Source organism: Heloderma suspectum, chromosome 14, assembly GCF_057233095.1.
Source record: "Heloderma suspectum isolate Gila_16-S chromosome 14, 16-S_ref, whole genome shotgun sequence".
In the NCBI taxonomy this organism is placed as follows: domain Eukaryota; kingdom Metazoa; phylum Chordata; class Lepidosauria; order Squamata; family Helodermatidae; genus Heloderma; species Heloderma suspectum.
Genome location: NC_139471.1, coordinates 16,360,086 through 16,432,174, shown reverse-complemented (window position 1 = coordinate 16,432,174; position 72,089 = coordinate 16,360,086). Strand labels below are relative to the sequence as shown.

General features: G+C 46.3%; 1 protein-coding gene across 1 annotated transcript; it reads right to left on the bottom strand.

The window, feature by feature from the left end:
- Nucleotides 1-22,553: 22,553 nt before the first annotated feature.
- Nucleotides 22,554-56,861, bottom strand: TLR4 (toll like receptor 4). Its single transcript, XM_084821445.1, has 4 exons — nucleotides 56,759-56,861; nucleotides 38,064-38,168; nucleotides 35,488-35,654; nucleotides 22,554-30,664 (listed from the first exon to the last, which is right to left on the bottom strand). Exons 1-4 carry the CDS (start codon nucleotides 56,807-56,809, stop codon nucleotides 28,399-28,401), a joined length of 2,589 nt encoding a protein of 862 aa, XP_084677571.1. The 5' UTR covers nucleotides 56,810-56,861; the 3' UTR covers nucleotides 22,554-28,398.
- Nucleotides 56,862-72,089: the final 15,228 nt, after the last annotated feature.

Below are 72,089 nucleotides of genomic sequence, written 5' to 3'. Positions count from 1 at the left end.
ATTAAAAAGGGTTTTAAAACACACCCAAAAGTTTCCCCTGCCTCCTGAACTTCAGGAGGGTTTTTGCTCCCCACCCCTCAGACCAGTTCAGCCCCATTATTTTCATCTCTTTGTTGCCCAGAGGAGGGCATCACAAAGATGATCAGGGGACTGGAAACAAAGCCCTATGAAGAGACACTGAAAGAACTGGGCATGTTTAGCCTTGAGAAGAGAAGACTGAGGGGAGATAGCACTCTTCAAGGACTTGAAAGGTTGTCACAGAGAGGAAGGCCAGGAGCTCTTCCCGATCATCCCAGAGTGCAAGACACGGAATAATGGGCTCAAGTGACAGGAAGCCAGATTCTGGCAGAATATCAGGAAAAAAACTTCCTGTTAGAGCAATCCAACAATGGAACCGAATACCTAGGGAGGTGGTTGGCTCTCCCACACTGGAGGCATTCAAGATGAAGCTGGACAGCCATCTGTCAGGGATGCTCTGACATAAATTCCTGCATTGAGCAGTGGGTTGGACTCAATGGTCTTATAGGACCCTTCCAACCCTACTATTCTAGGATTCTATGAAATATTAGAAGATGCATTCAGGGTCCCACAGCTTACAGCTTCTCCAACCTTCTGATCTAGGCTTAGGATAAGATACAACTGCCAACAGCCTTGTAGAGGTTCTGATAACTAGACTGGTGCCATAAATTCCTTCCACTTTTTTTTCTGACTGTTCTCATTCATTTTGATAGAAATGGAATTGCTTTCGGGGCAGGATTCAAAGGAGAAGAAAATGTGGGTCAAATTCTTGTGAGTTTGGTTCTTGCATTTATCTTTTAGTTAAAAGTGGCAAAGGGTGTGTGAAAGAGTCCTGCCTTTCATTGGGCAATCATCTCTCCAGTGGTCTGCAGCCTCCTTGGCTATCTGCACTTCCATTAAGGCCCCAGGAAAGATGTCATGAGTTAACTCCTCCCATGGGGCTTTTCCCACTCAGGAAGAGCAGGCAACTGGGTTGGCTGCAGAGCAATGGAGAGATGTAATAGAAAGGGGGAAAACACAAAGCGCCCTTGGCCACCTGGCAATGATAAGATAAAATCAAAACCACCACCAAAAGGAATTCAAAAGAAACTCTGAAGCAGGGATGTTCATCATTTGAAAATCTGCCCCTTTTTGGACCTGACACATCCCCACTGCCCACATGGCTCAGCTTGCATTTGTAAGCTGAGCGGCAGTTTTTTCCCAAAATAAATGTTGGATGTTTTTTTCCTCGGGGGGGGGGGTGTAAATAGGGATGTGTGCAAATTGCAATCACAATTTGTGTAATTTCCTCAAATGTCAGCCATGATTTGCATAATTCATGCAAATTGCAGCCACAATTTTCACAAATTAAGCAGATTAAGGCCAACATTTGAGCAAATTTCTATTTATTAAAAGAAGAAGAAGAAGAAGAAATCAGCGAGCTGGCCCAAGTCAATGCATATCAGGTCAGGCCAGCTTGCGGGAAGCATGACAATGCCAGGGGTGGGGAGCTGATGAAAGCTCAGCGAGCTTCACCCCCCAACAGATTCCTCCAACATCTCTACTCTGAAGTGCCCAGAGATTGACGCAACAAATCGGAAGCCTCTTTCATGGAAGAAGAAAAGTTACAAGAAATAGGAGGAGAGATTTCATTTTACACAGCACTTACTCAGACAAGGGTGGCATCATTATGCCATCATGAAGGGTAATTTTGTTCCCCATTGATGGGGAGGTATCTGAAATGGAGAAATTTTGTTCCATCGTACTAATTCTTCCAGGTCATCTTCATCAGCCCACTCAATGGACACCACACACTCGATTTGTTCAGCCCCCAAAGATTACTAGCTCTTCAAAAGCTCAATTCTACTGGTACTTTATCAAAGCAGTTCATGTTAGAACATTTAAAGACACTTGGATATTTAAGGGAAAGAAAAGTGAAGTTGAACCATGTTCAGAAGTAATGAATGCAGAGTAAACTGCTGTGAAAACAACCCCCCTTTTTAATGAAAAGCAAATATTGCAAGTATTTTATTACCACAGTTATAAACCCAAGTGGCTGTCAGTTCCAATACCATCTTATAATGAAGGCTGTGGTAATGACAGCAAGAGGGGAGGGGAGAAAAATTGGCAAGGACTTGGGACAGGCACTTGATTTCCCCTGAAGCATCCTGCAGGGCAAATATACCAGAGACAATTTCCATTAAACCACAAAATCTTGCAGTTTAGTTTCCCTCTCTCTCTCTCTCTCTCTCTCTCTCTGCCTCAAAATCTCTCAATTTCCAGAGATAGGTTCTCTTGTTAACCCTGTCAGTGCCACTCACTCTGTGATGAAGCTGAAACCATTCTGAAGTGTGAAAAACCAGTTTGGCTGTCAACAAATGGTCAGGGTTACTATGAAACCAGGAGAAGAAAATGGCCAAATCCATCTAAGGACTAAGTTGTTTGAGAGGGAGAGGGGTTTAAAAATTCTTGAAAATATTGGTTATACTCCTGTGTTGAACCAAACCTGTCTTCCTGGAAAGATGTTCTAAACAAGAAGAGGCCAGGCATAGTCAGGCTGTGATTGGCTTGAAAATCTGCATTTGTATACACTTCCCAAGCTAATTCAGCCTTATGCCAAGTGAACACCAGAGAAATCAACTGGAGGGTGCATCACCAGATCCTCCCAGGGTATATAGACTGGTTAGTTTAAATGTTCCCTCTCTGGAAGCTGCCCAGCCCCCATAGAAATACCTGTATCATGAAATCTTTCCCTTGTCTTTGTGGGTGGTTGGCAAAAGGTTAAGGCAAAACTCTTCCACAAACTGGAGGCCTTAATGGCAACCTATAATAAGTGATGTCTGTCACTGTGGAATCTGACCTTTCGGGGACTCAACGGACTTCCGGTGAGCACACGACTCAGCTTGCATGTGCGGGCCGAGCCGCAGGGTTTTTCCCAAACTCCGGGAACTTTTTCCAGTTCTTCTTCAATGTACGTAAATAGAAATGTGCAAATTGCAGCACCCAATTTGCATGATTTCTGCAAATTATGGCCCGCAAATTGCACAATTTATGCAAATTGCAACGCCCAATTTGCATGATTTCTGCAAATTATGGCCCGCAGATTGCACAATTTACAGATTGCAGATTGCGCAAATTATGCAAATTACAGCCAACATTTGCGTAAATTGTGGAAATTGTGCAGTTCAATTTGTGCACCTTTCTATTTACCTTTTTTTAAAAATGGAAAAATCTGCTAGCTGGCCCAACTCAATGCAGACTGAGTTGGGCCAGCTCATGGGGAAATGAGCCAAAGTCCAGGGAGGCGAGAAGATGAAAGTTCAGGGAGCTCCACCCCCCAGACAGAGTTCTCCGACATCCCTGCTTATACTTAGGATCTTGAGTAAGTAAGGTTTAGTGAGCTAGTTTGATGTTTCATTTTATTTTTAAAAGCACCTGACCATTTCTCAACTTCTCTTTGCTTGGTTCTTTAATAAATACATTGGATTGCTTTGATCCTCTTGTCTAGCTTGGACATTGGCCTATCCATGCACTGCATTGCTTAGCAAACACACTGACCTGATTGTTAAGGAGTTTAAAGGATTCTCTGAAACAGGGGCACATCCTTCTCCTTATATAAAAGCCATAAACCTGGATTCCCACATATCTTGGTTATGAGAAATCAAATATTAATATTCAATAAGAGGATATGAGTGAATAAATATTAATATTCAATCATGGATATTAATACCTAGGTGTCTTGAAGCCTACTTCTCAGGAAAATAGAGAAGGGGTGTCTTGCAGCCGGTCCTGTACATCAGGGTGGAGGTACAGATATAAAAGGTTTGTCACAACATCCAAGTGGGACATTTTGTGAATGTCTTCCATTTTGTTTAGCAGCCCTCATTAAACCAGATCTAAGGAAGTTTGGTTGTAGAATGGAGGTTAACGGGGGACAGAATTCCCACCTAGCTTGTTTGAAAGCAAGGAGGATGTGTAGAGATATGCTGTTTCTTTTTCCAGCTGTAACAGGACAGTTCTATAGTGTGTGGGCCATGACTCAACAGTAGAGCACTTGCTTTGGATGCAGAAGGTTCAGTCCCTGGCATCTCCAGGTGGGGCTGGAAAAACTCCTGCTTGAAACCCTGGAGAGCCACTGCCACTCAGTGTTGACAATACTGGGTAAATGGGTGAATGGACTGACTCCATTTGAAGCAGCTTCCTATGTTTCTATGTTCCTATGTACACACTGTCAGAAGGTTGACTGTTTATGTCAACCCTAGAGCCATCCAGAAATGGCCTCTCAAAATTCCCCACCCTATTTGTTGGCAGATAATTAGGCAGACCATGTCACTAAATTTCTCCAACAACTGCCTGGGCACAGAGCTCATCATTAGCAGTGGCAGTAACACTGCTTCTTCAATTTCCCCTAAGAGTTTGCGTTAGTTTGGTTTGGGCAACCATTCTTCATCCTCCACAGTGACCCAGACCTGGTGTCATTCTGGGACACTGTGGAGGGAAAATGGTGGATGAGACAACAACAGAAATGGTGGAGAGTATTTGGAGAATATTCCACAAACCAGCCTTATTTCCCTAGGGGGTGGGGTATGAGTAAAATAAAATCTCAAACGCTTTCTTAGAAAAAATGTTTTTAGAGAAATTTTGTCTCAGCTCTAGAGATAACTGAACTGTAGCTTTTAAAAATGACTCAGTAGGGTACATCACACAATACACTTTTAGTAAGGTACATTCAGTGGGTGGGTGCACTGATTTTAAACCTTGGTTTAACTGTGAAGCTCAGGTAGCTGATTTCGGGTGTCAAGAAAAGGCAGTAAAGAGTTAGTTAGTTAGGGTGCAATCCTACCAGGGTAGGTGGCTACCTCCGAACTCAGAGGCGACCACCTATCCAATGCAGGGCAGGAGAAGCAAGGAGGTGATTGTCCCTTCTGCAATTCAGCTGCCCTACATTTGTGGCCAGACAGTTGATTTCGGCTGTCTAGGCGTGGGAAGGTAGAGCAGCAGGGGAAGCGATGGCCAGACAACACATTGGAATGCTCCCAGAAACACCCCATTTTTGCTGCTCCACACTCCTCTTCCAAGTGTAGAGCATGGGGCCATTCCGAGCTGCCTGTGAGGCTGTGCTGGGGGTGGGGTGGGGGGTCTCAGGGAATCGAACTCAGAGCTTGGGCTCCGAGGTCAGTTCCCAGAAACTGATGTAACCTATGGCTGCCTAGCCACTGACTAGCAGCCACAGGATTGCTCCCTCCATTTATTATGACTGTGTTTTTACAGGCAAGGAAAATAGTGATGGAACGTCAATTCATTTGGCTGACATTTTTATGATAAGTTAATTAATTTTGCACTTTTGGAACCATGATGCCAACTGAAATTCAGTTATACTCCAAAATTCACTCTTCTCCCAATTTTACAACGGAGTTCCCCAATCAAAAAATGTGCACAACAATACACTGGGGAAGTTTTCATGCACATGTGAGTGAAAATAATGGTAAAAAATGCATCATATTAGGAATATTGCTTACAAAAATGTGTACGTTAGGCAAAATTGCATGCAAAAATTCGGAGCAATGAGATGAACCAAATTTAAAATTGGAAAAATGAGGAACTGGGAGAAACTGAAATTGACATCCATCCCTAAAGGAGAGGCATATGTGGGATTTTGTACCTCACATGCCAAAATAATGTGGCCAAGTTTGGGTCCTATGCACCTTGACTTGAGGGGGCAGGTCCCATCTGATGTTCCTCCTGAGGCTTCACAATGTCTTGGACCAGCCCTGGATGCCTTTAGCCAGCGTTCCATTCAATGAAGAGTTTTGTCATTGATAAATGGAGGTTCCATGCCTGTTACATACAATGGCTGTAGTCTTCAAGCTGGTCACTTGTGAATGGTGTCAACAATGAAATCACTTACTTCTCTTTTTGTCTGACACATCTGGAGTCAGATGAAACATCTTAGTGGTGCTGAACCAAAGTGATTTGCAGCAGCAACAAAAGTCTGTGGGTTCAATAACAACTGGAGATGTGTGAGAAGTTTAGCTGGAGCTGCTGTCGTAGGACTTTAGATGATAAATGACAGCATCTCAGATATGATCTGCAGCCAAATGAAATGACAGAAACCGGGGGTGTCTGACCGGACTATACAGAGAAACTATTGCTTTTGAAGGGTTCTCCTTTAATAAAATTAAAGGTAAAAGTAAAGGTGTCCCCAACCAGTCATGTCTGACTCTAGGCTGTGGTGCTCATCTCCATTTCTAGGCCAAAGAGCCAGCGCTGTCCGAAGATGCTTCCGTGGTCATGTGGCCGGCATGACTGAACACCGAGGTGCATGGAACGCTGTTACCTTTCCCGCCGAAGTGGTACCTATTTATCTACTTGCAATTTCTTCCTTTCAAACTGCTAGGTTGGCAGGAGCTGGGACTGAAGATGGGAGCTCACTCCGTCACACAGCACTCGGGTCTTGAACTGCTGACCTGCCGACCTTCCAGTCTGCAGTTCAGCGTCTTAACCACTAAGTTAAAAAGCAACAACAACAAAACAGGCTCATTGGAGAGAAAGGGACCTTTTTATTCAGGGGAGGAAAAGCTGAACTCCCACTGGTAAGTCTGAAGTGATACTGAAATTCCACCACTCATGACTCAGTCAGCTTTTTCTGCTGCATGTGTATGACATGTTTTCTTTTACACACACCCCCTCAGAGAAGCTCCTCATTGAAGATAAATGCATTCCTCCTGTTGTAACAGAGGTTAATAATTCTGCAACTGATCTTTTTGTTTCAGTAGTTAGAAACCATGTGGACATACTGTGACATCACAGCAGCTCAGCCAATGGTTGAAAAGGTATCATTGATAGCAAGCGGTGATGGAGAGCCTCTGTGTTTTGTCTGCCATCAGCCAATTTTAACATCATGCTTTTATGTCTTTAAATTTATTTAAAAGATGTCTATGCCACTTCATAAAATAAAAAGTCTCCCCAAAGTGCCTTACAATCATTAACCTGTGTTTAAATATAACACTGAGAAGGGAGCACACACACCTGTTTTTTTATTGGACTTCGGAATATTTTGTTTGGTGATTGTATCAGTACAGCTGCTGTGAGTGGAAGTAAGCTTGCCTTGGCAGAATATTTCTCACAGGGCCTAAATCCAGGGAGGTGAGGTGCCCTCTCCTTTGCATCCACTAACTTCCAGACCCATTTAGTCAAATGCAGTAAGCTAATGTGACATTCAGTCCAATCCTGGTGCCCTCCAGTCCAGATGTTTGGGCTTGCAACTGTCATCAGTCCCAGCAAGCACAGCCAATGGTAAAGGGTTATAGGAGCTGGAGTCAAAAACATCTGGAGAGCAGAAGGTTACCTACCCCTGCTGTACATGTATACTCAGAAGTAAGTCCTACTATGTTCATTGGGGCTTACATCCTAGTAGTTGTATTTAAGACTGCACCCTTAACCTGAAGTAGTCAGGATTGTGTGGTTTCCCTTAAAACTGCCAAGTTATTGATCATCTATTGTTATAGTTTTCTGCCATAAAAGATTAGCTGTCCTGGGGACTTATTCTCTTCTGTCCTAGAAAATTCTTGCATTTTTCAGCCCTAGATTGGCTGAATTCTAGAGGCATAGATGGGTTGAATTCTCCTTTTCAGCCCTAGATGGGCTGTCCTGGGGTCTGGGGACCTATTCTCTCTTGTTCTGCCCTATTCTGCCTTTTCTGTCCTAGAAATAGTGCAAATCATACACCCAAAAGTTATAAAAACCCAACATGCAAAAGAATAACAGTTTAACATCCATAAAGGGAATGAGTAGGATGTCAAGGAAATAAAACAGCATAAAATGTTTCTTGGGAGGATAGCAACCCTGGAAACAGGGGGGGGGGTACCCTCTTTTAAAAGTTGTAATGCATTCATGTTGATAGTCTTACCTTTCAAATCATTGAACTTGGGTAATTCACGAAGTGCTTAAACGATAATAATTGTTAAGAAGAATGTCAGGCCATGTCAGGCTTTAGCAGATCTTGTTGAAAAGAATTGCTATGGATGGATCTGGCTATTAGAAGCAGGTAGCAACTGTACTATTAAAAGAAAACAATAGATAGATAGGAGCACACAGACATGGATAAAAATAACGGCATGTCTAGCTGAAGGTTGAAGCCACCTTGAGTACGATCTTGGCACAGCTCAAGAAGAAGCAGAGACGTTGCTCCACTCCTGCCAGCTCCACTTTGCATCAAATTCTGCTCTCGATGCCACAGACTTATTAAAGTTGGGGATTGAGGCGCCATGCGTGTCTTTTTATTGAAACTGGGTCAGCAAGGGAAGCTCTCCAGATGTTTTTAAAAAATACAACAAAACCTGCCCTCAACAAAAACCTCCATAGATGCCTGCCAGCCGATTTTAATATCAAGCATTGAAAGAAAGCCACCACCTTCTCTTTCAGTGAGCTATTTTGTTTGTGGGTTTCTGTACCCAGATGACATCCTCTGGAAGTTCTGGGGGCCAATTATAAACTTCATGTTTGCTGTCCATCCTACAGTGAGGTTTTTGGAGTTATCCTGGGAGCTGATACCACATGGACGAATGACGTTGCAACAGATTACTCATATAACTTCCCCAGCTACAAGAACACACATACATGCTGCCTATTTTGTCTGGGATCCTGGTGAGATTGGGTGCCATGTTTCTTCCCTATCTGAGATGAGATGGGTGACTACCCAGGATAGGTCCTTCTGGGCTATTGCACCCAGGTGCCAGAACTTTCTTCCCCAGTGCAGTGGCCTCCTGATACCTTGGACTACAGCTCCCATCATCCCTGACCACTAGCTATGCTGCCTTCAGCTGATGGAAGTTGTACTTCAAACCATCTGAAGGGTACCAAATTGGGGATAGCTGCTGTAGAATTATCTCCCCTTCTTCTTCCAGCAATGCATGATGACCTTTTTATTTCATTAGGAAGCCATTTGGGGTGGAATCTTCAGCCTAAACTGTAGCTGCTCCCATGTGGTACTCCATTTGTTTGTTTCTCCTAGATTTTCTGGATTTTAGATTCTGCTGCTGTTGAGGCCCTTCTGAGGAGGAAGTGCTATAAAAATTTGGGATGGGGACATCCTTGAGCAACAAGATATTCTTGGCTCTGGTGCATTCCGTAGATGAATCAGTATATTTTCTGGTCTGTGTAAGTTTCATTTGTGTTCATTCACATCCATTCTGGACTGTTTCCACATCACTCTGTGATTAAAAGCATGAATGTTTGCATCATTTCTGAACATAGCCTTTTCACGAATTACATGTTTTTGTATGTACTTTACCCTAAAATGTGTGTCTTTGTTTGCATTTTAGCCCCAAAGATGCAAATTTTGCCACACGAGTGGTGCAATATTCATGGGGATCATGGCTGTGGTCAGAAAGCCCCCTCCCTCCCTCTCTCTGAAGCTGTGGTTCTGATTCAAACTGGAGTGAGGCCCTTCATACTTACTATTAACTTTAAAGAATACAGACACTGCATGCTACACACGTAACGTAATGTGTAGTTAGGCCCTTAGAATAGCAATGGCTAGGGATGGGTGAACCCACCAATGTCCAGTCCAGGGGAAGGGATCCACTGTGGGGAAATCCAGGCCACTTAGGGTTGACAGGATGGCTCTCTGGCTGTCAATAGGCTAATGGTGGCTGCCATTAGCCTGTTTTGGGAAAACTACGGCTTTAAATTGCATAGTTTACAGCATTTGTGGCTGTAAAGCACTTCCTTCTATGTAAATCGAGGCCTTTTACACCACAATTTACATAGAAGGAAATGCTTTACCATTGCAAATGCCTTAAACCAGCGAATTATGGCTATAATTTTCCCTCAATTGGCTAATGGTGGCTGCCACTACCCTATCACACCCTTTAGACAGCTGGAAAGCCAGTCCGTGAACTACAGTGAAAGCACCAGGTAAGGGTGTGCTGGTCCACTGCGTAATCCGGACTCGGAGTTAAGATTCCTGGGAATTTGGCCTCAGGTGGATTTCTACAGCATCCCTAGCAGCAGCTGTCCAAGGTGAGGGACCTTTCCCAGCACTTCTACCCCACATCCCTGAATTGAAGACAGCAGGGATTGAACCTTATGCATACAAAACATATTCTCTACCACTGAGCTCTGGGATGCAGCTTCTGGTGTGTTTCCCTCATCCCATCCTCCTCCTAGACTAATGTGGCACCAAGGCCAAAGCTGGATTTAGGGAAGATTTCCTCAGACTGCCAATGTGGAGGTTAGGCTTGGTCATGCTGCATGGGGTGTCAGCAGCAAGGCGCCATCATAATATTTCACTCATGTACACTCCTGAGCTCAGGGGCCAAGTGTGTCCTTTGTTGTCTCCATCTGAGGTTGAAAAGAAAGGAGAAAGACACCCACCACTGTTCCTTGTGATTACATTCAACTGCATATCCAGCTACTAGAAAATCCACCTGCATCCCTTTCATCCTAATTGGTACTCATCCCTTGTCCTCTAGCTAATATATTCAGCCATGAGTTTAGGGGATCTCTCAAGGCATAAGTTGTCAGCTAGTCGGAAGGAAGCATTGACAGGGGAATTATGTCTAATCTCCTGCGTTCAGGGCTGATCATTCCAAAGGACTTAAAGAATATTTGAAATGAAGAAGGGGCTTTTTGTTTCATAAATGCCAGAGGAAGACTGTGCCTTTCTTTGCACTGGCAGAAAAGGCTTACCCAAAGACCTTGGCTACCTATGCCCCTCTTTTCCCAGCAACTTTCTCTGTGGCCCAACAAGTCTCAGCAAACCTGCACAGATCATCTATCTATCTATCTATTTATCTATCTATCTATCTATCTATCTATCTAATCTATCATCTGTTTGAAATATGTACATATCCCTTTTGAACCTAGAGCTTCGTGTGGCAGTAAGGCAACCAAAACTCCCCCCATGACCTGAGTTCGATCCCAACGGAAGATGGTTCTGAGGTAGCCGGCTCAGGTTGACTCAGCCCTCCATCCTTCCAAGGTTGGTAAAATGAGTACCTAGCTTGCTGGGGGAAAGGTAGTTGGACTGGGGAAGGCAATGGCAAACCACCCCACTATACAGTCTGCCAAGAAAACGCGGAGGAAAAACAGCGTCCCTCTAGGGGTCAGTAATGACTCGGTGCTTGCACAAGAGAACCTTTCCTTTTTCCTTCCCTTTTGAACCAGATGTTTTCAAAGTGGTGTACAGCGTACAAACATGTTTCAGTAAAAGTGCTTAGAGTCTCAGCAAGAGCAGGCTTCTGCCAGTACAAAGAAACAGACTCGCTCACCCTACACTATGTCTACTGAGGTTTTGGCTGCATTGGCAATGGAGCAAAGAGAGCTACTCCTTCCTGGAAACAACTGCCTGCTTGACCAAATCTGGGAGCAGAGAAACTAACAATGACAGGGTCAGGAGGTCAGAGCTTCTCCTGCCCTACAGTCCTTCTGATAAACATCTGGTTTGTTAGCAGTGAGATCCTTGTTGTAGAGTTACGAACATAAGAAGAGCCATGCTGAATCAGACCAAAGCCCTATCTAGTCCAGCATTCTGTTCACATCATGGCCAACCAGATGCCTGGGGGAAGCCCACAAGTAGGAGATAAATACAGTAGACGCACCATCCCTTTTCTGCCTCCTAGGCTATCCCAAACAAACGGTAAAGTTGGGGTTGGGTTGGGGTGTATATGGTTAACCATTGTTAAGTGTGTTATTTCCACCAAGGGTTTTCTGAAGCATGGACAAATATTTATGTATGTATGTATGTATTTATTTATTTATTTACAACATTTATGTACTGCTCCAGATCTAAACAGATTCTGGAGCAGTGAACAACAAGAGATACAAAGATCAAAAGAGAAAGAGAATGAAACATGATAAAATTATTTAAAACAAAAACAAACAAACAGAGAGCCAATAAAACTAAGGCTGGTCAACCAAGGAAGGCTTCCTGGAAAAGAGCTGTTTTCAGGAGGTGCCAAAAACAACCCAGTGTTGGCGCCTGCCTGACCTCCAAAAGCAGGGAGTTCCAAAGGAAAGGGGCCACCACACTGAAGGCTCTCCTCCAGGTGGACTCCAGTTGGGCCATAGGTCAATGTGGACCTCATCTGAGTCTCTTCTGCAGCATCCCCAGCCATTTCAGTGGCCTACTTTATAGCAAGGTCAACCAAACTATACAGGAATTTGGGGGCAAAAGGGAGTGCTTTCAGCAGGCCCAAAATATTTTGCAAGGTAATAACCCTTCCACAGAATGTTCACCTTTTCCATGCACATTTTGCCACCTGATCTACTATTGCATCAGCACCATTTTGTTCCATTGCTTAGAAACAGGTCCCAGCCTATCAAGGAGCACATAGTGAACATGAAGACATGACACTATTTAGCCAATGGAACTGGTGACATGCTGACATCACTGAAGGCAATAAAATATAATGCAGCGGGGGCAATGCTCCCTGCACTGCTCGTGTGGGTGAGCCCACTAACTGGGAAGCAAGGAAGGCTAAAACTATTAAGACCAATGATCCCTGACTGGATGAACACTTTCATTTCATTGGCAGCTGTTGCCAAAATATTGTGCAATATTGTTTACCTTTCTAGTAAAAGAAAGAAAGAAAGAAAGAAAGAAAGAAAGAAAGAAAGAGTAGATCACACGAACCTGAAGTCTGCCTACCCCTGGTCTAAAAGACTGCCTTCACAGAATCATAGAATCATAGAATAGTAGGGTTGGAAGGGGCCTATAAGACCACCGAGTCCAAACCCTTACTCAGTGCAGGAACCCAAGTCAAAGCATCCAGTCCAGCTTCATCTTGAATGCCTCCAGTGTGGGAGAGCCCACCACCTCCCTAGGGAATTGGTCCCATTGTCATATTGCTCTAACAGTCAGGAAGTTTATCCTGATGTTCAGCCGGAACCTGGCTTCCTGTCACTTGAGCCCATTATTCTGTGTCCTGCACTCTGGGATGATCGAGAAGAGATCCTGGCCTTCCTCTCTGTGACAACCTTTCAAGTACTTGAAGAGCACTATCCTATCTCCACTCAGTCTTCTCTTCTCAGGGCTAAAATTTTAAGAGCCAGTGTGGTGTAGTGGCGAGAGAGTACTGGACTGGGAGCCAGGAGATCCAGATTCTAGTCCCCACTTGGCCACAGATAGGGTCACTAAAGGAGGTGGCCCATGGAGGGCATCTTGCCCAAGAGCCCTCCATAACCTGATGCTGGCACCTCCCCCAGGGCTTCTCTTTGGCCAGCAGCAGTGAGCGGGTTGTGGAGATGACTTCATGCATGATTGTGTATCCTCTTGCCCACCACCCCTGGGCAACTCCAACAGCCACCACCCCTCCTAAGGATTGGGATCCACTGATACCAATGCCTGGCTGTCATAGCACTGACAACAGGTTCAACAGGAATAGCAGGTGTAGTGGGTAAAACACTCTGAAGAAATTGGCTCTGTAGGACCTCCCTTTTCTGCCATCCCCTTTGCAAGGAGCCTCCATTTCCCATTCCTCGGTCCCTTCTAATATTCCAGATCTATCACTGTGAGAACAATAAGTTATGCCCATGAGTCTGATTTTGTATTATTGTGATGGTTGAAAAGGAGCGTAAAATATTGGATACACAAACATGCATGCACACACACACACACACAGTCAGGGAGAAGTCAAGGATGCAACACTTTTCCCTTGCTTGGTTGCTTCTCCTAGGCTGAATATTTTTATTTAATTATATTTTTATTCCATGTATACCCTGCCTTTTTCCCCCTCTTGCAAAGAACCCAAGGTGACTTACCTACATCCTCTTCCACCTCCTCTCCATTTTATCCTCACACCAACCCTGTGAGGTAGGTTAGGCTGAGAGTCAGTGACCGGCTCAAAGTCACCCAGTGAGATTCAGGACTGAATAAGGACTAGAACCTGGATCTCCTGAGTCTCAGTCCGACACTCTAACCACTACACCAGGCTGCCTTGATTCCTCCCCAGACAAATCCTCCTATCTGTGATGTGGCACTGGCCCAGGAAGGCTGTAATAGAAGACTCTTAGTGTATAGATCAGGCCTTCATCACATATTCTGTTTCACAATCCAATCCCAAGCAGTTCATCACCACAGCTTGGTTCTGCATTCAACAAACACTTACCCTATAAACAATATGTCCACCCTAAACTCTTATTATCATTCCCACAGCCACTTGCATGCTTTCAGAAACCCATTATTATAATGAAAAGAAGAAAAAAAAAACTTAAGACATTGTGATTTGAGGCAGAAATATATTTACACTGTGAATTGCTTGTCAAGGACCCAGAAAGAGGGAAGGAGGGAGCTACTCTGCTGTCTTATCCAAGAGTGGGAACTCCCACACTGTTTGGGGAGGGTTGTGTCTCCCTGCCCTGCTTTCCTTTTTTAATTTAAAACTGTAGCTTCTGAAATCCCGACTAATATTGACACTGTCTGATGCTCACTCTTCTAGCCTCAGCTCTAAAGACCTTGCAAATGCCCTTGTTTACTTCAGATTTGTTCCAAGTAGGACTACAGCATGGAGGGAGCAATCCTGTGGCTGCCAGTCAATGGCTAGATGGCCATAGGATTTTCCGGGAACAGACCTCCCAGAGAACTGACCTGACCCCCTTCCGCATTGTCTTAGAGGCAGTGTGGAACAGCCCCGGGCTCCCCGCTCGGAAGAGGAGAACAAAGTGGCCAAACCGGGGCATTCCAGTGGGGTGTTCCAGGGTGGAGAAGGAAGAAATGCTGGTATGACACACCCTATGTGTCGTCCAGCAGCCTCCTCCTCCGCTCTGCCTTCCTGTGGCTAGGCAGCCAAAATTGGCTGTCTAGCCGCAAATGCAGGGCCGAAGAAGCATGGAGGGAACAATCCTCTCTGTGCTTCTACTGCCCTGCCTTAGATAGGCAAGTTCGGAGGCGGCCACCTATCCCCAGAGGGTTGCACCCTCAGTCAATTAATGCTGCCTGCAATCCTATATCCACTTACTTGGGAAGAACAGGTACACCCCACTGAACTCAATGAGACTTCTGTCTAGCCCTGCTTAGGATTGCACTGAACTCGGTGAGATTAGTCCATTAAAAGCATGTCTATTGACTAAAAGGTGCTCTGTATTAGTTGATCAGTGGGTTAAATGCATTTTTCGTCTTTAAAAAATGCAAATATACTTGATGGGCTGTCATGCAGAAGATGGAGCAGTTGTGTTCTCTATTGCTCCAGAGGGCAGGATTAGAGCCAATGGTTGGATATTACAGGGGAGCAATTTTTGGCTAAGAGGAAACATCCAAAGAGTGTTCAACAGTGGATCATAGAAACTCAGGAATCTGCCAGATATAGTCTCAGACCACTGGTCCATCTAGCCCAGTATTGTCAACACTGAGGGAGAGCAATGGCTCTCCAGGGTTTCAGGCAGGAGTTTTTCCAGCCCTACCTGGAGCTGCTGGGGACTGAACCTGCGACCTGCTGCAGGCAAGGCACCTGTGTTAGGGATGGCAGAGAATTTCTCCACGAATCTCCGGGAGGCCGAATGCCAACGCATTCGGCCCGCCGAAATTGGTGGGGAAATTCTCTGCCCCCCCCCACCCAGGATGGGACTTACCTCGTGCGAATGTCCCTCTCGGCGGCGGGTCCCACCGGCGTGGCGGCGGCGTGGCGGCGGCGTGGCGGCGGCATGGCGACGGCGTGGCTGCGGCCGGTCTTGCGACCGGCTGCTGCCGCCACCATTTCCCAGTAAAGTAAAAAAAAAAAAATGTGATAGGCTCATCAAAAAATGTGATGCCTCCCCCCCACCTTGAATCAATTACATTTAAAGGTAAGTGACTTTCGTACATCCCTAACCCCTCCTGAGGCAGTATAGCTCAGTGGTGGAACAGGTGTAGAGATGGACGAAAGTCTCTTGCCTGATCCCGCAGCTGGTTTCGGTGGGGGGGGAGGCACTCCGGTTCTCCCCCCGAAATTCTTGGCAGGTGGGGAGGCGCCCCGCCCCTCCCGGCCGAAATTCATCTTTACATAGACTTGTTGTTGTTCAGTCATTCAGTCGTGTCTGACTCTTCGTGACCCCATGGACCATAGCACGCCAGGCCTTCCTGTCCTGCGCACTCTCCCGGAGCGTGCTCAAGTTCATATTCATTGCATCGGTGATGCTATCTAGCCATCTCTTCCTCTGCCGTCCCCTTCTCCTTTTGCCTTCTCCTTCGCCTAAGCCTGTTTAGGATTGGGTTTAAGATTGCTCAGTTTTAAATACGTGGGTGAGCCAGCTAGGTAGTATCGTTCATAGTCTAAGGTGCTGGAGGACCTCTTTTTGTAGAAAGTACTCTCACTTTCTCTTGTACTTTACTTGCCAAACAGATTGTGCACCAGATCCACATCTTGCCTTTTCCCAGTTAGTGTCTAAACTTGTTATTGCTATTAGTAAAATATACTGGGATGTTGGAAGGAAATAAACTGGGCGGGGCTTCTGCACCTGTGACAGCTCCCTGGAAGTCGTGCTTTTCATTCCTCAATTCAGTATGTCCTCTTTATGCCTAGGAGAGCTTGTGAGTGGGTAGCTGACAATGAGTGCTCTGAACAAGAAACTACAGTGGAGATGGGACATACACCCTGCCTCCTCCTTACTAGGTATGCATTGGGCAAATTGTGTCCCGACAAGATGTTTTGGCATACACCTCCCAGCAGCACCACCCAGCATAGCTGTTGGGAGTTGTAGGCCAAAATATCTGGAGGGCCACAAGTTGCCCACCTCTGCTTTTGAGGATACATTGTTGGAACAAGACCAAACTATCGCGTCCAGTGTTCTGCTTCCAGTAGTAGCTAGACAGCTCCATTTGGGAGTTTTAATGCTAAAACAGAGTGGAGGGGCAGTGACAGATCTTGGATACAGAAGAGGGTAGAACTACCAGGCAACAAACACACAGGTATGTTTTTGACCCTGGGTCACCTTTCCTAGGGAGTCTGAAAAAACAAGTAACAGACAGAAAAGGCTTCTGGCAAATAGGACCAATACTGTTCTCTCTTTTCAAGCAAGAGAGGAGAAAGTAACAATGACCTTCCATTATTCACTACAGGAAAATGTGTGTTTGAATTAGCCTGTGAGTATCTAACGGTTTATAGTATCTTAAAAAATGGAGGTATTGGTGCTGAACAATGCACGCTCTGAGCCATGCAGGCTGCCAACCTGAATCCCTCCCCCCACCCAATTGAGATAGTTGTTTTTAAGGATTCTGAGCAGAGTTTTGAAATGGTGTTTGTGTGTGTGTGTGGGGGGGGTTATTACGATCAGGGTAAAAGCACTTCCTTTGATCTGAATTGCCTGGCTAAAATACTTCTGGCTATGAAGGAAGCAGAGCAGGGTACAGCATACATTATCCTGAAATTTAATTTTCTATGTTTTAATTTTTGTAAGCCGCCTTGTGTTCCAGTACTGGGAAAAAGGTGGGGTATAAATGTTGTTGTTGTTGTTGTTGTTGTTGTTGTTGTTGTTGTTGTTGCCTTCAGTCTTTCCCAGCATCAGGGTCTTTTCCAGAGAGTTTTCTCTTCGCATTAGGTGGCCAAAATATTTGAGCTTCAGCTTCAGTATCTGTCCTTCCAATGAGCACTCAGGGTTGATTTCCTTTAGGATTGACTGATCTGACCTCCTTGCAGTCCAGGGGACTTGTAAGAGTCTTCTCCAGCACCACAGTTCAAAAGCATCGATTCTTCGGCACTCAGCCTTCCTTATACTCCAGCTCTCACAGCCATACGTTGCTACTGGGAAAACCAAAGCTTTGATAATATGGACCTTTGTTGGCAAGGTGATGTCTCTGCTTCTTACTATGCTGTCTAGGTTTGCCACAGCTTTCCTCCCAAGGAGCAAGCGTCTTTTAATTTCATGGCTACAGTCACCGTCTGCGGTGATCTTGGAGCCCAAGAAAGTAAAATCTGTCACTGCTTCCATTTCTTCCCCTTCTATATGCCAGGAAGTGATAGGGCCAGATGCCGTGCCCAAATAAGGAACGCAAATGGCGACGCCCATGGGCACCGCCATTTGCGTACGCACTTTTTTTTTTTCAAAGTCAGCCGTGATAGGCTACGTAAAGATTTACGTAGCCTATCACGGCTGACTGAAAATCTAGCCGTGGTAGGCTACGTAAATCGTTACGTAGCCTATCACGTTTTTGTTTCTTTTTTTACTTTAGTTTTTTCTTTCATGGCCGGAGAGGCAGGGCGCTCCCCTCTGGCCAGAATTTCGGTGGGGAGGAATGGGGCGCCTCCCCCCGGCCTGAATTTTGGCCGGGAGGGGCGGGACACCTCCCCACCTGCCAAGAATTTCGGGGGGAGAACCGGAGCGCCTCCCCCCCACTGAAAACAGCTGCGGGACCAGGTAAGGGACTTTCGTCCATCTCTACACCTGTTCCACCACTGAGCTATACTGCCTCAGGAGGGGTTAGGGATGTACGAAAGTCACTTACCTTTAAATGTAATTGATTCGAGGTGGGGGGGAGGCACTCCCCCCTCCCCCCTGAAATTCTGGCCAGGGGGAGGTGCTCCGTTCCTCCCCCCCACGAATCCTGGCCAGCCGGGTCCGCAAATGGCGGCGGCCATAGCCGCCGCCGTTTGCATCCCTGCAATCAGCCGTGATAGGCTACGTAAATGTTTACGTAGCCTATCACAGCTGATTTAAAAGAAAAAAAATGCGCGTACACAAATGGCGGCGCCCATGGGCACCGCCATTTGCGTTCCTTATTTTGACACGACCTAGTCTACGTAAACATTTACATAGACTAAGACGGCAAAAATAAGGGGAACGCAAATAGCGTAGCATCTAAGCTATTTGCATTCCCCTTATTTTCGCCGTCTTAGTCTACGTAAATGTTTATGTGGACTAAGACGTGTCAAAATAAGGAACGCAAATGGAGGCGCCCATGGGCGCCACCATTTACGTACGCGCGTGTTTTTTTTTTCTTTTAAATCAGCCGTGATAGGCTACGTAAACATTTATGTAGCTTATCACAGTATTTTTTAAAAATCTAGCCGTGATAGGCTACGTATATCTTTACGTAGCCTGTCACATTTTTTTTTTACTGGAAATGGCGGCGGTGGCAGCCTGTCGGAAGACCAGCCGCTGCAGCCGCCGCACCGCCGCCGCACCGCCGCCGCACCGCCACCAAACTGCTGCCGGAGCCGCCACCGCCAGGAAGATTCGCTCCAGGTAAGTCTCGTCCCGGGGGGGCAGAGTGTTTCGCCACCGATTTCGGGGGGCCGAATGCGCTGGCATTCGGCCTCCCCAAGATTTGTGGTGAAATTATCTGACATCCCTAGGAGGGGTTGGGTTCCAGTTGCTGGAGGTGTTTAAGCCAAGAGTGGTTGGCCATCAGACAGGGATGCTGTAGTCTCAAGTTGGCTGCACTGACTAGGGGGCTGGATTAGATGACCTCCCAATAACCCTCCCACTCTAAGGTTCTATGATTCTATCCCCCCCCCAAAAAAAAAACTCAGGTGGCAATAGTTATTTTAGAAAAGGAATACTCCTCCTTCTTAAAAGAGGCATCCCCCCTTCTGTCACCCAGGCAGGAAAGCCTCTTCTGAAAAGATGGCTGCTGCACACACATGTGCAAACACATCCCCTAAAACAGGATCCTCCCCCCACCCCATTTAGAATTATGCCAGTGTCGACAGAGTGTGTAGGCCGGTGGCTCCAATGTCAGTGTGGTGGGGTATCCACTCCGGGTCTTAATCAGGACCAGTCAGAGCTCTAAAGGAGCTATCCAAGGTGCAGATTTCTGACTGGTCCTGACTGAAACCCGGGGTGGATTCGCTGCCTCAGTGACATCGGAACCACCAGCCTACACTGCCTGCCGATTTAATTGATCGATTAATCTTGGAATCAACTAAAAACTCATATATTTACAGAGAAATCCTAATGGGGTGGGGGAGGGAATTCAGTGTCAGCTCCACAACGAAATCCAAAGCTCTGCCAATTTGCTGGGGTCAGGGTGGAAATTGTGTGTGTGTGTGTGGGGGGGTAATCCCCCCTCCTCTCTTTCCCCCTGTTCTCTATTTTTCATCCTTTTCTTCTCCTTCTTTCCCTTCCCCTGTTGTGATCAGCGGGAAGAAATTCACTATGACACCTCCAAGACTTGAACAGTTTAGCTGGGGCGGGGGGCGGGGAATAGGGAAATGAGGGGGTTAGTGCTGGGAATATTGCAACCTCATCTGCAAGTTACTGGAAGGGGGCAGTGTTGCAGTTAGTTAGTCCATGGGAAATTTTGACCACAGCTAGCCTCAGGATCTCTGTAGCCTACAGTGTGGTTTTCTGTGATGTCTTTCTTTGGCTCCCCCCCCCCCAACTTCCATTATTGCTGGGAGCATGTCTTTTCGCTCCCTCACTCCTGCCTGTGTAATGGAACACAAAAGGGACCGAACCAACTTCCTTTTGAAACACTACAGTGCTCCTGCATTTTATCTGCAAACATGTTTGTGAGTAAATGGATTTCTTTCTTCCACTGAAGAAGGATGTGGCCTTTCCTTTTATTGGATCTTGGAATTGTAGTAGATCACAAGCTGAATATGAGCCAACAATGTGATGTGGCTGCAAAAAAGGCAAATGCTATTTTGGGCTGCATTAATAGAAGCATCGCTTCCAAATCCCGGGAAGTACTAGTTCCCCTCTACTCAGCACTGGTTAGGCCTCATCTGGAGTACTGTGTCCAGTTCTGGGCACCACACTTGAAGAAGGATGCAGACAAGCTGGAGAGGGTTCAGAGGAGGGCAAGAAAGTTGATCAAGGGACTGGAGACAAAGCCCTATGAGGAGAGACTGAAAGAACTGGGCATGTTTAGCCTTGAGAAGAGAAGACTGAGGGGAGATGTGATAGCACTCTTCAAGAACTTGAAAGGTTGTCACAGAAAGGAAGGCCAGGATCTCTTCTTGATCATCCCAGAGTGCAGGTCATGGAATAATGGGCTCAAATTACAGTTAGACAGTTAGTCTAACGTCCTGACTGTTACAGCAATACGACAATGGAACCTATGACCTGGGGAGGTGGAGGGCTGTCCCACACTGTAGGCATTCAAGGCGAGGCTGGACAGCCACCTGTCAGGGATGCTCTGAGTTGGATTCCTGCGTTGTGCAGGGGGTTCGACTCGATGGCCTTGTAGGCCCCTTCCAACCCTACTATACTATGATTCTATCATGCTATGATAGCCCTTTGTGTATGTGGGTCTGATAAACGCTCCTTCTGTTTTGCCTTTTGGCTTTTGGTTTTCTCTGCTAATTGTCTTTTTAGCAGGAGACATCATTACTAAATAATCAGCTCAGTTAGGACCCTGCAGATCCACAGCATCCTGGCACACCCCCAACACAGACCCCAATTTGGGGGCCACAGCCTTCAGAGCAGCGGGTGGAACATGGCATCAATAGAGCTTCCTCCCTCACCTGTGGGCCACCTGAAGACAGGAAGGTCCACATCCCTTTAAGCTGCCTTCCCCCCTGATGATCTCAAGATGGCTCTGCTCACTAACTAGTGTCAGGGGTGACTCTGAGCATAGGCAGTGGCAGAGTAGGTCAGCGTCCGAAGAGGAACTGCGAAATGTGGGGGGAGAAACTTTCCCAGACTCTTCCAGACAGGGAGAGACAGACTCCTCAGGTTTCAGTAGTCCAGCTGGACGGAGAGAGCCTCTCTTCACACACCACCATGAGAGATAGCGAACAGGGAGAGGTGAGGCTTGGACAGCCTGAATTTTTAGACACCAGGAGCAGATGCAGGGCCAAGAGAGAGATGGCAGTGGTGGAGCTTAGGTGATCTGCCTGATTGGCCCAGCGGGAACAGGTATGTGTAGACACCTCACGAGACAGAGGGAGATCCCCCCGACCCCTTAAGTCAGAGACGCATGCCCACTGCCCACCTTTTCTCAAATGGTAGGCAACTTCCAATCTTGCTGGCTACCCTTTGAACTCCCTGAAGGCTTTTCCTTTGCAGATTTTGAGTTACTGACAATTAGCATCTGTATGACCCATTGAAGTAAAAGGATTAAAGAGTCGTGGATAGAAGCCTCTCGTCTGTGTTTTGATTTTGCTACTGGAGCTCAGTGTGGAGAAAAGGGAAACCTGACAACTAGGATTTTTTGAATTCAGCCCCAGAATTAATCACCCCATTCATGTATCTCCACACAAGAGCAAAGAGGTGGATTTTGTTTCATACCAAGCGATGTTCAGTGACAAGTGTGAGATCACCTGGTGTAAAAAGAGACATACCACTTTGGAAATGGCAGCAAGAATGGCGTTGTTTTGACAGTAGTTTTAGTATTTTTGTAAGTGGGACCTGCAACAATTTTTTGCTGTGCTGAGTTCCACTGTTCAGGATTCCAGCCACTCTCTTCCTTCCCCTCCTCCCCCATGCCTTTCAATTTCCCCCCTCATGGCCAGGAAATGCTCACTCCTCATTGGGCTTCCCCCAAGCTTGCTGATACTACCACCCCTTGCATGTGGGTGGTTCCATTTTAGCTACATGAACTTCTGCACTCACAGCCTGAACATTGAAATTATTATTATTATTATTATTATTATTATTATTATTATTATTATTATTATTATTTCATTTCTATACCACACAATAGCCAGGGCTCTCTGAGCAGTTCACAACAATTCACACTCAGAAAAATAAAATACAAAACTCCAAAATTATAAACATTATAATACAACATGATAATAAAACATGGTATAAAAATTGTTAAGGTACAAAATGTGAAACAATTAAATAGCTAAAAGCTATCTCAGTACACAGTTTCAGTAAGAGACCTGTTCAAGACAGCTGGCATAACTTAAGTGCCCCCTCATATGCCATTAAATGCCATTAAATGCCTGGGAGTAGAGGGCAGGCTGCAAAGATGACAGTGTTGGCACCAGGCAGACCTCAGTGGGGAGCTCATTCCACAGTCAGGGGGTCACCACTGAGAAGGCCCTCTCCCTTATTGCCACCTTCCAAGCCTCCTTTGGAGGAGGCACTCAGAGGAAGGCCCCATGTGTTGATTGTAGTGTCCGGGTAGGTTCGTGCTGGGAGAGGCATTCTATCAAGTATTGCAGTCCTGAGCCATAATGCTTTCTAGGTTAAAACTAGTGTCTTGAACTGGGCTCAGAAACATACAGGTAGCCAATGCAAGCAGGCCAGAATTGGTCTTATGTGCTCAGAACTTCTGATCCCAGTTAATAATCTGGCTCCTGCATTTTGCACAAGTTGCAGCTTCTGAACAGTCTTCAAGGGCAGCCCCACATAGAGTGCATTGCAGTAATCTAACCTGGAGATTACCTGAGCATAAATTACTGAAACCAGGTTATCCCTGTCCAGATAGGGGCATAGCCTGGACTACCATCCGAAGCTGGTAGAAGGCACTCAGTGCTACCAAACCCATCTGCGGTTCAAGTGATAGAGATGGCTCCAGGAGAACCCCCAAGCTACGAACCTGCTCCTTCAAATGATTACCATTTTTATCCCACCCTTTCCCCATAGAACTCAGGGCAGCACACTTGTTGTCTGTCCCACCACCACCTTTTACCTATGAAGCAACTCTGTTAGGCTGAGAGAGATTCCTTTTTCAGAACTTTGATCCACCCATTGCCTGAATGAGTGGGGGGGGCAAAATGGTGTCCTCTGACCTCCACCCCAACCTCTATGTACTCAGTAGTATGTGAGAAGAGGCTCACCATGTATAGAACTGTCCATGCATATGACCATACCAGTCATGGGGAACCCTGGTGTGACTAGGGAACCTGATTGCATGTATAGAACCTATATGTGTACAAGATGCATACATTTACAAGCCTTTTCTCACTTTTCACTAAACCAGGGGTGTGTGACCTGTGGCCCTGGTGTTGGACTTCAACTCCTGTCATCACTGGTCAGCATGGCCAATGCTCAGGGATGTTGGGAGTTGACCTCTAACAGCATCTGGAGAGGCAAATGTTCCCCACAACTGTGTTAAACACATCCCACTCTTGGTACACACGGTCAGTCAATGGATGAGACAGAACATGGGAAGAGGCTGAAGCAACTGACTCAACATCCCCAGCAGTTTATTAAATGTGAAGAAATCAGTGCTTTGGTTTGGACTAGATGTAGCAGCTGGTGATATCAAGACAGTTCTTCTACACTGTGCAGAAGTATGCATGGATTCATTCTTTTAGTGTGTGTGTGTGTGTGTGTGTGTGTGTGTGTGTGTGTGTTATCAGGTACCCAAACTTCACCCCCCCAAAATAGTTTTTTTGTTTGTTTGTTTTCAAAATGACATCAAAGTCACACATTGTCAGCATAATCCTGGACTTCAAACACCAGATGAAACAGGAAGATTTCACAGTTGTTCCTAAAGATTTCTAAACGTAAATGAAAGTGAGCTTCCATGAGTAGGGAGTGTTATAGTTGTACTGGAGATATTTGAGGTGTCTCTGCTCCAAACATATGGCTAGGTCCCCTGAAGAAAAAATCCCCCATGTCTTCTGCCCTCTTTCTCTTATCCAGCTGGGCCAGAATAAGACCTTGAATAAATACGGGAGTCTGCTTTACTCTCTAATTGCTCCTCATTCTTCTGCCCTCTTTCTCTTATCCAGCTGGGCCAGAATAAGACCTTGAATAAATACGGGAGTCTGCTTTACTCTCTAATTGCTCCTCATTCATTTCCATTAGTGTTATTCATGGGTTTTGCAATATAAAATAATGGGTCAGTGTGCCTGCCGGATCAGAGCTTCTGCTTTCCTTATGGGTTGACTATTGAGTTCCAGGTACACAGAGAACCCTCCCACAAAAGAAGGCCAAGATCTTTTACTAGTCTTTCAACGAGAAGTGTCCCTTACTCACCACCGCTACCAATCCACCCTCCCACCCATATGTCATACCCTCCAGCAGTAGATGACAATCAGGTCTCATTTGTAACATTCCTAATGCCATCAGCTCTGGCTCCATTTTGGAGGGGGCCCTAGGGAAAGTGACCTCTGGTGTGTGTGTGGGGGGGTCTCTCCCCGTGCCCCCCTTGGGCTTGCATGGTGCCAGTATATATTAATACTTGGAGCAGTGCACCAAGAATCACCAGGTGGCTGAGTCTAGGTGCCATTTTAATTTCTCATAATGCCCCAGAGTGATGTTATGTCAGGGACATTGTGAGAAAACAGTATGGCTGCTAGACCCAACTGCCCAGTGAAGCTCAGAGCATGGTGTTGGGTTTGTTTATTTGTTTATTTATTTTTAATAGATGACCCAGGGCAGTTCTCAGCAGTGGACACTCCAGGGCTCTGAGGCCCCCAGCAGTTGCCCAACTGAGCCATCCCAAGGAGCACTAGTGACCAGGGCTCCCGCCCAGCACCATTATACACAATCCTGAAGGTTCTATTCTGCCTTCTGTAGTCCTAAACAATAGGCTGCTCCATGGATTTCAAAGCCAAGGGTGTGCCTGTTATTTGAGTTAAAGATAGAAGAAGAAGAAGAAGAAGAAGAAGAAGAAGAAGAAGAAGAAGAAGAAGAAGAAGTTATCAACCAACCTGCAAGAAGTTATCAACCAACCATTCAGAAAGGTACCTTAGCAGCTGCATTATGTGAGGTAGCTGTTGTCCACTATACCAGAGGAGAGAGCAGAAAGTAGGAACATAGGAACATAGGATGCTGTCTTATAGCTTCTTTTCCTCTTCCTTGTGGGGAGTAAGTCTCCCCTGTTGGGAGACATGATAGAGGTGTACAAAATTAAGGGTGCTGTGGAGAAAGTGGATGGAGAGACATTTTTCTCCCCCTCTCATAATACTAGAACCCAAAGCAGTCCTCCCATGAAGCTGATTGGTGGGAGATTCAGGACAGATGAAAGGAAGGACTTCTTCACACAGCACAGAGTTGGACTATGGAGTTCACTTCCACAAGGCATAGTGATGGCCACCAACTTGGATGGCTTTAAATGGGGACTGGACATATTCCTGGAGGAGCAGGCTATCAATGGCTACTAGTCCTGATGTCTCCATGCTGCCTCCAGTATCAGAGGCATTATGACTGTGTATGCCAGTTGCTGGGGAACATGGCGAGGAGGGCACTTCTGTCCTACTTGTGGGTCTCCCTTGGGCAGCTGGTTGGCAGCTGTGAGGACAGAATGCTGGACTAGCTGAACCCTTGGTCTGATCCAGTAGGGCTCTTCTCATGGTTGTATACTCTTATATAGGAACCTAGGAAGCTGCTTCATTGGAAGGACAGATACTGAAGCTGAAGCTCAAATATTTTGGCCACCTAATGCAAAGAGAAAACTCCCTGGAAAAGACCCTGATGTTGGGAAAATTTGAAGGCAAAAGGAGAAGGGGATGGCAGAGGATGAGATGGCTAGATGGCATCACCGATGCAATGAATATGGACTTGAGCACACTCTGGGAGACAGCACAGGACAGGAAGGCCTGGCGTGCTGTGGTCCACGGGGTCACGAAGAGTCAGACATGACTGAACAACTGAACAACAACAATAAGACCTATCTCTTTCCCCTGGCATTTGGAAGCATATGATGAGCATGTATGTATGTTTTCCCAGTAGCAACATATGGCTGTGAGAGCTGGACTATAAGGAAGGCTGAGCACTGAAGAATCGATGCTTTCGAACTGTGGTGCTGGAGAAGACTCTTACGAGTCCCCTGGACTGCAAGGAGGTCAAATCAGTCCATCCTAAAGGAAATCAACCCTGAGTGCTCATTGGAAGGACAGATCCTGAAGCTGAAGCTCAAATATTTTGGCCACCTAATGCGAAGAGAAAACTCTCTGGAAAAGACCCTGATGCTGGGAAAGACTGAAGGCAAAAGGAGAAGGGGACGGCAGAGGATGAGATGGCTAGATAGCATCACCGATGCAATGAATATGGACTTGAGCACGCTCCAGGAGAGAGCGGAGGACAGGAAGGCCTGGCATGCTATGGTCCATAGGGTCACGAACAGTCGGACATGACTGAACGTCTGAACAACAACAACAACAACAACAACAACAACAAGGAAGCTGCTTAATACTGAGCCAGACCACTGGTCCCTCTAGCCCAGTACTGTCGACACTGACTGGCAGTGGCTCTCCAGGGTTTCAGGCAGGATTCTTTCCTCGCCCTACCTGGAGAAGCCAGGGATCAAACCTGAGACCTTCTGCATGCAAAGCAGGTGAGTGGTCAATTTTGCTTTCTCTTGCTTTCTCATGCATTTTTAAAATCTGAAGGCCTTTCCATCTCACAAATGAAGAAACTTGCAAATTTTGAGGCATTCTTATCAAAGATGAACCTAAACATAATTCTCACCCATCTGCAGTGGCAGATAATAGGTACATAGAGAAAACCATGTTGTACCTGCCTGCCATAAAGCCGTTAAAATGAGGAGCCTGTCAGAAAAAAAAGAGATGGGCAACCAGAATTCAGCAACAAAAACATGGTTGAATAAGCAGGGATTCAAACCTAGACTTTGAAGAGCAAAGCACTCGAAGCTCTGGGCCTGGATGGGCAAATTTGTCAGCTTTGGTATCTCCCACATTCTTTTTCTTTTTTTTTTTAATCTCAAGTTATTTCCATCCCATTTATGAAGAAATTCGCAGGTTTGGGGTAAATTGTTATCAAAAGTGAACAGAAATGGAATTCTCCCCCATCCCTAGGTTGGGTCTACTGGAAGATCTCTAGATGATTTCCAGGAGACCTACAGGAATGTACAGCTCCCATTTTTTAAACAATAATGACAACGAGGCTTTCTGCCCCACCTTTCCTGTTAGGCTGCTAAAATGAAGAAAGCTTGGGAGAAAACCAAGAATGGGTTGAAGAAGCGCCCGGCGGGGGGCGGGGGGACAGGATGGGACACCTATCTAGTCCAATGTCCTGTTTCCCACAGTGGCTGACTAGATGCCTCTGGGAAGCCCAAGAGTACTGTTGACTTCTCCCATGGCTGTCTCTGCTGAGTATTGGAAGGTCTGTGAGTCCAGTTCTGGTATTGAAATACACATTTGTGCTGAGTGTGTGCCCAGAGGCATCCTGGTCAGAGCCAGTATTCTGCACCTGGCATCAATTGGTGGACTTTGAAGGAGGGGGGTTGTGGGGGGGTAGAGTAGATCCTGCAAGTCTGACATGGTGCCTTATAGTTCATGTGCCTGGTCCATCTTCAGATTCTCTAGATACAAAATGTCACCCCGTCCCACTCAGAGTCTGAGTTGCACGGAGAACAAGCAGCTCACACTAACAACCTTTTTATCAAGGCCTACCCGAAAGGCAAAAACAGGGGTAGAATAGGAACGCTGATTTACCAGGGATGGGGCTAAGGAATATGAGCTGTGTCCCTGGTTAATAGGGACAGTTGGAGCATATGCCAATGCATCCCGAACGGAAATTCTTCCAGCCTCCCAAAAGTCATCCTAGATAGCACCTCTTGTCAGACACTGCCTTTAACTTGATGACTGACTCAGAGAGGCAGAAAGGGGCACTCTCTAGCTAGTTGCTTAAGATCCGTTTCAGTTCTTCTTCAGTCCATGTTTTGCCTTCAAGCAAGGCCGCCTTCAGCTGCCTCAGGAACACATGCCGGTTCAACTCCCGGTCCTTCCACACCAAATAGGTGTTCCTCCGCAAGTAGCGGAACAACCCCAGTTTCTGTTGGACCACCGCTTTGTCCACCCCTTCTAAAACGATCAAGACAAGGCTGGCTTTGCTGTCCAGGAGTTGCCAAGACTGAGCCACTTCAAGCTCAAAGTTACACCAGCGGCTCTCCAGGAAGTGGGTGGAGACAACTGCGATGACTTTTCTGCTGCTCTGAAAGCCTTCTTTGATAATGTTGGTGATGATGGAGACACCGGGGATGAAGTCTCGATAGAAGAGGCAGAGGCGGAAGCAAGGCACACCCACTTCTAGTGTCTCCTCCAGCTCCCGCTTCACCCACTCCTGGTCCTCACTGGAGTAGATGACAAAGGCATCATAACTGCTGTCCTTCTCAGAAGAGAGACGGTCTCCACTTAGCAATACCACCATATAATATAGATGGAAATAGTACTTATAAACCAGAAACAAAGATAAAGCCAGAGCCAGGGAGATGCTAACAGAAACAGCCACTGTGGTTGTACTGACCTGGCAGGAAGATAGGTCAAAGCTCATCAGGTGGACATCTTTTAAGTCCACAGGGCTGTGACAGGCCATGTTTTTGGTATGCTGAAGGAGGGTCTTCTTCTCTTTTACCCAACGCAAGAAGTTCAGTTGGTCGCAGGAACAATCAAAAAGGTTGTGAGAGAGGTCTATATTCTTCAGACTACTAGGCAACCTCTTCAGGTTCTCCTCCGTGAGAGCAGCCAGCTGGTTGCTATGGAAATCCAAGATAGTGAGGACATGGAGGCTTGCATAGATGTCTGAATGGAGGCCCAGAAGCTTGTTATGGCTGATGTTCAGCTCGCGGAGATCATGAAGGTGGGTCAAGCTACTGGGAGGGATATGCTGCAGTTGGCAACTAGAAATGTCCAGGATTCGTAGCTTGGCGAGGTTCTTAAATAAGTTGTTAAATAACTGATTGTTCTGAAAGGAGTTGCCAGCCATTTTTAGAACTTGCAAACTGTCCAAGCCACAAAAGGGACATTCTATCATAATGTCCGTACTGGTGTGGGAAATATCAAGGTAGATGAGATTAGAAAGGCACAGAAAACCAGGGACCTTTCCTGGATCACGGAGCTTGGTGCGTCGCAAATCCAAATATTCCAATTTGGAGATGCCAGAGCATTCTGGAGGTATTTTGATTTCAACGTTGAAGCTAAGATTCAAACGCTTCAAATTTGGAACCTCGTTTATGAAGGAGGACCAGGAAAGGTGACTCATAATGCTGTTCTCACTGAGATCCAGGGTCTCAAGGTTCTGTAGCCCCTTGAAGTTCTCCTCAAATTTAATGAGCTTTTTGGAGCTTCTGGTGACGCGTAGCACCCTCAGTGCCTTTAAGGAAGACAGGTTCTCAGCTGGCACACTTCCCAACTTACAGTTCTTGAATTCAATATGGCGTATGCTGGAGTTTGCTGGGAAAGGTGACACTTGTTTGATGTAGCTGTTCAACAACCGCACAGTGGGGATATTGTTCAAGCAAGCAGAGAGGCTGTTTGTGTTGGAGAGGCCATCCCCAAAGTTATTGAGAGATACCTCCCGCAAGTGTACATGGCACAGGCCATCCAAGAGATCTTTGTTGAAGGTCTCCAGTTTCTCAGTGTTTCTATATTCTCCTAACACTAGACTGTTCATATATGAGCCCGACAGATTCCAGAGGCAGCCTTGCATTATGGTGGTATTCTCAAAACAGGATCTCAGAGATAGCTGCTGAAAGTAAACCCCTGCCAAGGCATTCAGCTCAATATATTTTATGTCATTGTTGGACAACACCAGGGTGATGTTCCGGCCCGACAAGGCATCCAGGTCTCCTACAGCAATGGAAGAGATCTTGTTTGATTGGAGGCTCAGCCAGTTCAGAAATACAAGGTGGGAGAAATATTCAGGGAGCTTCAAGGAATCAATGTGGTTGTTGCTCAAATTCAGCTCTTGGAGGGATTTCAAGTGCCCAATTGGCAGTCTGTCCAGTGAGAATAGGTTGATTTCTACAGCTATCAGTCGTTGCAAGGATGTCAAATCATGAAAAGCTCTTGGACCCAAAGCCTGGAGAGGATTGGCAGTCAGGATCAAGACAGAAAGGTTTTTGAGGCCGACGAAAGCATTATCTTCGATCTTCTGGATGTGGCACCTATGGGAGAAGAAGACAAGAGAATTTGAAAGAGGCTGTCATGCTCCATTGAGCAGAATATCTATCTATCTATCTATCTATCTATCTATCTATCATCAAAAAACCTGCCGGTTTAAAAGACCAGACAATAACGCTATCTCACGTTGGTCCAAACTCCACAAAGCCAGAAAATTGGAAGCCAAGGCTGATGCCTTATCTGATGTGCCCTGCCCCATGATCAGTCATGACGATGTGCAATGTCACAAATTGTGCTTGCTTACAACTTACCATCCATGCACCCACACTTTTCCTGGGTCTTTTGGTCCCAAATCCAAATTGGGAGGATGGAGTGCCTGGGGCCTGCTTTCTTTAATCCTCTGAGAGCCCTCAATTTCCTGCTTTTTGATTGGCTCTTTTCTGTAGTTGCGAACTGGAAAATTTAGTTCTCATTGACATATGAAGTGTGGGAGGCAGAAACCTGCAGGGACAGATTCTCATTGTTTTAGGCAGCTGATGTTACTCTAGACCTTATCAGGGTAGATGGGAACACTCTGGACTCATGGAGCTTCTAGTTACAGGGATTAATAAATGTAACCTTTTCTCATATTGCCCCATTGTTCTATGGCTTGACCACAGCTTTGTCTGCACAACTGCCTGCTTCTCAAACTCCACTCCAGGCAGCAAAACTTTCTGTCCTCAAAGAAAGACAGGCCTGCTTATTAAGCAAATTTTCACTTCCAGTCCATTCCATATGCCTCCTCCTTAGCTTCCTCCTAAGCCCTCTGTTCCTAGCACTTGAATCCATAAATGGACCTTAGTAACACAAACATTTAATGGGGAAGGGGGAAACAGAAGAAGAAGGGGAACAGCTGGGAGGGCAGACCAGTAAACAGAAGCAGTGGGGTCTGGTCACACTGAAGGGATTGCTTGTCTGCATACACACACAAAGAGGACCCAAAAACCCAGTTAACTGCTGCTGCTGCTTTTTCTCTGCACAGCAGCTATTCTACCCCACCCCACCCCACCCTCAACATTCTGAGTGTCAGCTTATGAAATCTCATAGAGATTCATTATACCAATAAACATTTTTTTTAAAGTAAATTGGATTTTTTTAAATAAATAAATTCCATTCCACCAACTACAATAGAAATGGAATAGGGAATTATATATGGTTTTCATATATATCTTCCAGCTTCGGGGCACATGATGAACACAAACAGTTGCCCACACATTTCAGTGCCACCACTGCATGGCCAAGTTTTTGTTTTGTTTTTCTGTTAACTTCCCTTTCTCCCTCAGTCTTGAAGCAATCTTCCATAAATTTTCAGAGTATGTCATATCGACATTTCTGTCTGGCACAAGCGATTTTCAGGATGATCAGTGAAACCCTTTCAATTTTATTAAGGTTAAAATAACTGACCCCCTGATTTTCATTTAACATAGCGGATTCCTTTTTGACTGATCACCTAATCTACTGGAGGCACAACTGTGCCTCCAATTAGATGATAGATAGATAGATAGATAGATAGATAGATAGATAGATAGACGGACAGATGATAGACAGATGATAGACAGACAGACAGACAGACAGACAATGCATCTGGGGCATTATTAGTGGTGAATGATGTAAATTAATGGTGGGGAAGAATGTCCTCCCAGATTTGCTGCTGCAAAGATGGAAGGACATTCTTCATTGACTCTCTCGGGACAAAGGTAAAAATAAAATAAATAAAAATAAAAATGAATATTTGGAGGGGGGGCACTTACCAATGTGACAATATCTGAAACTTTTTCCCTCCCACAATGCAGTGGTTCAAAGAATACCACATCACACCATAAGTGTCACTCGAAATGCATTGATGGAAATGGCTGCTGCCACTGGCTATGGAAGGCAGCCATTTTTTTTTCCTACACTGCCTGTGGGAACATGGCAATATCATGATAAGACATTGTCCCACTGGGGCATTTTATAGGGCTTGATGCAACTCCACCACTGCTTGAATCAGCAGTGGCAAAGTTTGGAGGAAGAGGAGGAGGTGAGAGGGAGAGGGAGCAGGAGAGGGAGGAGAAGGAGGAGGAAAGTTAAAGCCCCTCTGCTGACGTGTCTTAATGATAAGCCCACCTCCACCAAAAGGTAGTGGAATTCATTCACCCTTCCTCTGAAGATGAAGCACAAGCCCATCATTACCTTTTTTCACCTGCACAACATACACCACACACAACTGGGGATGTCAGAGAAATCCACAATGGAACCAAATGAGTTCAGATTTTGTTGAATCCAAGAGGTGGATTCCGCAGCAGGCCGGCTTTTCCCCTGTTGGGTGGATTCCACTGACTTGAGGAACGTTTTTCTAACTTTCCCGATGTTGCACAAATTTCGTCATCGCAAAATACACATTTAAAAAAAAAATGGCCAAAAATGCAAATTTACCCATAGACTAAAGCATGAACATGCACATTTGGGGGGATTTTGCACATTTGGGGGGATTTGCATTTTTGCACGTACAAATTTGCGCACTTGCACATTTACACAGATGTGCATTTGTGCAAATTTGGGGACTAAAAAACCCGATTCCATCAATGGGCAGACTGCAGAATGAAAGGTGCCTGACAATCTGCGAAACACAGACAGAACAGACGTTACACGATCCCTACATCCCTACACAAAATACACACTAAAAAGAGTCACGCGAATAATTGGCCTTGCGCTAAATGATTTTGACTATTAAAGTCCTAAATGACTCAGGGCTCATTTACATTAGGAACACAGGAACCAGCTTTAGACAGAGTCAGATGGTTGGTCCATCTCACTCAGCATTTTCTACACTACCTTGCAATGGGTCTCCAGGATTTCAGACAGGGGTCTTTCCCAGAGCTAGTTGGAGATGCCCGGGATTGAACCTGGGACCTAATGTATGCACAGCAGGTGTTCAAGTGCTGAACTATGATGTATAGGACACATAAACCTATACAGGTCTTCTTTGGAAGCATCCTTTGGGTTCCAGACTTGGACCAGTCAGTCCTTCAAAAAATAAAGGACACCTTCACATAGAAGACTGTAAAACTGGACCCATGTCCACCCCAGTTTCCACTTGGACTGGTGACATAAGAAATGAAGCATCCTAACTAAAAGAATAATATTATGGCAACAGGGTTCCCATCCATTTCCTGTGTTGAAGCACTTCAAACTTTTGATAAAGTTCCAACCAAGTACAGTCACCTATATATTTTTTTTCTGATTAAAACACACAAAATGACATACACTTATGTACACTCCTTCTATATATTGTAGAACTTGCATTTTTACTTTCATTAGGTATTGAGTAGAGCTGTGCATAAATAGCCTCTCAAAATTATCCATCCTATTTGTGGGCAGAGAAATGGGGGGGGGGGCAGGATTTCACTACATTTCTCCTAGGGGAGGAAAAATTCTCCCACAGTTTCTCACAGTTAGGGCTCACCATTGGCAGGGGTTGTAGCATGGCTTCTTTCCTTTTTTTCGTAATGGTTTTTGGTTTACCACTCTGCTTCTGTAGGTGGCAATAGCATCGACTGTGTTGAGGCTTCCACTTTTCTGAGGCAGAATTTTGCATTTCTGTTGGTGGTATTTTTCAGCTTACCTAATCACTGCAAGGTGGCCAAGGATGCCATGTGTGTTTTCTCTCTCTATTACACATCTTTCCATTGCTCTGCAGCCTCCCAGGCCACCTGCACTTTTGAACTGAAAAAGCCCCATGGGAGGAATTGCCTCACGACGTCTTCCTCATGATGGCTTAGGGGTGTACGAACCCCACCTACCATTCCGCTCTGGGGTCCACTGGGGGCAGGGAGGCGATCCCTCCCTCCTCCCGGAATCCCTCCCGGCCAGTTCTGCTCTGCAGGGAGTCCACGTAACCACCAGCCGGGGCCGCCTGCAGCCAGACTTCTGTCTGCTGCCAGGCTGCAGCCACAAATGGTGTCCAGCATAGGGGACACCATTTGCATCCCTGCTCTTTTTGTGATTGGCTACATAAATATTTACATAGCCGATCACGGCAAAGGGCAGGGACGCAAATGGCGTCCGCTACACCAGATGCCATTTGCGGCAGCAGCCTGGCCAGGTAGGGTCCGTCCAACGGCCAGCTGCGGAATGAAGAGGATGGACCAGGACCGGCTGGCGCCAGGTAGGGTCTGTCCCAACCGGGCTTTATGGGGTGGAGGTGGAGAGCAGTCTGTTCTGCCACGGACTCTGGGGGATTCTTTAGAATCTGGCTTCATTGGAGTCTGAGGCGGAGTTCTCCGCCATCCGTATGGTGGCTTTAACTGAATTGTGGGAAGCCGAGGAGGGTGCAGACTGCCACAGAGATGACTGTACAATGAAAAACAGGACCCTTGTGTTCACTCCTCAGCCACCTCACGAGACAGATAAGCACAAGAACCCCACACCCAACCCATGAGAACTTCTCCAAAATTTCTCCTCCTCTGCATTTATTTTTGAAAGCCATTTATTTCCTATCAAAATGAATGAGAATGGTCCAAAAAAAATGTGGGATAAATTTTTGGCACAGCACTAGTATTGAGCCCCTGGTTAGGCCATCTTACTGCAGATGTTCTATAAGCATATTGGTTATAGCCTAAGGTTTATAATTAGTGCATCCCTTTGTTTCTTTAGTGATTTTGATTTATTATTATGTATGTTCTTTTTGTTCCCTTTATTTTGTTAACCTTATTTTGAAATTATATCTCTCTGTCTCTGTCCCTGTCTCTGTCTCTGTCTCGGTCTGTATCTATCTATCTATCTATCTATCTATCTATCTATCTATCATCTATCTATCTATTTCAAGAAATCAAATAGATAACTTTACCTAGTGAGGTCCAGAGATTTCAATGCTAAGACTGAGGAGAAAGTATTTGCAGCCAGAACCTTCAGTGGGTTGAAGCTTAGATCCAGGATCTGCATGGTATTTGGGATATCAAGTGGAATTCCAGTGAGGTTCAAGTCCATGCATCTGTACATGGTTCCTGGGACTACCTGGAATGAGAACAGGTCATTTCTATACATGGGCATTCATTAGGGATGTCTGAACCCACCCCATCTGGGGTTCTCCAGGCACCAGCCCAGCCCCTGCCCCTGCTTGCCCGTCCCCAGAACATGCTCAAGACCCTCCAACACTCAGCGAGCAGCCCGTACTCACCCCGGAGGTCTTGCTGAGCTCCGCGGTCACTTTTTTTGGAAAAATAAAATGGCGATCACAAAATGTGCCTATTTCTTAAGTGCGAAAATTCACATTTTTGCAAAAATGTGCACTTTTGCAAAAACACACATTTTCACGCATTCGCAAATGTGTGCATTTTTGCAATCAGCATTTTATTTCTCAAAAATGGCAACCGTGAAACTCGGCAAGGCCACCGGGGTGAGTGCAGGCTGTTCACTGAGCATGGGCTGGGGGAAGCAGGGACAGGGGCTTGGCAAGCAGGGCTTGGGGGTGCAGGCAGGGGAGGTTCCGCCACATTCCCAGATGGAATCGGGTGCCTGTGCCATCCCTAGCATTCATATGGATGCTACAGAGCACAAGGAACTTAGACCTAATTGCTAGGCATAGCTAAACAGGAGGGAGCCTGAACCAAGAAAGAACTGGGGCCCCTCGAGTAGGAACAGCTGCCAAGACCCAGGTTCTAATCCGCACTCAGCCACAAAGTTCACTGAGTGAGCTTGTTGAGTCCATCACTCTTTCTCTCAGCCTGTCCTGCCTCACGGGGTCATTGAGAGGATAAAATGGGATGGGGTGAGTATCATGTAATTTTCTTGATCTTCTTGGAGGAAAGATGGGATATAATGTAGTAAATATTTTAATGTTATTTTGAAACATACTTCCTGTTAATTTCAGAACCATGAAAGAATAAATACATTTTTGCTTGTTTCTGGGGGGAAAGGCCCAAAATTTTCCTTGGGACAGCAATTCCTGACAGCACGCCTCTCCTGAAATGAACCTACCCGTACACTATGTTCAGCATCTAAGGTCCTCCTGCGAGTGCCTCCTCTGAGGGAAGCTCAGAAAGCAGCAACAAGGGAGGGGGCCTTCTCAGTGGTGGCCCCCCATCTGTGGAACAAGATCCCTGATAAGGTCCGCCTGGTGCCAACATTATTACCTTTTCGGCTCCAGGTTAAGACCTCTCTCTTTTCCCAGGCATTTGGCAGCACATGATGAGTTATAATCAGTCCTGGATGTGTCTTAAGTTATGACTGATAGTTCAGTGTTGTTGTTGTTTGTGTATATTGTCTGTGTGCTTTCATGTTTTTTTTGTAAATGGCTTTTAAACTTTTTATATTGTATTTAATGTTTTCATTTCTGTAAACCTCCCAGAGAGCTTCGGCTATGGGGTGGTATAAAAATGCAATGAAATAAATAAATAAATAAATAAATAAATAAATAAATACAATTGAAAATGAACTTCTTAGAGGTGAGGCTCGCCTTGCATCTACACTGTGGTTTTTGGGGCATCAGGTGAAGGCCTTTTTTGTTGTCTTTCATGTGTCCTTCAGTTTTAAACATCCATTAGTTCCTCTTAGATCCTTACTGCTTTTGTCCTCTGCTGTCAGATTTATTTTGTTTTTATTCTGCAGGCCATTTTAATTTATTTAGGGTTGTGCATGATGTTTCCTGTTTATATTCCTGTGTTTTATTATTTCAACCTCTGTTTTGTGAAACACCCAGAGAGCTTTGGCTTTCGGGTGGTATAGAAATGTAGGTAGGTAGGTATGTAGTTACTTAGGTAGTTAGTTAATAAATAGATGGATAGAAACATACATAATTGGGGAGAGGGGTTATGGCCAGGAAGGCTGAGAGGCAATTCTGGGATTGTATGTCTCAGGTTCCAAAATAACTTGGCTGCACCTAGACTTAGATGGACACTTACACATTGTCTCAAAGGAGGACAAAACAGGACACAGAGGTGCATAGAACTTGCACATGCTAATGTGTATAAATTTAGATGCTATTTTAGAAATTATGACTTTGATTTCAATAGAAATGCAATACATCTCAGCATAGAAGTGGGGGAAACTATGTGCCTCCCTCTCAGTCTGCTGTCCTGCTGCTGCAGAAGGGAAGCTTCAAGTCCACTGGTCTCCCTTCTTGCAGTACTTTATCTTTAAACTGGGCACCCCTTCAAATAGAGTCGTCTTTCGAATATTGGTTTGTTCTCTTTAAAGTAGGACAAGTGCACATCCTAACCTTGACTTGCCAGGGGCAGAGGGAAGCCCTTTGCTGCTTTGTCTCTGTCAGCAAAATATATCATGCCAGCCCTGAGTTCAGTTTAGAAAAGAAAAGAAAGGAAGACCCACTGGTCCTCAGATTCCTTTAATGAGTCGTAGATATCAGAAGGAGACAGGGAGACAGGCTCCAGAGGAAACAGCAATTGTTATTTCAAAATCACCTACCTCCAAACAGGGATTGAAGCTTTGGGTTATCAGCTGGGACCAGCAAAACACAGCCAAAGACAAGGTGATGGGTCCTGGTGGGTGGAGGACACCACTCCTGGGCATCTTCAGAATGGAAAAGTGGAAAAGTTTAAGAGAGAGAGAGAATGGGGAAGAGTTGCTTCGCCATGTGAGGCCTCGTAAGATCCATGATGGATGGCTAGAGAGACACACACACTGAGGGAAAGGAAGTGAAATTGAAAACCAAAAGCCCAGAGGTATTCTCTAATGCAAGATCCTCTTTGTGTCATGATGTGCTGGTAAACGAAGTTCTAGAAAGGCATGTAGTCGTGGACCACAGGCCAAGAGGAACTTATGTGTTATTTCCCCTTCTTGGCCAGTCTGTGGCTTGAGCTACAGTAATGTGGAGTTCTGAGATTCTTCCCTCTATGGTTTCTTTCTTTCTTTCTTTCTTTCTTTCTTTCTTTCTTTCTTTCATCTTTCCCCATTCTATCTGACTGGAAGAAGAGCAGGAGAGGTAAGAGGTCCCCCCTCTTTTCAGCTCAAAATCTATTTGTTTCTTCATCTGTTTATAATCCTGCTTGTGTCTTCTAATAAAAATGCTCAAACACTTACACAAGAGATCAGGGGAAATTCCATTTGATCTGCATTTATACACAAATAAGACTAGCTCATGCTTCCCAGACTCTAATACACAGATCGGAACACAGTTATCATTCAGGGTGTACTCTTCTCCGAATTTTGTAATGCAGCAGTTCCCAGCTGAAACGCTGCCTACAAAATGGATATATTAGGGAAAGTTGCATACTATATATATATATATATATATATATATATATATATATGGGAAAGTCACATATAAAAAATAGCTATATTAGAGAAAGTCACATACAAAAAACATTAGGGAAAGTCACATACAAAAAATATATATTAGGGAAAGTTGCATAAAGAAATGTATACATTAGGGAATGTTGTGTACAAAAATGTGAACATTCGAGAAATTGCATGCGAGGATCCATATATTGTGGCAAGTTACATACAACAATTTATATATTAGAGCAAGTTGTGTATGGAAATAAATGTGTATTTGTGTGTGTGCATGTGTGTTTTTAAAGAATATTCACAAGCTGATGGGGAAATTGGGTGGAATGGACTTATGAACAAATAGTTGTGAAACTGGCAAGGACAGGAAATAGTCTGACTCAACCCGTGCTGGCTTACAGTGAGATTCTGAAACAAAGTTATCATAGTCAGAGTCGTAATCACATGGCATGTTGCTGGCAGTTATGCAATTGCAACCACAGTGCTTCTGCAGAGGTGACTGAAGATTGGTCAATTTGCACTGGGGGTGAAAAAAGCCATTACAAACACAAAACAGCAGAGAAAACCATTAAAGCAATTCCAGAGGGAGAGGGCAAGGTGAGTAAAAGATGCTGCTATCTCTCTATCTCCAAGTTCATGCCACTTTTTCTGTGTACATCAGAGACCAGGCAGGACTGAAAGCAAGGACAAAGAGTAGCAGGGCCAGGAGGCACTGGGGCTTGACAGTGCCCCCCCCCCCCCGCAGGGGTGTGGGCCTCAGCAGGTTCCCAGTAATAACTACCCTTGACACTGGCCCCATCTATATTCTTAACTAAAAGTTTGATTTCATAGAATCATAGAATCATAGGGTTGGAAGGGGCCTACAAGACCATCGGGTCCAATGCCCTGCTTAATGCAGGAAGCCTGATTCCCAGGCAGTCTCCCATCCAAGTACTAACCTGGGCTGGCTGACCCTGCTTAGCTGCCGAGATCAAGACGAGATCAGCCCTTTGCTCAATGTCATAGAATCATAGGGTTGGAAGGAGCCTACAAGACCATCAAGTCCAAGCCCCTTCTAAAAGCAAGAAGCCTGATTCAGAGGCAGTGTCCCATCCAAGTACTAACCAGGGCTGACCCTGCTTAGCTTCTGAGATCATAGTCACTCCTCAGCCTCGCCACAGAAGTCACTTGGGCTTGGGCTCTGAAGCTGGTGAAGATGCCTTAACAATGGAGCTATATGTTCTCTGTGGCCCATCTTTGCCAAAATCCAGGCTGAGACACTCACATGGTAAGGATAGCTTCCATTTGGACCAATGGAAGATTTCTTTTCAATGCAAATAATATGTGGAGGCAGTGGCGATCTGGGGGGCGATCTACAGGCAAAAGGTTGAATCCCTCCAACCCCCTTCCAGTGTCCTGATCTGGACTGGGAAACTGCAACTGCCATTGCAGGATACTTGGCTCAACAATGCTACCAGCGAGAAGGATCTTCGAATTATTGTAGATCACAAGCTGAATATGAGCCAACAATGTGATATGGTTGCAAAAAAGGCAAATGCTATTTTGGGCTGCATTAATAGAAGTAGAGCTTCCAAATCACATGAAATTCCCCTCTACTCAGCACTTAGGCCTCATCTCAAGTACTGTGTCCAGTTCTGGGCACCGCACTTTAAGAAGCATGCAGACAAACTGGAAAAGGTTCACAGGAGGGCAACAAAGATGATCAGGGGACTGGAAACAAAGCCCTATGAGGAGAAACTGAAAGAACTGGGCATGCTTAGCCTTGAGAAGAGAAGACTGAAGGGAGATATGATAGCAGTCTTCAAGTACTTGAAAGGTTGTCACAGAGAGGAAGGCCAGGATCTCTTCTAGATCATCCCAGAGTGCAGGACACAGAATAATGGGTGCAAGTGACAGGAAGCCAGATTCTGGCTGAACATCAGGAAAAACTTCCTGACTCTAAGAGCAGTACGACAATGGAACCAACTACCTCAGTAGGCACTGGGCTCTCCCACACTAGAGGCATTCAAGGCGAGATTGGACTAGGGATGTACGAAACACTTACCTGGTTCCGGTCGGGGCATCCGCTGGGGGGGGGCACTCCATCCCTCCCCCCAGAATCCTCGATGGGGGGGAGGCGATCTGGTCCTCCCCCCCAGAATCCTGCCCGGCCGGCTCTGCTCCATGGCAGCTCCGCAGAGCAGCCAGCCAGGGCCATCCGCAGCCCGACTTCCAGCCATGGACGGTCTGCTGTGGACGCAAATGGCGGCCGCCGTAGTGGCCGCCATTTGCATCCTTCCAGGCTGCCGTGATAGGCTACGTAAGTATTTATGTAGGCAATTACAGCGAAAAAAAAGGGAACCGCAAATAGCGTAGTGGGCACTATTTGTGTTTCTTTCTTTTTTTTGCTGTAAAAGCCTATGTAAATATTAACATAGGATAAAACAGCGGGAAAAAAAAGTAGGGATGTCAGAGAATTTTGCCACGAATCTCAGGGAGGCCGAATGCCAGCGCATTCGGCCCCCCCAAATTGGTGGTGAAATGGTCTGCCATCCCACCGCCCCCCCAGGATGGGACTTACCTTGGGCGAATCTTCCTGGCGGCGGTGGCGGCTCTGGAGGCGGTTCGAAGGCGGTTCGGCGGCGGCGGCCGGTCTTCCAACCAGCTGCCGCCACCACCATTTCCAGTTAAAAAAAAAAAAAGTGATAGGCTACGTAAAGATTTACGTAGCCTATCACGGCTAGATTTTTAAAAAATACCGTGATAGGCTACGTAAATGTTTACGTAGCCTATCACGGCTGATTTAAAAGAAAAAAAACGCACGTACGCCAATGGCGGTGCCCATGGGCGCCTCCATTTGCGTTCCTTATTTTGACACATCTTAGTCTACGTAAATATTTACATAGACTAAGACGGCGAAAATATGGGGAACGCAAATAGCGTAGACGCTACGCTATTTGCGTTCCCCTTATTTTCACCATAGTCTACGTAAATGTTTACGTAGACTAAGACGTGTCAAAATAAGGAACGCAAATGGCGGCACCCATAGGCACCGCCATTCGCGTACGCGCATTTTTTTTCTTTTAAATCAGCCGTGATAGGCTACGTAAACATTTACGTAGCCTATCACGGCTGACTGCAGGGACGCAAATGGCAGCGGCTATGGCCGCCACCATTTGCGCACCTGGCCAGCCAGGATTCGGGGGGGTGGGACGGAGCGCCTCCCCACCGCCAGAATTTCGGGAGGGAGGGACGGAGCGCCTCCCCCCCTGGCCAGAATTTTGGGGGGAGGGGCGGAGAGCCTCCCCCCACCTCAAATCAAATTTCGTTAAAGGTAAGTCACTTTCGTACATCCCCAAAAAAGACCGCAAATAGCGCCCACTACACTATTTGTGGTTCCCTTTTTTTTCACTGTAATTGCCTAGGTAAATATTTACATAGGCTAGAATGGCGAAAAATAGGGAACACAAATGGCAGCCGCCATAGCCGCCGCCATTTGCATACGCTGGGGTTTTTTTTGGGGGGGTAGCCGTGATCGGCTACGTAAATTCTTACGTAGCCTATCACAGCTTGAAGGACAGCAATGTTGGCCACAGCAGTCTGGCTGCAGCCGGCCAGGAGACCAGCTGCTGCCTCTGCCGGAGCCGCCTATGCCGGAGCCACCACCGCTGGAGCCACCACCGCTGGAGCCACCTCCACCAGAGCCGCCGCCACCGCCAAATCCGCTGCATCCACCCCAGGTAAGTTCCATCCTGGGGGATTCCGCGGGGGGAGGACAGGAGGCCAGTCCGCCCCAGATTCTGGGGGGCAGGATTCTAAAGAATCCGGCCCCACTGGAATCCGTGGCAGAATTCTCTGCCATCCCTAGGCTGGACAGCCATCTGTCAGGGATGCTCTGACTTGGATTCCTGCATTGAGCAGGGGGTTGGACTCAATAGTCTTATAGGCCCCTTCCAGCCCTACTATTCTATGCTTCTATGATTCGATGAAGTTGGACAGCCATCTGTCAGGGATGCTCTGACTTGGACTCCTCCACTGAGCAGGAGGTTGGAGTCGATGGTCCTGTAGGCCCCATCGAACCCTACTGTTCTATGATTCTATGATTTACTCCTTTAAAAGCCTTTACTAGAACAGTGCTACTATAGTGCGAGATCCAGTTTGGGCACTAAGGAACACACCAACACAAATGATGAATATATTTTAAATCCACACAGATACTGATGAACAACAACATCAACAACCAGGCAAAAACCCCTCCATTAAGAAGAAGATGGCACAACAAAATGACTGAGAAAGCTCTGTTAAAGGGGAAGCTTACGCTAACTCTCCAGGGACTCAGAGAGCACTTAGCACCTACAGAGCAGTCCATCGTAACGTTGCACCACTTTAGAAAGTGTTACCACATCCACAAGTGCTGTACAGGCTTGAATAGCAGTAGGCCAATCTCCTGGCCCTGGGGTCACTTTGCAATAGACAGTCACCACCACAGCTGCAGTGCTATCATTCAGATGAGCCCTTCTGTCATTGTAGGAGGTGACTCTACAGCAGAAATTGTAAGGATTGTGCAAGTGAATAATAAGGCTTCCCCAAATGTCCTCCAAGCACATCCTCCCAACCACGACATGCTTCTTGCAATGAAGACTGGGCCCAATGAGAAAGAAATTAGCAAAATGGACCACACCTCCCATCTAAGCCAGGGGTAGGACACTCCCCCGCCCCCACTCTTGAGGACCACATTCCCTTGGAGGCAATCTATTGGGGATCACATGGCAACAGTGGGTGGGTCCAGGGTCATCCGATGAAGCTGATTGGTGGGAGATTCAGGACAGATAAAAGGAAGTACTGTTTTTACACAGCACATAACTAAACTATGGAATTCCCTACCACAGGATGTCGTGATGGCCACCCATTTGGATGGCTTTAAAAGGGGGTTCGGCAAATTCCTGGAGGGAAAGGCTATCAATGGCTACTAGTCTTGATGGCTATGTGCTACCTCCAGTACCAGAGGCACTGAGCCTATGTACACCAGTTACTGGGGAACATGAGTGGGAGGGTGCTGTTGTGCTTGTTCCCTGCTTGTGGGTTCCTGCTTGACAGCTGGTTGGCCACTGTGTGAAGAGAATGCTGGACTAGATGGACCCTTGGTCTGATCCAGCAGGGCTCTTCTTATGTTCTTAAGAGGGGGCAGAGCGAGCCTTTTTCTTCTTCTCTTTCTGCCACACCTTCTTTCACTTTCTCGCCCTCCTTGACACCCCTCCTTTCCTCCCTCACTCCCTCTTCCTTCCTGCCCTGCTACTGGTGGAAGGACAGATTGCTCTTCATAGAAGCCTGTATTTATGGCTTCCAAAAGGCCTTTTTAATTAGGTCTAAGGTTATATGTTGCCCATTTTACTATCCATGATCTGTCCAGACCGACCCTGGTTTCTCAGAATGGTGAAAAAAAAAAAATCAATGCAGAAAGGCACCTTGATTTTTTTCTAAGGATGTATGAGAAATTCCTTTCAGTTCATTTTTGATCAGGATTTACCAGTTCGCACTTTCTGGCCCGAACATGGATGCAATCCATGGTTGAGGTCCACACATTTCTGAGCTTGCAATGTGATACCTGGACCAAAACAAACAAACCTAACACAGCATTTGACAGGATGCGCACATTTGAAAAGTGTGCATGAAAAATGTGTACTTCTGAAAAATGTGCACAAATACGCTTTAATCTATGGGAGAAGACAAGAATGCATACATTTCAAAGGTCTGCACGACTGATGCATACATTTGGAAAAAAGGTGCACAGAATTTCATGTGAAAAGAAAAAACACACACCTCGCAATCTGATATGGACTTAAGCTGGAATGTGCTTTGAGATGGACTTCAGAGAACTTTGGCAAGCTCAGGTTTTGCTGATTCATACATTTCTACTTTTTCCTCTTCCCTCCCCATTCCTTTTTCCTTCTGTGTCATGTATTTTTATATTATAAAGAAGGCAGGTAGAGACTGACTTTTTTGCTGATGGATTGTAAGCCACTCCAAGAGTAAGCTGCCAACATTGTTATATTTTCAGTGCCAGGTTAAGACCTATCTTTTTCCCCTGGCATTTGGCAGCACATGATGAGCATGTATGTATGTATGTATGTATTTCAATACCACCCAATAGCCGGAGCTCTCTGGGCAGTTCACAAAAATTAAAACCACAAACTGTAAAGCATAAAACAGTTTAAAATATAAAAGCTTAAAACCACACACAAAAACAATACAACCGGAATGAAACCTAGCAGCAGTGCAGAGATTTAAAATGTAGATTTAAAACAGCAAAGCTAAAAGGCTAGGAAGCTAAAATGCTAAAATACTGGGAGAATAAAAAGGTCTTCACCTGGTGCCGAAAGGAGAACAATGTAGGTGCCAGGTGAACCTCTCTAGGGAGCTCATTCCACAGCTGGGGTGCCACAGCAAAAATGGCCCTATCCCTGGTAGCCACCCGCCTCACTTCCTTTGGCCAGGGCTCATGGAGAAGGACCCCTGAAGATGATCTTTGGGTCCGGGCAGGCACATATGGGAGGAGGTGGTCCTGGGTGTGTCTTTGCAATGACTGATGGTTCAAAGTTGTTTTTAGCTATATGTTGTTTGTGTGTATTGCTGGTGTGCTTTTACATAAATGGCTTTTAAACTTTGCATATCGTATTTTAATGTGTTAACTTTGTTAAACTGCCCAGAGAGCTTCGACTATGGGGTGGTATAGAAATGTAATAAATCATAAGAGATTTTAGCTCTCATCAGCCTCAGCGAGCAGGGCCAATGGTTAGGAATGCTGGGAGTTGTAGTCCAAAACATCAGGAGGATGCAAGGTTGAGGAAGACTTGCCCTAAGAGACTAATGGTGAATTCTTCACATGGATACATTGTGGTGGTTTTCGGGTTTTTTTCTGATGGGAACTATAGTTCGTGTTCCATGCCAGACAGCTGTGTTGTGGGCCAGCTTGTGAGGAATGTATTTATAGACTGCCGAGTCACAAATTTGGAGGGTTGGCCTCAGTCACTTTACAATCGCTCCGATCTGTTACTTGGGATGAATAAGAGGTCTTATTGGATGGAGGAAAAAGAGTAGGAAATGTGGTTAGCTTCCCTTTGGGAATAATAACTAAGTACTAACCAGTGTTCTTGTGAAGGATGGAGGGCATGGAGGGGGGAGTCATGAGAGAGTTGCACATGTTTTCTCTTTTGTTTTGTTGTTGTTGTTGTTTTTAAGCTACACATAAAATAACTCATGATAATAATTGTAATAGCCGTAATCTCCTCATCGTACCTCTGTTCAGATATTTTAGAGGAGCCCATGTTGCATTACAGAAATGGTCTACAACTAGGGATGTACGGACTGTGTAAAATCCGCTCCATCTGTGTTTCGCGGATTGTCGGGCACCTTTTGTTCCATTGCCTGCCCACAAATGGATGCCATTTTTTTTTCCGTCATGCAGAAAAATCCGCAAATAATTACGTCAGTATTTATGTAAATATTTACATAATTTGCCTTAGTACATAACATTTAGCGTATTGTCCCCCCATTCCATTTCATGTTTCCTCAGCAGAAACTTACACATTTTCCCATGGATTGATATATATGCATAAATTTTGGGAAAGTAAAAAATTCATTTGGAAGTCCACAGACTCCATGCAGCCTGCAGGGGTTGCTCCACAGCGGATTTCACAGGTCCAATCCTTAGAAATCCGAGCTCATTTTAGTCCATCTCAAATTTCTTCAGCATCCCTATCTATAACTCTGCATAGGCCCTTTCCAACCATGGCCATACAGGGTTGGGTGAGAATTTCACTGAGGTTTGGTTTTTCAGCTTGCCAAAATGCACATTCCCCCCCCCCCCATAAATGGGTGGAAAGAGTTTGAGATTCTGAAAATGTAAATGAGGGAGAAAGCAACACCAACAGATTTGTCCATCCAGGTCCACGGCTTTGGGTGCGTAAAAGTCTGGCTTTGAATCCCTGTGTATTCAGCCATGTAGTGCTGAAAGAGGGTTGCCACCTAATTTTTCTGACAGGTTCCTCATCTTTAACAGCTACCCAGCAGGCAGATAGAACGTGGCCCACTCCATGCTAAGAACAGCTGCACATGTTGAATCTGGCCAGCACATATGCAGGAGAATTTCGTTTCAGTTCATTTTTGACGAGGATTTTCAAAACATCATCTATTTCTTCATAATTCAAGACTGAAAGAACGTGAGATTTTTTATGTTTATTTTTAAACTGAGTGTGGGAGAAAGCAAAGCTGCCAGATCTATTCATCTCCCTGACCTCATCTGCACAGAGTGGAGTCATAAACACAGTAGATCACCTCATGGGAATTTCAAGACTTCCCAGATTTAATGTGGCATAAGCTTTTATAGACTGGAGGCTGCATTCTCAAGATGCGGGGAATAATACACTTGAATGGCCTTTATTTGCAGGGAAATTCCCCATTTGATTGTCTGTAGCCCCTACAAAATCACTGTCCTGACTTTGACCTCATTTTCTGTCTTTGGGGGATGCCTTGTTAAAGTGTTGTTAGCATGAATTGCCCGTGCTGCCATTCTTCAGGTCCAGCCCCTCCTTGAAGTCCTGTGGGGTGGCTGGGTGGCTCTTGCTTGCTTCTACTCCACATCTTGGTAAATGCCTGCTCATGAGGAGCACTGAGGTACTATGCAGGACAAAGATGTTTTGTCCTTCAACTCACATCATCCTTCACCATCGGCTATTCTGAGAGTCATTTGCCAAAACATCTGATAGGAGTTGTAGCCCAAGACATCTGGAGGTCCAGAGATTGCCTACCCCTGGTTTAAATCTTCCAGCAAGGAAAGCCAACCACCACTCAAGGCAGAGTGTTCCACTGCTCTTACCACTAGAAACCTCCTCTTAATGTTTAGGCTGTTTAGCCAAACTCTTCTTCCTTGCAGTTTCCATCCGCCAATTCTTCTTGCCCCATCCAAGAACAAGTCTGCTCCATCTTCTGTGGGACAGCCCTGAAGATATTTGTAGACCACTGCCTCATCTCTAGGGATGTACAGGTGTTGTGAAATCTGTCCCGTGTATGTTTCGTAGACTGTGTGGTGTCATTCATTCTGGCATCGGTTAACAGACAGATTCAAATTTTTCTTTTTTTCATTATGCGGAAAAATACGCAAATAAGGTTTGCAACAATTTATGTAATTTACATTAGAACATAATGTTTAGCGTATTGTCCCCTATTCCATCCAACTTTTCCCTGCGTATATTTTCCAATCTCAGCAGAAATGTGTGCATTTTCCTATGAATAAATTTGCAGAAATTCCCAGAAAGTAAAACAAAAACCTGAAGGTCCGTGGACTCCATGCAGCTTGAGGATGCCAGTCCACAACAAATTACACAGGACAGATGCTTAGAAATCTGAACTCATTTTAGTCCATCTCAAATTTCTCCAGCATCCCTACTCATCTCCAGTTATTCTTCTCTCCTCAAGTTAAACCTACCCAGCTCTCTCAACTATTCCTCATAGGACTTAGTTTCCAGTTCTCTCACTCACCATCCTGGTCACCTACCTCTGGACATGTTAGAGACATAAAAACATAGAATCATAGAATAGTAGGGTTGGAAGGGGCCTACAAGGCTATCAAGTTCAACCCGCTGCTCAATGCAGGAATCCGAGTATGCCTGACAGATGGCTGTCCAGCCTCGTCTTGAATGCCTCCAGTGTGGGAGAGCCCACCACCTCCCTAGGGAATTGGTTCCATTGTTGTATTGCTCTAAGGACGTTTTTCCTGATGTTCAGCCAGAATCTGGCTTCTTGTAACTTGAGCCCATTCGTCCATATTCTGCATTCTGGGATGATCGAGAAGAGATCCTGGCCTTCCTCTCTGTGACAACCTTTCAAGGACTTGAAGAGCACTATCGTATCTCCCTTCAGTCTTCTCTTCTCAAAGCTAAACATGTCCCGTTCTTTCAGTCTCTCTTCATAGGGCTTTGTTTCCAGTCCCCTGATCATCTTTGTTGCCCTCCTCTGAACCCTCTCCAGCTTGTCTGCGTCCTTCTTAAAGTGAGGTGCCCAGAACTGGACACAGTACTCCAGATGAGGCCTAACCAGAGCTGAGTAGAGGGGAACTAGTACTTCCTGGGATTTGGAAGCTATGTTTCTATTAATGCAGCCCAAAATAACATTTGACTTTTTTGCAGCCACATCAACTTGTTGGCTCATATTCAGCTTGTGTAGGGAAATGACATAGTTTTGTCCTGAGCAAGGAGCAGAAGAAATGCATCGATGGCAGATGTTAATCCAGCAAGATCTAGAAGGAGCCTGAGATTTTACAGAGTTGCTGTCAGCTTGGTTCTGCTTTCTCACTGTCTACAGCTGGGTCTTTTCCCCCCTCCCAAGTTGACCCTTGCTCCTGAGGAGACCCTTCTGGCAGCCACATGGGTGTTCTGCCAATGACATTGAGTTTCTCACCTGGTCCGCCACTGCCGATACAGTGGACAAGGGAGGACAGTCTGGAGCCATTGCAGTGCTTGGGATGGGTTCAAAGAGGCTTTTTTGGACCCCAGGCAGGGCATTCCTCAGACAGGAATCTCCTGGCTGCCCATGTCATCTGTGGGAATGGGGCTTGCTGCAGAATCCCACTTTGGATCCTCTGAAGAGGTCTCCCCTGAGGTCAAGATGGCCAGGACCCTGACAGTCCCCCCCTCCCCAGTATATCTGTAACCAAAAGAACCACAATTCTCTTGATCTCTCCATCAGTGGGGGATAAGGGCTCTTCCAGAGTAAAAGAATGCAGCAGGCATCATCATGGCGATCACTTGTAACCAAGCAAGGTTGTCTTCTGGGGGTAGAGTATTAGCAGTGGGTCTACAAGAGGCTGCGAAGGGCAATTTTGGATCCACACAGCCTCCCACAGTGAGGACATAGGTTTCCAGGTGGAAGGCAGTCACGATGAGGGGTTGCTTGATGTGCCTTCTGCTGAGCTCGTTTCTCCCTTTCACCCCGGACTCGTGCTTCTTCAAAGTCCATAGCGCCTTTAATATAGGCTGACCTCCAGTTAGAACACTCATGGGTTAGTGCTTCCCAGTTCTCAATGGTTACATTACACTTTCTTAGATTAGCTTTGAGAACATCTTTAAATTTCTTTTGCTGTCCACCAATATTCCATTTTCCATTCATAAGTTGGGAATAAAGTAGCTTCTTTGGGAGACAATGATCAGGCATTCGAACAACATGGCCGGTCCAGCTAAGTTGATGTTGGAGAATCATTGTTTCAACGCTGGTGGTCTTTGCTTCTTCCAGTACGCTCACATCAGTCCATCTGTCTTCCCAAGTAATTTGCAGAATTTTTCAGAGGCAGCGTTGATGGAATCTTTCGAGAAGTTGGAAGTGGCGTTTATAGATGGTCCATGTTTCACAGGCGTACAGCAAGGTCGGTAGTACAATGGCTTTGTAAAAAAGCATTTTAGTCTCCCTGTGAATGTCCCAATCCTTGAACGCTCTATGCTTCATTTGGGAGAAAGCTACACTCGCAGAGCTCAAGCGATGCTGAATTTCAGCTTCGATGTCGGCTTTTGTGGAGAGATGGCTGCCAAGATAATAAAAGTGATCAACATTTTCCAGCATCACAATGTTAAGCTGGATTGATGGTGCTATAGAGGGATTGGTTTGCACTTGCTGGTAAAGCACTTTGGTTTTTTTGATGTAAAGCGAGAGGCCAATCTTTTCATATGCTTCTGCGAAGATGTTTAGGATAGTTTGGAGATCTTCCTCTGAATGTGCGCAGATTACATTATCATCAGCATACTGAAGTTCTATGACAGAGGTTGTAATTACCTTACTTTTTGCTTTCAACCTACTGAGATTAAAAAGTTTTCCATCTGTTCAATATATGATTTCTACACCAGTGGGAATTTTCCCTTCAAGAAGGTGTAGAATCATAGCGATAAAGATAATGAATAAGGTTGGAGCAATGACACATCCCTGCTTAATGCCTGATCCCACTTTAAATGGATCACTTTGAGAGCCATTGTTATCCAAGATTGTTGTCAACATGTCATCATGGACGAGCCACAAGATGTTCACAAATTTATTAGGACATCCAGTTTTCAGAAGGATGGTCCAGAGAGCAGTTCGATTTACAGTGTTGAAGGCCTTAGCCTTAGCTATGTGCAATTCTGAGTGGGGACTCATAGCCAATCGTCGTTTGTGCGCAAATACTAAGCATGGTCCTATTTTTGTTTTAATCTGTGAACCGTTGGAGGGTATGTGAAATGTTTTTCATGGTTGGCAAGGCCAGAGGCAATGCACCTCCCAATATCAGTTGCTGAGGGACAACCACTAGAGGGAGCCATTGTGCTCATGTCCTCCTTGTGGACTTCCCAGAGACATCTGGTTGGCACCTGTGGGAAACAGGATCCTAGACCAAATAGATGTTTGGTCTGAATGAGTATGTCAATTGCTTCTGTGTGCCCTATAGCTAAATGGAGCCTCCAGATTCAGAAGCAGTGTAGCCATGAATACCAGTCACTGGAAAACACTAGCAGAATAGGGAAGTTGTGCTTCCCAGGGGCATTCAGTTGACTGCTGTTGGAAACAGGATGGTGGGCTGGATGGACCTTTGGCTGAATCCAGCAAGGCTCATGTTATGGGAGACTGAGATAATGAGAGAGGCTACAGTCCTATTCATCAGGGATCAGGAAGATGTGGTCCTCTGGATGATGTACTACGACTCCCATCATCCCTCACTATTGGCGATACTGGCTAGGAGCGGATGTTGGGAGTTGTGGTCCAACATCTGGATGGCCACACATTCCGCAACCCTGTGATACATCTGGATGGCCACATGTTCCCCAACTCTGGAAGTATACCTTCCATAGAACCATAGAATTGTAGGATTGGAAGGGGCCTATAAGACCATCAAGTCCAACCACCTGCTCAATGCAGGAATCTAAGTCAAAGCATCCTTGACAGGTGGCTGTCCAGCCTTGTCTTGAATGCCTCCAGTGTGGGAGAGCCCACCACCTCCCTAGGTAATTGGTTCCATTGTTGTATTGCTCTAACAGTCAGGAAGTTTTTCCTGATGTTCAGCCGGAATCTGGCTGTCATTGGACTATAACTCTCACCAGCCATAGTTAGCATAGCCAATGATGAGGCCAGATGTTCTCTTAAGACAAAATCTGTTTAACTGGTTGAGAGCTGTATTTTATGTATCTATACCCCACCTTCCCTAGCAGAATTAATAATTCAAAATTGCATATATCCTAGCTCAGTGTGTGAGGTTATGAATTTGTTTGAGGTCGTGTTCTTCCTCTTCCCTTTTTCTGAGTTTTTAAAAAATCATATCCTGGTCCCTCCCAGTACATGTGGCCAAAGTATCTCACAAATGTCCTGTCATTTTCTGGTCACTGTAGAGAGGAAACTGCAGCTCTCTGTCTGCACACGCAAGCTCTCTTTCGTTTCTGTGCCTGACATCAGTGCCAAGGTCACTGAGATTCACTGAGAGAGACGTTAGCAAGAGAACTGCTTACCCACAGAGAACTTGCACCCTGCCCACAATAGGGACTAATCATTTGAAGCTGACACTTCATAAGATTTATTGCACAACAATAGATGGATGACCATCATGGAAACACTGATTCACCTTTCTCTGCTCATGTAGTCCTCTTTGAATAAGATGATGAAGATAGATAGATAGATAGATAGATAGATAGATAGATAGATAGATAGATAGATGGAATGAGCCCACTTGAGAACAATCGTAATCCACTCCTTCCACAGATCAAGAAACTAGTGATGTATGGATTTTATTAAATCCAATCCGTGTGTGTTTAGCAGATAATCAGATATCTTTTGTTCTGTCATTCCCTCATTGATGGCAACTGATTTCTTTTAGGGATGTATGGGAGTTTTGTTCCACTTGCGCCAATGCTCCTTTGTGCTCGTGCGCATTAGCACAAGTGTGCATTTGTACTACTGCAAATTAGCGCAAGTGCAAGTCTGCGCAAATCCCCCCGAAGTAAAAATAAACTGGCTCACAATTCTGCAAAATCCACATGACTTGGGAAAAGTTGGTCTGCTGTGGAATCCACAAGCCAGATTCATAGACATCCAGAACCATTTGAATTTGTTGCAGATTTCTCCAACACACCTGCAATGAACGGATGTGCTCAGACAGCAGAGGTCCTGTAGCTCTGGGCTACCGGATCCCTTATATTTACCTACCCCCACTACAGAAGAAGACGCCCTGCTGCAAAGCTTCTCCTGGGCATGTTCCCAATGGACAGGCCCAACTGTGAGAGACCAAGTTTCAAATCAGGAAACCCTGGATTGAATCCCACCTCATCTCTGGAATGAAATGAACCCATTTGGAGGCTCACAGGTGAACAGGCAATGGCTGAACATGCAAGCCTGGAAAAAGAAACCTCTGAAAGTGTAGCATTTGTTGGTGGCATGATCTGATGCAAAAGGATGGACTATGGATTTTGAGCACCAAGAAGCATTCCTCATGACCTCACTTGACATTGTGTTTATGAACCTAGGAAGCTGTCTTCTACTGAGCAAGGCCACTGGTCCATCTAACTCAATATTGCCTACTCGAAATGGGCAAATGGTTCTCCAAGTTGTGAGGAAGTCCTTCCCAGCACTTGTTTAAACTAGAAGCTAATACCATGGGAGACAGAAACAAAATTCAAAGCCATCTTGGAGCACTGGGCTAAAAAGAAAGAAAGAAAAAAGAACAGAATGAAATTTAATAGGGATAAATGCCAAGTTCTGCATCTAGGAAAAAGAAAACAAATGTGCATTTACAAGATGGGGGGATCTTTGGCTCAACAAGACTACAAGCAAGAAGGAACTTGGAATTGTTGTCGATCACAAGCTGAATATGAGCCAACAAGCTGATGTGGCTGCAAAAAAGGCAAATGCTCTTTTGGGCTGCATTAATAGAAGCGTCGCTTCCAAATCCCGGGAAGTACTAGTTCCCCTCTACTCAGCACTGGTTAGGCCTCATCTGGAGTACTGTGTCCAGTTCTGGGTGCTGCACTTTAAGAAGGATGCAGACAAACGGGAGAGGGTTCAGAGGAGGGCAACGAAGATGACCAGGGGACTGGAAACAAAGCCCTGTGAGGAGAGACTGAAAGAACTGGGCATGTTTTATTTATTTATTTATTTATTTATTGGATTTATATCCCACCTTTTTTTCCTTCTTAAGGAGCCCAAGGCAGCATACATAGTCCTCCTCCTCCTTCATTTAATCCTCACCACAACAACTCTGTGAGGTGGGTTGGGCTGAGAGTCTGTGACTGGCCCAAAGTCACCCAGTGAGCTTCCACGGCCAAGTGGGGACTAGAACCTGGATCTCCCAGCTCCCAGTCCAACACTCTCGCCACTACACCGCACTGGCTCTCAAAGTTTTAGCCCTGAGAAGAGAAGCCTAAGGGGAGATAGGAGAGCGCTCTTCAAGGACTTGAAATGTTGTCACAGAGAGGAAGGCCAGGCTCTCTTCTCCATCATCCCAGCATGCAGGACACAGAACAATGGGCTCAAGTGACAGGAAGCCAGATTCCGGCTGAACATCAGGAAAAACGTCCTGACTGTTAGAGCAATGTGACAATGGAACCAATTACCTGGGGAGGTGGTGGGCTCTCCCACAGTGGAGGCCTTCAAGATGAGGCTGGACAGCCACTGTCAGGGATTCTCTGACTTGGATTCCTGCATTGAGCAGGGGGTTGGACTAGATGGCCTTGTAGGCCCCTTCCAACTCTACTATTCTATAATTCTATGATAGAAGTGGAATCTTGCAAGTATTCTGCCCATTGAGTTACAGTCCATCTAGCCCAATGGTAGGCAGAAGGTAAAGCAGGATCAGGACCTATTGGTAGATTTCTGGATGATTTTCAGTAGGTCAGCAAGAGTTTCTGATTGGCCTGGGCTAAATGGCCCTCTCCCTTTCAGCACCCTATTAGTTGGAGTTGGAGGGAATTGGTGAACAGTTACGTAGGGGGATGAGCACTGGTTTTGATTGAGTCCTACATGAATAGGATGAAACTTACAGGAGAAATCAGTGACCAGTTTTGCAGGGTGTGACCTCTGAGTCCTACAGGAATAGGATCAGACTTACGGGAGAAATTGGTGACCTGTTGTGTGTAGGGGAGGGGGGACCTCTGGTTTTGACTGAATCCTACATGAATAGAATCAAACTTCCACATCAATTCTAGGTTAGCATTTATATCTGTGAGTGACTGTGTGTGTGTGTGTATGTGTGTGTGTGTGTGTGAGAGAGAGAGAGAGAGAGAGAATCCAAGTGAGGCTAACACTTCATGCATCTGTTGCAGTCCATGCAGGCCTCTGCCACAATGTGAGAGTCTTTATATTTCCACAAGACTCTGTTTTCATTGTACTTTGTTTATACCATAACAGACTAACATGCCTACCCCTCTGGAATCTAATTATCAGTGCAAACTAGGTATGAAATGGAAGAATCCGTTGGGTCTTGCTGAAACCTTATTTCTGCATGGTTTGGAAATGTTTTTTTTATTAAAGGGAACTAAGCAAATTACACAGAGTTAAATTTTCTGCAAACAGCAGCAATGATACAGATTTTTTTTCCCTGTTTGTTCAAGGAAACCCACTGTTGCTAACCCTGGCAGTTCCATAATCTGTTAGAATAAACAGAATATTTTTGTTCCAGAACAGGAGAGCCCCCTCGTGGCCAACTTGAAAGAGATCCACTTTGGCTCACATTCATGTGGGACTTTCAGGTGCTCCTGTAGCTGATGCTCCAAGGTTCTTAGGATCATCTCGGAGCTTAGAGGTGGAGCAAAATATCTCTAGTTTTCAGCCCCCAGGGGAATGTGGTCATCCTGCACAATATGTAATTATGGTGCATGGCCCAGCCTTCTCTTGAACATCTCAGTCCACACGGTTGTCCAGTTGCAGAAGAGAAGAGAAAGATGTGGTAAAAGGTGCAGGTTAAAAGCATCAATGTATCGTCCTCCTGAACCCACGTGTTCCCTGACACATGTACACGAGGGCATATGGTAACAGCCGATAAGGCTCATATTGGACTGCCACCTTCTCTGCTAACTTTTTAGTGCCACGCAAAAGCCTTTTTGAAAAAAAAAATCTCCCAGGCCTTTTAAGCCCCGGATTTCCATTGTTTTGAACTGCTTCTTTTAAATGCTGGTGCATGTGTTTGCATTGCCTTTGTTTATTCTGCTTTCATATCATTTTTTTAAAAAAATGTTTATCATGCTGTTAAGCACCCAGGGAACCACTGGTTGAAGGGTGGTATGCAAAGCTGTCGCAGGTGCTGTTGCGCTCATGTCCTGCTTGTGGGGTTCCCGTGGGCATCTGATGGTTGGCCACCGTGTGAACAGGATGTTGGACTGGTTAGGCCTTGGCTTGATCCAGCATGACACTTCATTTATTCTTCTGTTCAAATAAAGAAGTATTACCGATGTGGGCATATATCACCTTCCATGGGAGCAAAGGGGTTTTCTGTGCCATTTATTACAGTGATTCATTCAAAGTAGGTTCTCCCAAAGAGAAAGAAAGGGGAGGGAGGGAGGGAGGGAGGGAGGGAGGGAGGGAGGGAGGGAGGGAGGGAGGAAGGAAGGAAGGAAGGAGAGAGAGAGGGGGAGGGAGGGAGGGAGGGAGGAGAGAGAGAGAGAGAGAGAGCAAAGGAAAGAAAGAAGATAGATGAAAGAAAGAAAGAAAGAAAGTCCCTTTCTTTCTTTCTTTCTTTCTTTCTTTCTATCAGTCTCACCTAACATGATCACTCCAAGCAGGTTCACACACATGATGGGATGTCCCCAAATTCCCTCCAAATCTGCAAATCATTGCATGGAAAATAATGGATGACACTGCTCTTATGCAAATGACAGGGTAAGGAGCATGTGGTCTCTTACCTTTACTGGCAATGAACAGCAGCCACTTGAACAACCTCCTGAACCACACATAAGTGACCACGGGCAGAGACCCAGGTGGGGGACTGCAGTAAATAATGTCCACTTCATTATATGCTTCACTATCTCAGTCTGAAAGGGAATGCAGCACTGAGGAAGAGCTTATCAGTTGCAAAAGAGGAAGTGGAGGCACAAACGTTTAGACCAACGTTTTCTCAGATCTCATAGGTCCATCTGAAGCTGCCTCATACTGGGCAAGACCGTTGGTGCATCCAATTCAGTATTGTCTCAGGGGTGGGGAACATGCACCCCATCAGATGCTGGTGGACTCTAACTCCCATCAGCCTTATCCAGTATAGACAATAGTGAGGGTTGATGGGAGCTGCAGTCCAACAAAATCTGGAGGGCCACATCATATGTTCCCCATCCCTGGTCTCCACGAACTGACAACCATTCTCCAGGGTTTCAGACAGATAGAGATCTTTCCTCACACTACATGGAGAGGAGAAGCAAGGGATTGAACCTCGATACTTCTGCATGCAAGCCCAGTTTTCTTCCTTGCAGTTCTGCCAGTTCTTGTCCCGTCAGAGAACAAGTCTGCTCCATCTTCTGTGAGAGAGCCCTGCAGATATTTGTAGACCACTGCCTCATCTCTAGGGATGCCCGGATTTTGTGAAATCCATCCCATGTATGTTTCATAGATTGTACCATGTTGTTAATTCTGGCTTCTGCACGCGGACACAGTTGTTCTAGCACTGAGCTATGGTTCTTCTCTGTCACAGGGCTGGTTGCCAAACCATGATTTGGCACTCAGGAATGCCCCCATGGGCTCATGGTTCTTCCCTCCTCCTTGGAAACACTGGAAACTGCCTTTTCTAGGTCAGGCTATTTGCCCATTTACCCCAGTATTAGGGATGGGGGAGAATTTCTCCCCGAAACTTCAGGGGGCTGAGTGCCAACGCATTCGGTCCTCTGAAGGTTGTTCGGGGAGAAATTCTCCACCCCCCCAACCCCCCCCCCCGGGATGGGACTTACCTTTCACGAATGTCCCTCCCGGCGGCGGGTCCCGGCGGCGGTTCGGCAGGTCTTCGTCAGGGGCGGGGGCGGCAGCCGGTCTTTTGACCAGCTGCCGCCACCGCCATTATAAGCAAAGTAAAAAAAAAACAAAACACCCCTGTGATAGGCTACGTAACGATTAACGTAGCCTATCACGGCTAGATCTGCAAAGTCAGCCGTGATAGGCTACGTTGATCGTCACATAGCCTATCACGGGTGACTTTGGGAAAAAAAAAAAAAGCGCGTACGCAAATGGTGGCCCCCATAGGGAGCCGCCATTCACGTTCCTTATTTGGTCCCTGTAGTCTACGTAAAGATTTACGTAGACTACGGCGAAAATAAGGGCAATGCTAAATCATGGTCTTTTGAAGTTCGCGGCCGGGGAGACGGGGCGCTTCTCCCCGGCCTGAATTTCGGCTGGGCAAGGCGAGAAGCCTCCCCCCTGGCCTGAATTTCGGCCAGGCGAGGAGGGAAGCCTCCCCCCCCAGCCTGAACTTCAGGGGGAGCAGCGAAGCACCTCCCCCCCACCGCGAAGCAAGCTGCGAGACCAGGTAAGTGACTTTCGTGCACCCCTACCCAGTATTGCCTATTCTGACAGCCACCCAGTCTCCAAGATCTTTTTTGCATCACCTGCTACCTGATGTTTTCAACTTGGAGATGCCTAGTATTGAACCGTGAGACCTTCTGCTTGCAAATCAGGTGTTCTACCACATCTTATGTGATGGAGATTTGTTTATGAACCATGCATCACAGTCATGAAATGGGCTACAAATGCAATAAGAAATAATGCAATTTGTAAATGAAGGGGACACCAAAGATATCCCTCGTTTGATGTGCTTTCTGGCCCCAATAGCATTTGTGGTAAAGATTCCAAAACCTACCTTGGAAAAGCTCCCGCACCCCTTCTTTCTGTTACCTTGAAGTTTGTTCTTCAAGGAGTCACCTTAATTCTGATTTTTTTTTTTTTCAAAGTCAGCCGTGATAGGCTATGTAAGGATTTACGTAGCCTATCACGGTGTTTTTTGAAAATCTAGCCGTGATAGGCTACGTAAATCTTTACGTAGCCTATCACGTTTATGTTGTTTGTTTGTTTTTTACACTTGGAAATGGCAGCGGCAGCAGCCGGTCGGAAGACCCACCGCCGCCACCGCTGCCGCACCGCCGCCGGGAGCCGCCTCCTGGAGGGACATTCGCCAAAGTTAAGTCCCGACCCAGGGGAGGCAGGGGGGCGGACCATTTCTCCACCAGTTTCGGGGGGCCGAATGCGCTGGCATTCGGCCTCCCCGAGATATGTGGAGAAATTCTCTGAAATCCCTACATCCTGTGGCAGCAAATGCCTTAGTTTAACTATGTGCTGTGTGAAGCACTTCCTCTAAATCATGACATGCTCTCCCACCGTTGGGATTCAACTGGAGGCCTCCCACTTCAGAGGATGTAACCACTAGGCCTGCTGAACATCTGGCAGTTTGCTTTTTAGAAATCAAGTTGCCAGCAGGCAATTTAGAAGGTTCCGCCTTAGCATGCCAGCTCTCGCCTGTCCAGCAAAAAATCTCTCTCCCTCTTTCCCTTTTCCTCTTTCTGTTGTTTTTCAAGCCCTTCATGCTGGGATCCAGCTTTATTTTCAGCTAGGCTTTTTTTCATCCACCCTCGCTTTGTATGGTAGGAGGAATGTTTCTCCCCCTCTCTCTCACTTTCAAAAAATAAAAATAAAATATAATTGAAGTATTTGTCTCCACAGCAGGAAATGTAAACTGTATGGTGGCCAATTTATGGACATTTTTTATAAAAGGAAAGAGAAACTCATTTAAGAAAACAATTATCATCCGACATGCACAGAATCTACCCGCAGCACCCCCAGCCCCCTATTCTGTCTCCAGCAACCAACTTTGCCACTGCTAAAAATGTGTGGCACATCTTATGGGAGTTTAAAAACACACACAGCACCCCGCCCCCGGGTGTATTTTTAATTCCATGAATCTAAGAGTTCCTCCTCTACTTAGCTTTCAAAATGGAGCGTGTCTTTCCTGTTATACATTTCCCCTTACTCATGAAGACCAGCTGAGGAGACCTTCAGAAACTGAAATCTATGGAATATCAAGTCAGGGTCTTTTCAGTGGTGGCCCTGGTGTTATGGAATAGAAATCCCAACGCAACCCATTGGTAGGGATGGACGAAAGTCCCGTACCTGATCCCGAAGCTTGCTTCACGGTGGGGGGGAGGTGCTTCGTCCCTCCCCCCAAAATTCTGGCCAGGGGTGGGAGGCGCCCCATCCCTCCCTGCCAAAATTCTGGCGGGGGGGAGGCGCCCCATCCCTCCAGCCACGAAACCTCGTCTCCTGCCGGGATGCAAATGGCAGTGGCCGTAGCCGCCACCGTTTGCGTCCCTGCAGTCAGCCGTGATAGGCTACGTAAATGTTTACGTAGCCTATCACGGCTGACTTAAAAAAAAAAAGCACGTATGCAAATGGCGGCGCCCATGGGTGCCGCCACTTGCGTACACGCTTTTTTTTTCCCCCCAAAGTCAGCCATGATAGACTACGTAAGGATTTACGTAGCCTATCATGGTGTTTTTTGAAAATCTAGCCGTGATAGGCTACGTAAATCTTTACGCAGCCTATCACATTTGTTTGTTGTTGTTTTTTTACTGGGAATTGGCGGCAGCGGCAGCCGATCGGAAGACCGGCCGCCGCTGCCGAACCGCCGCCGAACCGCCGCCGAACCGCCACCAGGAGCTGCCAGCGCCAGGGACATTCGGCAAAGGTAAGTCCCATTCCGGGGGGGCAGACTGTTTCTCCAACAATTTCGGGGGGCCGAATGCGTTGGCATTCGGCCTCCCGGAGATTCGTGGAGAAATTCTCCGACATCCCTAGCCACCAGACTCCACTGCTTCTGGCCATACGGATTGCCCCTTCCTGCACCTTTGCCAGCAATACAATATCCATTCTCAGATAGTGCAACCGGAATCGTGCAGAGTATTCCAAATGTGACTGCATCACAGATTTGTATAAGGCCGGTTTCTCCAAAATGGTGCTCTCTAGATGTCTTACACTACAACCTCCAGCATTCCCAGCCATTAGCCATGCTGTCTGGGGCTGACAGGAGCTGAAGACCAAAACATCTGGAGGGCTCCAAGCTGGGAAAGGTTGGCATGAGGTTATTATGATACAGACACTCATACTTTCCTTCCTTGTCCTGATCTCTAGCCCTTGGAGAGCTGCTGCCTGTCAGAATAGGTCCCAGAGTCCAAGTCCTATGAGAAAAAGCTGATGGTGTTAGCTATGTTTGGCCTGGAGAGGAGACCACTAAGAGGGCATATGATGGCCTTCAAATGAGGGATGCTAGAGAAATTTGAGATGGACTAAAATGGCTTTACGCTTTTTACGAGGCATTTTCCCGAGGCTTCCTTTCGCTGGGGCTGAATAACGAAGACCACGGAAATCCTCCATCTTTTCTGTTTATTCTCTGCGGGGGTGAAGTGAGGTCAGGTCCGGTGAGGTCGGGTCCAGTGAGGTCAGGTGAGGTGAGGTCAGGACAGGTCCAGTGAGGTCAGATGAGGTGAGGTCAGGGGAAGTGAGGTCAGGTAGGGATGTACGAAAGTCACTTACCTTTTACAAAATTTGATTGGCAGTGGGGGGGAGGCGCTCTGTCCCTCCCCCTGAAATTCTGGCCAGGGGGGAGGCATCTCATCCCTCCCCCCCGAAATTCTGGCCAGGGGGGAGGCGCCCCATCCCTCCTGCCACGAATCCTGGCCGGCCGGGTCTGCAAATGGCAGGGGCCGTAGCCGCCGCCGTTTGCGTCCCTGCAGTCAGCTGTGATAGGCTACGAAAATGTTTATGTAGCCTATCACGGCTGAGTGAAAAAAAAACCCGCGCGTACGCAAATGGCAGCGCCAATGGGCGCCACCATTTGCGTTCCTTATTTTGGCACGTCTAGTCTACGTAAACATTTACGTAGACTACAGCGAAAATGAGGGGAATGCAAATAGCGTAGTGTCTACACTATTTGCGTTCCCCTTATTTTCACCGTAGTCTACGTAAATGTTTACGTAGACTAGATGTGCCAAAATAAGGAACACCCATGGGCGCCGCCATTTGCGTATGCACGGGGTTTTTTTTTCACTCAGCTGTGATAGGCTACGTAAGCATTTACGTAGTCTACCACGGTATTTTTTTAAAATCTAGCCGTGATAGGCTATGTAAATGTTTACATAGCCTATCATGTTTTGTTTTTTTTTTAACTTGGAAATGGTGGCAGTGGCAGCCAGTCGGAAGACCGGCCACCGCTGCCGCCGAGCCGCCGCTGAGCTGCCGCCGAGCCGCCGCCGCCGCCGAGCCGCTGCCGAACCGCCGCCAGAGCCGCCACCGCCAGGGAGATTCGCCCAAGGTAAGTCCCGTCCCGGGGGGGGGGCAGACCGTTTCGCCACCAATTTCGGGGGGCCGAATGCACTGGCATTCGGCCTCCCAGAGATTCATGGAGAAATTCTCTGACATCCCTAAGGTCAGGTCAAGTCCGGTGAGGTCAGGTCAGGTCAGGTGACTGGAAGTTAAATGGGGAATCCCCATGAAGGATTTTTCTTATGGAGACCAACGGCGGGCACACAAAAGGGATTTTTCGGAGGTAATTATGGAATTATTATGTAAGTTCAGGGAGCTGGAAAAAAACGGGGGAATCCAAGGCATGCGGAGGGCGGAACGGGGCAGCCCTCGGCTCTGCGGAACCTTCATAGAGTGGAGCCGCTCCGTGAGGATTCTGGAGGGGGAGGAATGGATCGCGTCCCCCACACCATGGATTCCCCACCGGAACAGATGGTGGGGAATCCGTACATCCCTAGCTGCGTGGAGTCCGTGGGCTTTTGGATGATTTTTTACTTATCCAAAATTTATGAATACAAATTCGTAGGAAAACATGTAAGTTTCTGCTGAGGCAACATTGAATGGAATGGAAGAGGATACACTAAACGTTACATACTAAGGTAAATTATGTAAATATGTACGTAATTATTTACGTATTTTTTCACATGACGGAAAAAAAAAATATCGCATCCGTCCCTGAGTTGACAACGGAATAAAAGGTGCCTGACAATCCGTGAAACACAGATGGAGCAGAGTTTACACAGTCTGCACATCCCTACCTCAAATATCTGTGGGGCTATTAGATGGATGATGGAGCAAATATGTCTTCTGTTGCTCTAGACGGCAACAGAAGACAGATCTTCTCCATCATGTCTACTGCACCCAGAAGATAGGACCCAAGCCAATTGGTTCTCATTACAAGAATGGGAGTTAGAAGAACATCCTGTTGGTATGAGCCAGTGACGGCTGGTGGCCCCCATATCCGTGGGGCGGTAAATCCGCTCCAGGTTTCACTCAGAACCAGTCAGAACTCTAACGGAGCTATTCAAAGTGCCTTGGAGAGCTCCTTTAGAGTTCAGACTGGTTCTGAGTGAAACCTGGAGCGGATTAACCACCCCACTGACATCAGAGCCAACAGCCCCCACTGGTATGAGCTGTTTGGCAGTAAACAGAGTGCCTCAGAAGGTGGCAGACTCTTCTTTGCCTGAGGTTTTTGAGCTGAGGCTGGTTGGCCATCCATCAGGGATATTGTATTAGTGGATTTCCTGCATCAATGGGGGGCTGGACTGGATGACCTTTGAGGTACCTTCCCACTCTTATGATTCTACAGTGCTAATAACAGACAGACTCCTGGCTTGATTCAGCACAAGGCAGGCTCATATAGAACAGGGGAAGTGAGTTATTACCAAGAGAAAGCAGAAAATAGCAAACTTCCCAGCACATCGGGACAACGAGAGCATACAAAACTGGCAAATGACAAAGTTGGTGGCAGAAAGCAGACCGATCTGGTTTTGGCCGTTGCTTCCGCAGAGCGCAGTCCAACTTCCCTTGAAACTACCTGATGTAATCTTGCCAGAAAATGCTCTTTCCCTGGTTCCGACTGCGCATACTTCTTCTTTGATGCGAAGACATAGAGAGGGGAAGGAAAACACACACACACACAGACACACACACAAAAGAAAACCCAACTCCTCTAAAAACCACTTCTGCAATTTCAACACAGCGGGGCAGGCTAAAAACAAATTAAACCCACCACAATAACCATCCTGAGCTGGGGTGAGAAAGGAATGGATTGACAGTGGAGAACTTAATAGCTTCACTTGGGCCTGAATCTATTTATATTATAATAAGAGTCATTTGTGCGTGCATGCGTGTGCATGTGCAGGCAGGGAGGAGGAAATCAATCACCCACCGTTTAAAACAAACAGACCTGCCACAAAGAGATCGCCATGCTGAGAGGAGGGAAAAACGAGGTGGGAAGAAGCTACGGATGCAATCTTGAGCTCTTGGCGCCAAGAGAGTGGGAGGAGGTAGAAGGCTACATCCAGCTTTTACTCATCGAGTGAGAAGGTTGTTGTTTCAGGGAAAGGGAGCTGAGGAGAAAAAGGAAGAGGAACCTGTCTCAGGAATGGAAGAGGCCTCGAAGGCTGTCAACATGCCTTCCCGCAGCCTGAAAATGGCTCATGTGCCTTCAGCAGAGGCAGGTGGTTCCAATTCCCACGGGTCTATGAATCTATTCTGGGTTTTACTTAGAGCCGAGCAGAACTCTAAAGGAGCTATCCAAGTTGCTGAACCGATTTGGGGGATAGAATCACCAGCTTCCAACAATTCATAGAGATTGCATTTAGCCATCATGGCTAGTAGTATCCTTTGACAGATCTCAGGTCCTCCATGAATGTATCTAATCTCCTTTTAAAGCCTTCTATGGTACCAGCCCTTGACACATCTGCTGGCAGAGACTTCCATAAGACAATTCCGCACGGTGTGAAGTCTGTCCTTTTGAATCTCTTCCCCATGAAGGAACAGGGCTAGGATAGTTTTCTGCCTGAGCCCTTAAAGAGCCATAATCAGGATGAAGAGACACTGTGGTGTAGTGGTTAGAGTGTTGGGCTAGGATTAGGAAGACTCAGGTTCAATTCTCTGGCCACCTTTGTGATTGTGGCCCAATCACCATTTCTTAGCCTAGCCTACCTCAAAGGGCTGTTGTGAAAATAATGTAAGAATGCAGTTGTCAAAGGCATGCAGTATCAGGGATGGGGGTTCATCCCTAATCACTGCAGACTCATAAGTGATTGTAGAAACTGACCCTTAACACAACTGCACTTGTGAAGGGACATGCCTGGATTCTGTCACTCTCAGGTGGTACTTTTTTTCTTTTTCTTTTTTTAAGTGTTCAGACCCAAGGGAAGCGGAGAGAAAGGGGAGTAAAGAAAGCAGTTTTGGTAAGTCTTTAATAAGATGTGTTCCATGTGTTTACAGAAGGTGTTCTAAAGTGCAATCCTATGCATGTCTACTCAGAAGTCAGCCCCACTGAGTTCAGTTGGACTTACTCACAGGTAAGTGAGTACTGGATTGCAGCCCTAGCTTATTTGGAATACCCCACAATTCTGCAACCAACCCAGCTTACAAAAGCCAAATAGAACTATTCTAAGAAAAGTCAATCAAAATTTAAAATTCCGTTTTAAAAGAAATAGCAGCAGCAATAGGAAAACAGGCAGCCATTAAATGCTTGGAAAAACAAAGCCATTTTAACATTGCACCTAAATATATTTAAAAAGCAAAGGCAATAAAAAAAAGCTGCATCTGTCAACAGTCTTCTATGTAATATAATTTGCAGCTGTATAATTCCTTCAACCTTTGGAAATATACTTTGCTAAACCTGTGGAACTTAAAAGAGAACCTCAGTTATGCCTGATGAAGAGCCCTGTGTAACATGCGGGGCTTGCATGTTCTTTAGACTGACAGAGTCTTGTTTGATAATACACGGTTGGGAGGTTTTGTGTGTCCTCAATGGAAAACTGAAGTCAACAGGAAGCTTTTTGCAGCCCTGCAGTGCCCCCATGTGGCAGACATATAAACTAGAAGCAGGAAGACTTCTCAATAATTCAGCCATAGATGGTGGAAGGGAAAGATTTGCTAATAACACCCACCACTAATCAACTCTCAATCACCAACTTTGAAGTAATCTTAGACAATGTTCTCCTGTAAAGAAAAATCAGAACTTGTGTGGGCTGAAGCCACTGTGCAACAGCTTTACAAGGCACCAAAGCAGAGACCACATCCGTTCACTTACATTTCGATCTACAGTAGGGGCCATTTCAAGAAATAAGCTATCTTGTTTCAGAGTTTTGGTTGCTACCTTTTTTTTGTCCTTCTTCTTTTGATCCCCTGCAGGCCTCCTGTGCTTTTAACTGCTGGGCGACAAGGAGGAGAGACTTTCACAGCATGCAAATGGCAGCAGTAAGTAAACCTGCTTCCATCAGCTTGATTTTGTCACACACCTATAAAAGAATGCACGGGAGCATTTCCAGGGGAGGACGGAGAAGGGATGTGGTGATGCCCTACTGTGAAGGGAGAGGTTTTGGGGTTGGCAGCTTTTGAACCAAGCTCTTTAAAAGTATGCCTTAGACGCTGCAAGGTTTGCTCTATTTAGAAGCAATGCTATACAAGATTAGAGAAGAAAAAGTCCTACATCTCCCAGCATTCTCCAGACAGCCTGGACAGAGTTGTAGGGCAGAAAAAAAAAGTCCTACAGCTCCCAGCATTCCCCAGACAGCCTGGACAGAGTTGGAGGGCAGAAAAAAGTCCCCGGACAGCATTCCCCGGACAGCATGGTTGGGTGGGGAGTGCTTGGAGTTGCAGGACTTTTTTCTGTCCAAACATGCATAGGATTGTGCCCTTAATGGATGATCCCATGTGTGCCCCAGTCTTACTATGCTAGCATCACTGTTTGTTTGTTTGTTTATTTTTAAATATGTCTTGGCCAGCTTCAGGGCAGAAGCTCTCCCAAGGCGGCATACAGCAATAAAACCCATAAAACCAGCATGATATTAAGAATAATAAAAAGACGATAAAAACTGTAAGAGTACAGTAAAAACAGCAATAAAACAACAATAAAACAGCAATAAAAACAGCAACAAAAGCAAACATATTAGGAGCTGGCCAGAGTAAAATTACATGTCCTTCCTAAGTGATGGAGCATGGCGGACCCCTGATGGCAACTTATTCCAGAGGTGTGTTGACCCTGCAGGGAAGGCCCTCTCATGGGTGGTCTCCCCGCTAACTGCTGTCACAGCTGGGCCAATAAGAAAAGCCTCTCTTGCTGACCTCAAAGTGAGGGCAGGCTGATATAGATGAAGGTGGCCCTTGAAGTAATATGGCAAGCAATCAGCCCCTTTAGGCATGGGTTTCACTGACAGGGTGTCTAGTTGAAGAATGAAACAAATTCCCAGGAAATGGAAGTCTGGGATGAATGCATGTAGAACTAGTGATCTCCTAAACCAACCTGTTCCACCCGGGTGCCCTCCAGATGCTTTGGATGACAACTCTCTGCATTCTTGGCTCTTGACCATGCTGTCTGGGGCCGATGGGAGTTGAAATCCAAAACATCTGGAGGGCACCAGGTTGGGGAAGGCCATTCCCACCCTACTAATTCCCCCACCCTAGCCCCCTCCCAATTGTCAATCAACTACATTCTGGCTCCCCAACCATCATTTTGTGCTCCCTCCAACTCCTTCTCCCACTCTGATATTCTATGGTCTATGTGGTCTCCTCCCTGCCAAACACGAAGTGAAGCATTGGTTTCTGAAGCAGGCAGGCAGGTTTCAATATAGCAGTTCTCCTTGTTGTGGTTGTTATGGTACAATCAGTGTCGATGACTTCAGGGAAAACGCAAGTTCTGGGGATGGACTTGAGATAAGAGGGGAGAAGAAGCAGATGGATGAAGAAGAGTGGATTCTTGCCCTGGAAGAAGCAGCAAGCACAACTCGATGAGCTGCCACCATCGAGCTCCCAGTGGTGGTCCCTCCCTCCCCCAAACGGCCACCAGAAGGGCATCTGAGGAACCATCTTGTCCCAAGGGGCTGAGAGAAGAAACAGATCAGGGGCTCCTTCACATGGAGCATTTATCTTGCAATTGAGATTGCTCCTTCACGGGAGTTTGCGGGCTCTTTACATGACGCCGTGAACCTCCAAGTCATCTCCTGCACTAAATGCCCTTGGTTCCATTTTTAAATAGATCTCAGATCATGACCTATCAAATTAGCCCGTTGTGTTCCGCTCCAGTTTCCTCCGTGAAAAGAATTAAAGTGGCAAGAAGAGGAGCGAGATCAATGAAAGATAATGGAAGACTCAGATATGGGAAGAAGGTGCAGGGCGGAGCGGGGGGGGGGGGGAGGAAGTGCATGTAAAGGGAGCCAGGTGTGATCCTGCATTTAAAACGGAGGCAGAAAGCCCCGTTTTAAATCCAGGATTTTAGGCTGTTGTAAAAATGCTCTAGGCTTCAACTCAAAAGAAGAGAAATGGCAGAAGAAAAGAAAGAAAAGAGGGTCAAGCCAGCAAAGGACAAACTAGCCCAGATGGACAATAGAGGCAATAGAAACCTGAGTACAATTGGTCCCAGATTAGATACATTCCCACCTATCTTTGCAGCTGGTCAAGCATCATGGTCATACTTTTTCCCTCCTCCCCAATCCTTTTCCTCATGTCTTTTTGGATTGTAAGCCTGAGGGTAGGGACCTCCTAATTACTGAATCTCGTAATCCACTCTGGGAGATGTTAGACTCAAAAATTGGATTAAAAATGCTTTAAATGAATGAGAGAGGGAGAGGGAGAGGGAGAGAGAGAGAGAGAGAGAGGTGGCATCACACAGGGCTCCTAGAAGTCACTTCGAGATATAAGGGGCAACAAGGGTAGAGCTGCTTGAGAGAGAAAAGGGGCCTTAGGAAGACCAAGAGAGGTGGAGCTAGAAGAGCAAAGGTCATAGGCAGAGGCAGTGTGGTGTAGTGGTTATAGTGTTGGACCGCTACTTGAGAAAGCCCGGATCTAGTCCCCACTTGGTCATGATGCTCACTGGGTGACTTTGGGCCAGTCACTGTCCCAGTTTGCACCACAGTGCTCTGCAGTGTGTCCAGGCAGCCATTTTGAATATTCAACCCCCAGTGAAGGGATTGCCATGGTTTGTTGTGTCCTCTGAACCTGGGTGAGAGGGGTGGTTTGAGGGTTAAAGAACCCTCAAATAACCCTACAATCGACCATGAGTTATTTAACCCTCAAACACCCCCTGTCACCTGGGTTCGGACGACACAACAAGCCACCGTTTGAATAGGCAAGCTGGGTCCCGCTGGTCCCATGGCTCATCATGGCTTAAATAAGCCATGATGAGCTGCAGTGATCATGCAAACCAGGTCACTGTCAGCCAATTCTACCTCACAGGGTTGTTCTGAGGACAAACTAGAGATGAGAACCATGTAAGTCATCCTGATTTCTTTGCACGAGAAAAAAACGGTGAGGCATAAATGTAAGAATAAAATAAAAATGTGCAGGGATGTTGCAAGATTTGCATTTATAAGTTCATACCCACACACATACACACACTTCTAGGCTTTCTGAGATTTAAGGTGGTTTTTTGGGGGGAGGGTTGCTTTGAATTTAAAATGAATGTTTAGTTCGAGCAACAGATCCAGTTGTACTTAATATAGAATACCTACATCTCAAACACATTCAGCCGCATTTGCCATCTGGAGCAGCAGTTTCAAATGGGATGAAAAAGGATGCTAATGTACGCTAGCGCATATGAGCACACACCAGCAAATAGAAGTTTTTAGAAGGCATTCCACACGTCTCCCCACAAATGCAAAACAGGGTTGCTGACCCCAGAACAGGGTGTGTCGGAACATAGGCTTTCCCCAGCCACCACACCTATTTTTACCTCTCAGGAGGGCCTTGTTAAGATGTGAGCCGGAGCTCCTAGACTTGTCATTCTTCAGGATTCACCTTGTCTCGTTCCCCTAGAAGTTCAGTCTCTGACAGATAGATGCACCTCATGTTTAATGTGCAAGTACAGGCATTGAGCTTCTATAGAGTGTGCAACTGGCTATTGTACACTCTACAATAGCAATAGTGTGGATTCCTGCATTGAGCAGGGGGTTGGACTCAATGGCCTTGTAGGCCCCTTCCAACCCTACTATTCTATGATTCTATTTATGGTGGTGAGGCTCATTTGAACAATTTATAAAAGACTGTAGGGTAATGTCATTTTTTTCTGCCATGCCTTTAATCTAAAGAGCAGGCACCATCTTGGCTTTTAAAATGGCAGGGGGAAAATGCTATTGGAGAGTAAACAGGGCCAGTATCAGGACTTGGTATGTTTGGGCAGCCACCTGGGCCCAAAGGTCTTGGGAGGGCCCAGAACTGATGCCTGCCTTGGGCCCCTATCCCGCCTCCCCCCCAGCCCAACACTCTGAACACTGCCAGATGGCTGAGGCAAGCCACCATTTTAATTTCCCACAATTCCCCTGACCTAGCATTGCTCATTGCTCTGCTGCCAAGGCATGCTGTGACCATATCAGCCTGGACCTTGGTCACCCATTTGAGGTGAGCTAAAATCCATGGGACAAGCCCATCACCAGGACCAACGAATAGACCAGGAGGCAGGCTCACAGAGCAGGACCATGAGAGCAAGTCAGAGCTAGAGGCCGAACCAAGAAGCAGAACAAAAAACAAAACCAAGGACACGGCCATACGCCAGGGGGCCAAAAGACCACACTGCTCCTACAAGGCTGAACTGGAACAGGAAGCCATTTATAACCCTTCCAGCCCAGAAGGATCCAATGTCCAGCCTGGGTGGGCGGAGTCAGTCCAGGCGCTGGAAGGTTCTTCACTGAGAACTCTGCCACCCGCAGTTTAGGGGCTCACTACATGGGGCAGCAGCGCATCAATCTAACAGTTGCTGACACATAGGGATGTACGAATCCCCTACCTGCCAGTCTGGGGGGGTCCGCGGGGGTGGGGTAGGTGATCCTTTCCTCCCCCTGGAATCCTTGTTGGCTGGCTCCGCTCCACATTGATTCTATGGAGCCGCTGGCTGGATCCGAAGCAGTAGCAATATGGCCGCCATGCTGTATCGCTGGCTGAAGGGGACTTGACTGACTGCGGATGCCAATGGCATCTGGGACGCCATTTGCAGCCGTAAAGGCCTTAGTTTAAGGTAAATGCAGACATTTACAGCTGCATTTACCTTAAACTAAGGCCTTTACGGCTGCAAATGGTGTCCCAGATGCCATTTGCATCTGCAGTCAGTCCCCTTCAGCCAGCGAAGCCTTCCATTCTTCCACAGACTCCTCACTGGAGTACGTGGCGGAATTCTCCACCATCCCTACTGACACAGCACCAAGTAAACCCACCAAGGCCCACTGTTGGAGGAGGGGGCCCATTGCCCAGGGTCCCATGAAAGCTGGAGGTGTCCTTGAGAGTAAATGAATACTGCAGGACAGAATAGAGCTTTTAGCAATCTGTAAAAAAAACAGTGGGGGGGGGTCCCCCCAAGACTCATCCTTGATATGTCAAGAGGGGATGTGGCAAGCAAGGTTCTATTTTCATGGGTGAAATATTGGAGGACATGTTGAGCTGCTGTTTAAGGCATCACAGCAGCCTTCATCTGGTTGTAGGCAACCCTAGGCAGAGGTTTGGTACGCACAGGCCTCCATGGTTAACCTTCATGCTGTTTCTTGGATTCCTGACTTGGATTCCTGCATTGAGCAGGGGGTTGGACTCGATGGCCTTGTAGGCCCCTTCCAACCCCACTGTTCTATGAATCCACGATTCTTTAACAAGGATGACCCTGAAGTTCTTCCATACAGACTTTCCCATTCTCCCAGTACCATGTTCCTTCAGAACCAGGGTTTTCCAGTATAAGCAGTTGCATGAGAATACAAGGAGATGCCTAGGTGTATCAGTCATCCTGGCTTGGTATGTGTTTTGGAAAGGAGCAGTTGGGGCACGGGGACCAGTAGGGACACTCAGGATGTACCTTCCATCCCACCTGTCCACCTCTAGCCTCTTCTAAACCCATAGAGGGTGTTGGCAAGCACACACACCCTGTCCACATTCCTGCCAGTGTAGGCACTGGAGTAGGGACTTGATCTTGAATTGTGTTCAATTCTGCAATTGCACCAATAAATAACAATGACAAGGAAATACGGGAGAATTGAGAGCGAATCTGAGCAATGCAAGAACTGAATGCTGGTGGCTGGGAGTGAAGCACTCCAGAAAAGAGAGGAATGGCCAATTTGAGTCATGTCAGTAGGTGAGGCTCACACCCAAATTCACTCCCCCAGACTGGGGAAACTTAGGGAAGGAAGGAAGGAAGGAAGGAAGGAAGGAAGGAAGGAAGGAAGGAAGGAAGGAAGGAGGGAGGGAGGGAGGGAG

Excerpts from the sequence above, each read along its gene's own strand:
- TLR4 (XM_084821445.1), bottom strand. The coding sequence starts at position 56,809 with ATGTGTGGTTCAGGAGGTTGTTCAAGTGGCTGCTGTTCATTGCCAGTA. Across the intron at positions 35,655-38,063 it reads GCTTCAATCCCTGTTTGGAG|GTAGTCCCAGGAACCATGTA; the intron begins GTAGGTGATTTT and ends TTCTCATTCCAG. Across the intron at positions 30,665-35,487 it reads AAATCTCTGGACCTCACTAG|GTGCCACATCCAGAAGATCG; the intron begins GTAAAGTTATCT and ends CTTCTCCCATAG.